General features: G+C 33.8%; 1 protein-coding gene and 1 long non-coding RNA gene across 2 annotated transcripts; both read right to left on the bottom strand.

Moving 5' to 3' along the window:
- Window positions 1-25,497: 25,497 nt before the first annotated feature.
- On the bottom strand, window positions 25,498-35,551 carry LOC112798648 (triacylglycerol lipase OBL1). Its single transcript, XM_025841632.3, has 5 exons — window positions 35,032-35,551; window positions 28,595-28,785; window positions 27,657-27,690; window positions 26,683-27,296; window positions 25,498-25,941 (listed from the first exon to the last, which is right to left on the bottom strand). Exons 1-5 carry the CDS (start codon window positions 35,345-35,347, stop codon window positions 25,687-25,689), a joined length of 1,410 nt encoding a protein of 469 aa, XP_025697417.1. The 5' UTR covers window positions 35,348-35,551; the 3' UTR covers window positions 25,498-25,686.
- LOC140184890 (uncharacterized) lies at window positions 29,818-32,455 on the bottom strand. Its single transcript, XR_011882471.1, has 2 exons — window positions 30,974-32,455; window positions 29,818-30,876 (listed from the first exon to the last, which is right to left on the bottom strand). It is a non-coding gene; the product is annotated as an uncharacterized lncRNA (long non-coding RNA).
- Window positions 35,552-72,089: the final 36,538 nt, after the last annotated feature.

Consider the following 72,089-nt stretch of genomic DNA (forward strand, 5'->3'; position numbering starts at 1 on the left):
GGCCGGTGGTGGTGAATAATTATTACTTGAATTCGATGATGGTGAACTGTTCTGGAATCGAATGTCAGGGTATCCTGTTGTTAACCGCTGGCGTTTCGGGTGATGATCAAAGGTTGGAGCAGATTCCAGTTGTGTGTGAGTTTCCGGAAGTGTTTCCCGATGATATTGATGAGTTTTCACCTAACCGAGACGTTGAGTTTGCTATTGAGTTGGTGCCCGGGGTGGAACCAATCTCAAGTGCTCCTTATAGGATGTCACCGTTAGAGATGAACGAGCTAAAGTCTCAGTTAGAGGATTTGTTGGATAAGAATTTTATCCGACCGAGTGTCTCTCTATGGGGTGCGCCAGTGCTACTGGTAAAGAAGAAAGATGGGAGTATGCGGCTCTGTGTGGATTACAGGCAGTTGAACAAGGTCACAATAAAGAATAAGTCCCCATTGCCGAGAATTGATGATCTCATGGATCAGTAGCAAGGAGCTGGAGTTTTCTCCAAGATCGATTTGCGATCCGGTTATCACCAGATAAGGGTGAGGGGTGAGGATATCCCTAAGACCGCTTTCAGGACTCGTTATGGTCATTACGAGTACACTGTAATGTCTTTTGGGTTGACGAACGCTCCTGCGGTATTCATGGATTACATGAATAGAGTTTTCCGTCCGTTTCTGGATAAATTTGTTGTTGTCTTTATTGACGACATACTAATTTATTCCAAAACTGAAGAAGAGCATGCGGAACACTTGAGGACCGTGTTGCAAATTCTAAAAGAGAAGAAACTCTATGCAAAAATGTCTAAGTGTGAGTTCTGGAAGAGGGAGGTGAAGTTTTTGGGGCATGTAGTGAGTAAACAGGGAATAGCAGTTGATCCATCTAAGGTGGAGGCAGTGATGGATTGGAAGCAACCAACCACCGTAACGGAGATAAGGAGTTTTCTGGGCTTAGCTGGCTATTACCGAAGGTTTATCAAGGGTTTTTCACAGATAGCCTTGCCATTGACAAAGTTAACCCGCAAAGACACTCCATTTGTTTGGACTCCTGAGTGCGAGGAGAGCTTTCAGACATTGAAGAAAAAGTTGACCACTACACCTGTGTTAGTGTTACCTGAGCCGAACGAGCCATTTGAGGTGTACTGTGATGCCTCATTAAAGGGTCTAGGGTGCGTGCTGATGCAGCATCATAATGTGGTGGCGTATGCCTCACGACAGTTGAGACCGCATGAAGTGAATTATCCTACGCACGATTTGGAACTTGCTACGGTCGTGTTTGCGCTAAAGGTGTGGAGGCATTACCTCTATGGGGTTAAGTTCCAAGTGTTCTCTGATCATAAGAGCTTGAAATACCTCTTTGATCAGAAAGAGCTTAATATGAGGCAGAGAAGGTGGATGAAATTATTGAAGGACTACGACTTTGAGTTGAATTTCCATCCGGGAAAGGCGAATGTAGTGGCGGATGCGTTAAGTCGGAAGTCATTATATGCGGCTTGGATGATGCTTCAAGAGGAGAAATTGCTCAAGGGATTCGAGAGTCTGAAAATTGGTGCTCGAGAAGTATCCGGAACTTTGTGTTTGAGCCGATTAGAAATCTCTAGTGATTTTAAGTCTGAACTCCTAAAGGCTCATCAAAATGATGAAGCGTTACGGAAGGTGTTACCGGCCATTGAACAAGGAAAACAGTGGAGAGTGTCAGAAGAGAAAGATGGGTTATGGAGATTCAAGGGTAGGATTATTGTGCCGGATGTTGGCACTTTGAGGCAAGATATTTTAAAGGAGGCACACAAAAGCGGATTCTACATTCACCCGGGAAGCACTAAGATGTACCATGATTTAAAGGCGATGTTTTGGTGGCCGGGTATGAAGAATGATGTGGCAGAATATGTTTCAAAGTGCTTAACTTGTCAAAAGGTAAAGATTGAACATCAAAGACGTTCCGAGATGTTGCAACCTTTAGAGATTTCACAATGGAAGTGGGAAAGTATTGCAATGGACTTTGTGTCGGGATTGCCAAGGACTAGAGCTGGTTTTGATGCTATTTGGGTGATTTTGGACCGACTGACGAAGTCAGCTCACTTTTTACCCATTCGTATGACTTACACCCTTGAGGAGCTAGCATGGTTATACATAAAGGAGATTGTGAGACTTCATGGTGTACCTGCTACTATAATCTCTGATAGAGATCCTTGTTTCACTTCAAGGTTTTGGGGTGCATTTCAGAAAGCTTTTGGAACCCGATTAATCTTGAGCATGGCTTACCATCCTCAAACAGATGGCCAATCGGAGAGGACGATCCAAACACTAGAGGATATGTTGAGAGCTTGTGTTTTGGACCAACCGGCGAGTTGGGATCGGTATATGCTATTAGTGGAGTTTGCATACAATAATAGTTATCATGCGAGCATCGGAATGGCTCCGTATGAGGCCTTGTATGGGAGAAAATGTCAATCTCCGCTATGTTGGTATGAAACTGGAGAGAAAAGGTTGTTGGGGCCGAAAATGATAGCTGAGACCATTGAACAAGTCAAGAAAATCCGCGATAGGATGCTTATAGCGCAGAGTCGTCAAAAGAGTTACGCTGATCAGAGGCGAAAGCCCTTGGAATTTGAGGAAGGAGACCATGTTTTCCTTAAGGTTACTCCGACCACGGAGTAGGTAGGGCGATTAAAGCAAAGAAGTTGAATCCTCAATACAATGGTCCATTTCAAATCCTGGAAAGGATTGGACCGGTGGCGTATCGGATGGCTCTACCACCTCATCTTTTGAACCTGCACGACGTGTTTCACGTGTCGCAGCTTCGGAAGTACACTCCTGATGCTAGCCATGTGTTAGAACCTGAATCGGTTTAGTTAAGAGAAGATTTGACGCTTCCAGTGGCTCCAGTCAGAATTGATGATACTAGTATCAAACGGTTGCGTGGAAAAGAGGTTTCATTAGTCAAAGTGGCATGGAGTCAAGGCGGTGTTGAGGAACACACTTGGGAACTTGAATCGGAGATGCGAACGGATTATCCGCACTTATTCTCAGGTAATTGCATTTGAATTTTGTGGGCAAAATTCCCAATTAGGTGGGTAGAATGTAAAACCCGGTTAATTAACGGCTAATTAACCCATAAATGAGAATTTATTCTAGAAAGTCCAAAATGTGATTTTTATGGCTTAATGTGATAGAGGAGATTGAGACGAGAATTTTGGTACCAATTTTATAGTATTCGGACCAATATTGGACCGAACGGGCCAAACCGGGCCAATCGGACCCAAAGTGGGCCCTTGGCCCAACATAACTAAACCAAAACCCTAGTTTTCAGCATTCTCTCTCCTCATTAAACATACTCACACATTGGAAATGGAGGCCATGGAGGGAAGAACACTCTCTCAAGTTCTTTCTCTCACTTGATCTTCAAACCACCATAACTTTTGATCTAGAGCTCCGATTGCCGCTCCATTTATGGCCACGCGTTCACCGCGGAGAGCTCTACAAAATTCATACAATCAATCTTGAGGTAAGCCATGTTTTGCTCTTCGAATTTCTAGCCTTGATTTCAAGTTTCATGAGCAAAAATATTGAGATTTTGGGCTCTTTGATGTTATAGGACCCAACTCTCTTGAAGGAGAAGGTTAAACTTGTCTCCTTGGACCTTGGGTGTGGTAAGATTCTCAACCCTAGTATAATTTGTGGTTCTATGATGTTTGAATTTTGAGATGTTGTGTATGGGTATGATGATTGTGGCTTAGGTTGTGTATGTGTGAATGTTGAAGCTTGATTGGTGACATTGAAAAGCTTGAAAAGGGTTTGGTGGTGAAAAATCTGTTCTTGGAGGTGTTGAGGTCTTGAGAGCTTGTGGATAAGTGATTTGGAAGTGCTCCGGTTGAGCTTGGAAAATCGGCTAAGGTATGGTTTCGGTTTCCCGTATCTAATATGTAATGTGGTAGGAAATACTTAGGCTAGAGGCCCTAAGATAGGCATTGAATGGTTGATGTTGTTGAATGATTGAGATATATGATGTGGTCATATATGTGATGATGATTATTGATGCCTTGGTGGTATGATGTATGAGAAATATGCATGTTGTGATATATGTTTGATGATTGGTTATGGTTGGATTGTGGATTGAACTATGTTGATGGTGAGCATGATATTGATTGTGTACAATGATGATTTATTGGAATTGGTGTTGTTGAAAATTAGCATGAGGAAGAGTATATGATATGTCAATGTGTTTGGGTTTGAGCCACTTGAGTGAAGTGGGTTAAAATGATGGGATATTGATTTTTGTAAATTTTGGTAAAGTCTCAATGTGTGAGTTGAGGAGGCTTGATATTGAATTTGATATATTTTGATTGATTTCAAAGAAAATGGATGAAATTGGCATGTTTTGATTGATTTCGAAAAGAGTTGAAAATGGCTTGTTTTGAAAATGCAACTTTGTGGTTTTTATGAAAAACTTGGTTTTTGGGCATACTTTGACGGGACATAACTTGGACTACGGATCTCTGTTTTGTGCCAAATCTATTTAGAAATGAAATTGGATCCGGGATGTCCATGCTGTTCGAAGAACGGGTGAAAAACGATTTAAATAAGGAAGTTATTTCCGTCGGAAGATTAGGGGTTGAATCTATGAATTCTGCAGTTTTTAACTTAGAAAATTTTTAGCAGATTGACCCCTCGCGCGTAGGCGCACTTGGCACATACGCGCCGTTCTTCCAGGAAGCGCCATCCACGCGTGTGCGTGATGTGCCCGGGCGCGCCGATGGGCTGCACCCAATTCCCAGCTATTTTCCAGAGAGTTGTGCTAGAGTTGTGCCAGTTTTGTGCCTGGGGCACAAGAGTACCCACGCGTACGCGTGGTTGACGCGTGCGCGCCGTTGACTAATTTTTGAATGTGCGCGTCCGATGAGTTTTTGTGGCCATCCGCGCGTGCGCGTATGCGTGGCCCTGTTTTCATCCCAAAGTTAATTTTTGAGTTTTCAAAGCCAAATCTCATACTTCTAAGCCTCCGATCTCACCATTTATGTCTTAAATCATTATGATATGTCTAGCTATGAGAAGAAGGGCTAGTGAATGTGGTAACTTGCGAGTGAAGCAAGGGAAAAATGAATGATCAATGAGGATCAAAGATGATTACGTGAGGGGCGGAGGATGGTGGTGGAAGTGCTTGTTATGCCATGGGCCGAAAGGCCGTATTTGTTAATGAGATGGCTGGTTATGGATTTAACCGTGAGCCGGATGGCTAGATTATTGCCGTGTTACGGCGGTGCCATGATTATGGCCATGTATAAATGCATATATGCTATTGAATGAATTGTGAATGTTGTTCTTCCACTATTGGAGATGAGAGTTTCCCTGGGAGGAAGCAGTGGCTAGCCACCACGTGCTCTAGGTTGAGACTCGAAGCTCTTTTGACCCTATGTCATAAGTGTGACCGGGCACTGTAAAAGACCTGGATGAGCTTGCCCCCGTAAATATTCACCAGTGAAGGTGATGGATATAGATCATGATTATGATCAAGCTTATGATGAGTATAACTCGAGTTGGGGATGCGTGACAGAGGGACAGTCCAATGGTTAGCTACCAGGACTTGTCGGGTTGGCTCTATAACCGACAGATGATATCATCAGCCACTAGGGACAGGCATTCATCATATGCATACTATATGAATTGCTTGAGATTGTCTATTTGACTGCATATTACTTGCTAATTGTCTAAATGCCTTAATTGTTCCTACTTGTATATTTCTTGTTTGATATAGTTGTGTTTTGCTACATTATACTCCTGCTGGTGGTTGGGAGGTCTGAAGGAATTGGAAAGGAAAGTACTAGTTAGACTGAAGAATCTTTAGTCAAATGCACTTTTATGGTTTAGCTTGTTTATAAGCTTTGATATTATCTGGAGGAAGTTCTAGGATTACCTTTGGCTTTCCTCTATTATTATGTATTATATATGTGGAAGTTGTTACCATGCTGGGGACCTCTGATTCTCACCCATGCAGATTTTGTGGTTTTCAGATGCAGGACGTGAGGTTTCCCGCTGAGGCATGCTGGAGACTTCTAGATTTGCGAAGATCCTTTGTTCTCGGGACTATGTTTTGGGTTATATGTTTTGCTTAGATACTTTTATCTCCATTAAATAATACAAACTGAGATGACTCCTCTTATGGGGGATTTTGGAGAATAGGTTTTATGTATTTGTGTCCCTTTGGGTTTCCTTTGGGGTTTCCTTATTTTATCATATGTATATATTGCTTTGCTCGGACCGGTTATCTTCGCAGCCAGATTTTGAGTCTTGATATTTCTGTTTTTGACAGTCCTCTGTAAATATATCATCTCGTGTTGGTTATCCTTGTTCGTTACGTTATCGATCGGAGTGTTGCGCTTTCGAGTTGCGATTTTTGTTTACCCCTTCTTCTATAAAGGCTCCTAGTTATAATCAATCATTCATACTACTATACGTACTAAATTTTTATTTTAGAGGTCGTAATACCTTGCCATCTCTGAATTATAACTTAAGCATAAAACTCTATATGGTAGGGTGTTACATGACAAAGACGTGTTTTTGTCTTTAAATGTTGTATGCAGGACTGAAAAATTCAATTACCCAAATATTAAGTTATTAAGGATGAAAATCATTACTAAAGTACTAATTGTAAGTACATATGGAAATTATAAATTTCTTGATGGAGAAAATTTTAACGTGTAGAAATTTATGAATGAGGTCAAAAATTCAGTTAAAAACTTTTACTTATATACTAAATAAAAATAAAATGGCTTATAAAAAAATAGACATAAACGTATATGTCACACGCAGTTTGTTTCTAGTAAATAGTTAGAATAAAAAAATTTGTGATTTCAATTAGTAGAGAAATCCTGAACAAAATATGCAAAGCGAATTCAAACGTGCTAATGAAAACTCTTGTACATAAATGGCAAATTACTAATTTTTTATATAAAGGTAATTTGCATAAGGTTGGAGTAAAGATCAATGGGTGCAAATGAATGAATGAATAAAGTTGAGACCTAAAACAGAGATCTGAGTGAATATGACAATAAATTAATACATAAAAACATAGGAAATTGAGTAGATAATAGTTCTAGAGAATGATATTTGAGAAAAAGAATTCAAAAACAGATACCGTATGCGTTCGTTGGAGAGAATAGAAATATTTATATTTCCTCTGATTAATGGAAGATTATAACTGTTTAAATTAAATTTAAAATTTGAGTGAAATTAAATATCTATTTATACCTAATTATCATATCCTAATCCCGTCTAAAAAGGAGGTGCAAATTTATTAGGTAAGTAGAAAAAAATTTTACATTTTAAATTAATTTATTCGGAAGAGGAAAAAATTTAAATAATATAGATAACAAAATTATAACTCAATTCCTATGAATACAAATTTAATTGTATTTGCAAAACAGTTCAGTATTTAAAATGCATTTACATAATGATGCTTATGGATCAACTTAAATTTTAAACTGATATAATGATAAAAAACTTAGCCTATTTTACTGAAACAAATAAGTTCCGTTACTAAGGTATGATCTTGAACTAATCCCAAATTGTGTGGGTTGAGTTTCACCTCAATAAATTACCCCTAGCTCCGACTAGTTTAGCCAAAATCGTAGCCTAAGTCAATCCCCATTCACTGCACATTCACACGGCGTCTGTTGGGGTTGCAACCCTACAACCCTCGCCGTGCCCTTGCGCCACAATCCCCGCTCGGTGTTTCCTCCTTTTCCTGATTGTTCATCATCGGCTTCAAGTTGGTTTCGCATGTCAAAGGTGAGTTTTTGTGTATTTTTAATTGAATTTTATTTATGGTTTTGCTCTATTGCTATGTTTCTGAATAATTTACCGGTGAACGTAAATTTTTTCTCTACTCGTAAGTATAAACTTTGAGTTGGGGTGGATTGGTACAAGTTTTGCTGCTGCTCTCTGGTGGCACTGTTCTTCTCGAGGGTGTCACATTGTTTCCCGTTTCAGTTATTTTGGGCGGCTCTGTTTCTTCTTGACATCGGTGTTCGGCTGCATTTGTGGTGAGAATTACATGCTCTTTTTACATTCAATTTTGTTAATTGTTGCACTATATGTTGATGTATTTCTAACCGTGCATATCCTGTTGACATCTTCATCTGCTCTGCTACTCGGATGCTATATTGGACTCTTGTGCATTCGTGCCACATTGGGCTGATCTGGGTGTGGCTTCAGCTTGTTATAGGAAAAGCTGCTAGTGGATTCTGGATAGCTATTAGGCAAGTTTAAATTTTTGTCTCAGCTTTACTTTTTTTCCTTTGTTATCTAATTTGTTTTTGTGCTTGTTGGAGTATGTTGCATTGAAGAACACAAAAATGAAAAAATACAGTAGTAGAAAACAAATAATTTTGTTGAATAAGAGAACATATTGTTGTTTGAGTTAAGGATTTAACTGTGCAAGATAACGTGAACGAATTTCTCTTTACATCAATAATTGAAACTAATTGTCTCCCTTGATTTTATTGATTTAATGGTAAAACGCACTTATTTTTTTATCTTTTAAACATGATATCTTTCTTTGAAATAAAAAATAAAACTCGTTTAAAATTCAATGTAACATGATAGAGAAAACTCTTTTAAAAAAACTAATTTAAAAACTCATTCTTGTTAAGTTCCTAGTGATTATGGTATTTGTTAGCAAATTTTGAGAAGTGGATACGAGCCAAATTTGGTAAAGATCTAGATTAGTAAGCCATTTAAAAAGTAACATTATAAAATAATAAAACTCAATAACAAGAGTGGAGTTCAAAAGATAATTAAAAAAAGGTATTCCCTGTATAAATTTACTTTTTAATAGATTGATTAATTCTCTTGTTCAAAAAATATTGGACCCTATGAAATTATCTAATTTGGCATTTTATAATATATCTGATAAGAGAAAATGTTCAAAAACTAGATATAATGAAAGCTTCCGGTTACAGTGTTGACACTATCAAAACTTATATCTAAAGCTTGTAGCAAGTATCATGGTTGTAGAACCACTCTAAATATGGTATTGAACATGTTGAAAACTTACGAAACCCCTCCTTTTTTATTCTTAAATATTTTTGCATTTCTTGAATTAAAATTATATCTAATAGGAATAAAATTCTGAAGAAAAATGTCTATTTAGATTTACAAGCATACTATAGTGGTGGTTGAATTCTCCATTCAAGTATTTTATCTTGTAATGTGAAACTCACTATTCTTTATGCTGCTATTTATTGTAACTTATTAGTACACAATTGATGTAGTTAACTGTTACTTATTGTAGTTAAATTATTGTTAGTAGAGTTACTAGGAACAATGAATGTGAAATCAATTAATCAGATTTAGGTACATGAATTTGTGCACTATTCATCAACTAATCGGATTGGAATAATTACAACTTGGAATATAATTATTTTGTATCAATGGATTATTTAGGATTTCATTTCATCTTAAAAGAAACAAAATCAGCATTGAAAAAATTAAGAGTCTACTTAACAGGCCTGCAAAAAGGTTAATTAGGGAGGAAAGACTTAAAATTGTTAAATTAATTCCATGTACCATGAATGTATCCAGAATGTATCAAAACCCAATTCAAATTCAAATAGTCTTATTATTATTGAATTTAGTGATATAAAGTTCTAACTAGGTTGTATTCATTGAAATGATCTCTTGCACAACTCAAATGCTATACTAATAAAGTACATGTTGGTCTATTTAATCACTTTCAACTTTCAAGTGACAACTATTGACTAATAATTGATGCTAATAAACCAAGGATCATGGAGTGCGAACATCTGAAAATTTTATATATACAACTTAAGTGGCTTGATGTTGTAATTTTGTATGCCTGTTATCATTTCTAATGTTTAAAAATAGGTGCAATGTACGTGTATCAACGTGTGTCTGAATTATTTCGTTGTTGGGCTAACTTGACCGATTACAAATTTCACTTGTCCTAGGTTTCCTTTCTTAGTTTTAATATACAACTTTCATGTGATTTTCTTTTTTATTTGTTGAATACAAACCTTTTCTTTAAGCATATACTTGAGCGGAGATGTTCTTGGATTTAAAATTCATTATTCTTTAAAGAAGCATGTGTTTGTGACTTGAATTTTTAATAAATGTAAGAAGTTAGAAATTGTGGTCAACATTATCTTAGAAGATTTACATTCCTCTGCTGAAAGGAAAAATGTTAGCTTTTTTAATAATATTATTTAAGCTTTTGTAAAATTTATAACTAACTAATAAATTTTGAAATATGAATTGGTGATGCTTGCCAATTCTTCACGATTCATGTGATTTCTAGTTTAACCATGTAAATTTTTTTTTACCTTGATGTTTGAACTTTAATCCCAGTTTATTATTGGTTTTTTGGTAGATTCGACTCTCTAATAAGTGTCATTAGTTTATGTGAAGGTTTGAAAAAATGCCTAAAAAACTGCGGTACAACTCTATCCCTGATGTCGGCACTGCTGACAAAACTCAGAATATTGTTGCTCAGACGTCCAAAAAAAATACTTCATTCCATCCACTGCGTATTGAAACACGGGTAGCTCCAGTAACTCAGAAAGCTGCCGGTGATGCTACCACACAACTCACAGAGACTGAAAATGGTGTTGAGCATGCCCAAATATTTTCGGAGGATGAAGATTATGATCCTGAGGCAGATGAGGTTGAGTCATGGGATGACTTTGTTGATAACTTATGTGCCAAAGAAGAAGCTGTAAGCCGTAACAAGCCCTATAAAATCAAGGATACGGATTATTGGAGTGTTGTAGTAAGCGGTAAAAATTTTTTCCTGCATCCTAGATTATTTAACTATAATTGGACGACAAAATTTTTAATCAATGACCACTCAACTAAACCTTGTAATTTGTTTCATAGATGGTGGCGTCACAAGAATGATGAATTTGAGCATCAGGGAGGCTATAGTACTTCCTCCTGGTAGACAAATCATTCTGGAGTTTAATACAGAGATGCAAGCAATCAGTCAGGCAGCAGGATTGTTAAGTGGGTTTCTAGGAAGTTTGGGAGCTGACTTTCAGCATTTTTCCATTAACGAAGACAGTTGGAAGACAATGGACAAAGCTCTGAAGGAACATGCATACGACACAATTAAGGTATCATATTAAATTTCGTAACTTTTTATGCTATGTAAAATTGAATCAAATTCCATAACTTTCCCTTTGTTAACGTTAATCACATTATTTATCAAATTTTTAGCGGACCTTTCTGTATGAGGAGGATGACCGCAGGAAAAGAAAAAAGGTAATGATTCAAAGGCTAGAAAAAATCTGGAAAGAAGCAAGAAATCACTTATATCATAAGTGTTATGACGAGCAAATGAGTTGGGAAGAAAATTTAAAGAAGAAACCCTCAAGAATAAATATACAGCAATGGAGATGGTTCGTTAACTATCGTTTGAAGGAATCTACTAAGGTAATTAACATTGGATTCATACTCCATTTAGTGTTGTAATTTTAAACATTTTGCATAATTGAATAAAACAATTGATTGAAAGTGATAGTTGTTAAAGGCCAAAAAACCAGTCAAATAAGTTTCTAACCGTAAAAAAAAAGGGATAATATTAAGGGGGAGCATTACTTTCTTGTTAGCCTTCTGCATGATTAACTGTATTTTTGTCTTTATTTATAAAAAAAGTGTAGACAAAATGCTCTAAATCGGTCGAAAGCAACTTTATACACATACTGGGGGCTCTAAGATAGCTGCCAGGCTAAGGGATGAAGAGGTAAATTTGTGTGTATTATCTTTCATACAAGTTTTTTTGGTTTGTGATATAATTTTGTAACATGTATGATTGTGTAAATATTTAATGTGGTTACAGGAGAAAAAATAGCAAAGGCGTATTGGTAGAGGAGAGATATTTATTATGACTCATAAAAAAAGGGATGGCTCGTATATGAATGATGATGCACGTGTTGTTGGGGTAAGTGTTGGCTAAGAATTATTTTTGCTCTATTCATGTTGCAAACTTCGACATGACAACAACCAAACTCTTGTATGTCTGTAGGAAGTGATTGCGAATATCGAGAGTCAAGATGGTTCTTCGAAGGAGATTTCACTTACTGATTCGCTTGCACAAGTTCTTGGAAAGGAGCATTCAGGACGAGTTTGGGGTTAGGTTTTGGACTATGTCCGACCGAAATTATTCATAACACGACCCAACAATCGAACTCTAGAGTGCAAATAGAGGAGTGTCAGAGGGGGATTACAATATTGAAGGCAGCCACAACAGAATAAAAGACAGAAATTACAGAATTAAAGGCAGTAGCAGCAAAACATAAGGTAGAGGCAGCAGAAGAAATGGAAAAGAGACAGACCATGGTGAATCTGGAGCAATGAGACACTTTGCCACCTAAAAGTGATGCACAGCTGAAGTATTTGGGGAATGGAGCACAATAGAGATCTTTTAACAATTAAATTTTTTCTTCTTTCCTTTATGAATAGTATACTTTGAGATCGAATTATTATCAACTATTTTATTTTGTCATATATTTGGATCATTTGGGATATTTTAGTACTGTGTTTTATGTCAAGTATGTTTTTTTTAATTATAATTGCAAATATAATCAGTTAAATTAGTACGGGACATTTTTAAATTAAAATATTTCATGAATGTTGATTGTCATATGAACACAAAATTCAAATAAAGTATTTGTTTTCTTAAAAAAAGTTATTGTTAGCTGTGGTTATTGTTGAATGTTGCAAAATTTAATTTTTTAAACAAAATTAAATAGCGGTGGTTATCTAACCGTCGAAAAACGTTTCTCAACCCAGCCCTGGAAAGTAGCAGCGGTTCCCAACTGCCGCAAAACGTATCCACCGGTAAAACGAGGTTCGGGTGCGGTTATTCCGATGGTAAAAAAAATCGCCGCTAAAGGTTTGCCGGTGCCTTTAGTTTCAGCGGTCACTTAACTATTGCTGTATGTTTAGTGGCGGTCAAAAAACCGCCGCTATCTGCCGGTCCTGTTGTAGTGATCTCTAATTCAACCAATTATTAGCACAATGCTGATTTAGAATATTATAGTATCAGTCTGACACATTCTCAATAGTAAAATAATGTGACAAAAACTTTATAAATGATATCTCTAATAAATTCTCCTTTAAACAGGAATTTTTTTTTAGTTTATTTGGGTTTTGTTTAGATTTTTTTATTTATCTTATATTATTTTTTTCTTTTAGAATTTATCAAAAATCAAACTCTAAACTTTTTGACATAAAATTTTGATACCATGTCATGATATTATTTTTTCCAAAAACTTAAGTTAATAAATCCGACGGTAAAATTGTGGCTAAATTTAAATGCAAAGTCCTTCTCTCTCTCTCTCTCTCTCTCTCTCTCTCTCTCTCTCTCTCTCTCTCCCTCTCCTCGTTTGGTCATTCCTCCGATGGCAACAGTCATTATAGCCATCACCGGAGCTTCTTGTCGATGCCGCCACCGCGCCTGGAGCACCTGCTGTCACCGCCGCTACACGTGCTTGTTAAATCTGCTGTTGTTACTGTCGTCCCCATCACATCTTCTGCCACGGTTGTTGTTCACGTCACTGTTACCGTCGCCTCTATCACCATGAGTCTCCACTACTACTATCATTAGATTAGTTTGTTGGTATTATTATTATATTTTTTCATATTATTTTGTGAGTTTAACATTTTGTTAGAGTTGTTGTTAAATCTTGTTAGTCTAGTTAAATTAAGAATTCAGTTTTAATTAATTGGAATAATGAGTTTTACCTATTCTTTTAAATTAGTTTTTCTTGTGAGTTTAACATTTTGTTAGAATATTGTTGCTAAAACGGTGGTTAAATTTGCTTAATGAAGTATGTTATTAGGAGTTGTTGTGTTACTTTAATGTAAGTAAAAATTAAATTGATGTCTCTTGTTAGTTTGGTTGAAATAAGAATTAGGTTTTAATTAGTTAGAGTAATGAGTTTTACCTATTATTTTAGGTTAGTTTTCGAATTAGTTTCAGCTTGTGATTTAATAAGTAATCCCTTTTATTAGGATGGTGCTATTTTTCTGAGCTCAATTGGAGTTTCTTTCTTTTGTTGTCTGTGCAGTAATATTTTAGGTTGGTTTTCTATCTCTGAATATAATAAATTATTTAAATTTTATGTTGGACTTACTTTTCCTAGGACAGAATTTTAGAACAGAAATGGGAGAAGGTCGCGTAGTGGCGCCTTCTCGAAACCCTTGTTTGCTGAAAAATTATATTGTTATAAAGGGTTGCGCTTTAGAACGGTTAGGTATTGAATGCCTGTGTGCTAATGATTTATGCCTATAGCTATTTCCTATGTATTTATTTCATTGATGTCACTGAATGAAGTAGAAGTTCTGCCGAATTATCATTTAAATTGTTTAAAACGTGTTTGATTTGTCAGAAAACGATAATTATATGTGGCGGGAGCTTCTAATTACAGGGGACACACTGCCAATTTTTCTAAAAACTTAAATAATTGCTGTTGTTCGTGGTGTTTTAGGGTGTGTGCTTTGATATGATTCCAAGTCATCGTCTATGGATGTATAAGAGGGATAACGATGGTCGGGACGCGTTTGTCGCTCATGTTTTCAGCATGGAACTATTTATGTTTGAAAGGGTTTTTAGATGCCCATGTCAAAAGTGTCGGCTGACTAAGTGGTCACGACTTACGGACATAACGCTTCACCTCTACCGTAACGGGTTTAAAGATGGGTATTGAATGTGGACAGAATACGAAAAAGTAGACGAGCAGCAGGTTAACCAGTTTGCCTTTAATTTGAATAGGTCCGGTGTTCAATCAACGAGGATACGGGAGGTGAGACACCTAAACATGGATGAAATGAGTTGGGAGATTAAGTAAGAGAGATACAACGAGATGGTATGTGAGGCAACATGTGTTAATGAATTGGAAGAGCTTGAAGAAGAGCCTAACCCGGAAGCAAAGAGGTTTTATCATCTATTAAAAGCTGTTGCAAAGCCTTTGTACGATGGGTCCATTCATTCGGAGTTGTCTGCGTGTGTTAGAATGATAAGTATTAAGTTAAAGTCAAATCATACCCACGAGTCTTTTGATAAGTGGGCGACCCTTTTACAGTGAACTGGTACCTATAAGGTCATTTGGCATTCTTCGAAACTACTACGAAGCATAGAAGCTAGTTTTAAAATTGGGTATAAATGCAGTGAAAATTGATTATTGTTTAAATGGTTATATACTGTACTACAATACAGATGCTAACCTTAATGAATGCAGATTCTGTAGATCACCGAGGTTCCAAATCGAGAGAGAACAGATTGGTAAATGTCGGTTAAAGATAATTCCTGTGAAACAGATGCATTACTTGTCCTTAATTCCGAGGTTGAAACGATTGTATGCATCGATGAGTTTGGCCCCGCACATGACCTGACATAGTAGCAACAAAAGAGATGATGAGATCATAACGCATCCGTCACACGAAGAAGTTTGGAAGCACTCTGACCGGATCTATTCTACATTTGCGAGCAAGTCTAGGAACGTTAGACTAGCTTTATGCTCTAAGGGATTCACACCCAATTTCAATTTTAGTAACGCGTACTCTTGTTGGCCTGTAGTCATGACACCTTATAACCTGAGTCTCGAAATGTGCATGAAGTCTTCCAGTCGCGTTCAGAAAATTTTCAACCAACATTTGGAAACTCCTAATGGAAATAAGTGAGTTCTTTAGGGAGTTATGTACTACAAAACTGAGGAAGAATGACCTCACAATGATGGACAAAAATATTTCCATCATACTTTGTATGTTAGAGAGGATATTCCCTTTTTTTTTTTTGACATCACAGAACATTTAACAGAAAACCTACTATACGAAGCAATACTATGTGGATCGGTCCAATTTTGATGGATGTATCCATGTGAGAGGATGGTTTATTCAAGCACATCGTGAAGAATAGAGCTCAGATTGACGACAGCATCTGCGAAGTATTTCTGGCCAAGAAAACTTTTGCATTTGGCTCTTTCTATTTTTAGTCTCATGTAGAACAAGAATTGCAAGGAACGATGAGAGGGAAGAATCCTCGTCAAGTGGAACAACATATCCAAATCTTTTGTCAGAAGGAGCTGCAATGGGTGCAGACAGTGACTACTAGTTAGAGTAGAAGGAGATCAACACCACACATCTGCATGTGAAGCTTAACTGTGAACAAGTTTCACCCTACCTCATGTGAGTTTTATAAATCTTCGTAAATATTGTAATCAGTAACATACTAGCTTCCTAATCTAATTAAAACTTTGTTGTCCTATTCTATCATACAGGTTATTTCGAGAGGCAAATCCGGAGACATCATTGACCAATTTTCTATGTTAGTTCCGAAAATACGTCGGTGTACAACTAACTACAAAACCGATTCGGAACTAGTTGCACTTAGTTGGGGGCCCATTGAATAAGGTAACTAGCTATCCGATCTATAATGTTAATGAATATCGGTTCCATACCTTACAAAGATCGATTAGAAAGAAAATAGATAACACCGGAGTTTGGGTTCGTGGAGATTCAGGCAGGATTCATTTTGATTGATTTAGTGTGTTGCACAACATAATTAAATTACAGTATTTCTATCGCACTACATACAAAGTGTGTGTGTTTAAATGGGAATTCTATGATCCAAATTTGTGACTGTTGAATTTAAAAACAAATATTAAAAATGATTATCAAACTTTATTAAAATTTTAATTAAATAGTTATTAAAATATTACCAATTGGTTGGTTAATGCATTTGATCAAGTGTGCAGGAAATAAGGTGAAACAAGTTGGCCCAAGGAACAAATATTTAAAGCCCATAAACAAATTCAGCCTTGTACAAAATTGATTCAAATTAGTGGTTGGACCTTGGTATTAAGAAAGAAAAGACAAGCCCAATCATAAGTCTAAGAATCAAGCTTGATGAATTAAAGTAAGAAACCCAAGAGACCAAGCTTCATACGGTCAACTCATCGTTGATAACTGAAACTCTAAATTCAATTCAATTTAATTTCCTTATGGCTTCCCCCAAAAGCTTCTCTATTCTCTCTCATTTCTCTCTTGCTTCGGTCATGCCACTTCATCTTCCAAGAAAAAATGAAAGAAAAGAGAAAGTACAGAGGGTATGTTGCTTTGAAAGGCAAAAAGATTGTTACCAAATCAAATCAAAGAAAAAAGGCTTCGAGCTAGTAGCTAGGCTCTCTTAGTCAAAGCACATCAAAAGTTTGTTTCCTCATTTATGCTTCACCGAGGAACTAAGAAGAAAGATTTAAGGTCTCATACATGGAAGAAGCAACAATGGAGAACGTGAAGCTGTCTTGGGTCAGAAGCTCATTAACGTTCAGAATTAAAATTTGGAGCCAAAGTCAAGCTCAATGGTCAAGATCGAAGAAGGTTGAAGAAAAAGGATGAGAGAGAAAAGGTGAGTATGCATACAATAGACTCGGTTCTCTATCTTCTCTCTGATGAAGCCACTGCTACTCTGATGTTGAAGAAGAAGAACTTTCAACCTTGGAAGCTTCACCCTTCTATATTAAGGATGAATGACCAAGGGTTAAAGTCAAGGAGAGTAAGTAAAAAGCACAGAGTTCACTCTCATAGCTACCCAAGCTGTTAGAGTTATTCTCCTTCATGTGGTTCAATTAGTATTTTCTTTTTCTCTATTTTGATCTATCTGAGTCTCATTGTAAAAGACAAAAGGTAGTGAGTTAAACAGTGAGAAAAAGCCATAAGATGTCTTAGAGGTTCTTTGTACAACTTTATGTTTTGTGTCATGATCTTGTGGAGATTTCCTTGCAATAAGTTGGGTTAGAACTTTGCTTTTGAAAGCTAGATTGAGGTCTAGTCAAGTTCAGATTGGGTTTAGAATCTGGATTTGTCCCAAATAGGATTGGGTAGATTGACTATCAGATTTCTATCGGTAAAAAAATTCACAAATATAATCGCGTTGTAAGTATAGTTTCTAAACCAACAGAGAATCCTTTCGTATAAAAGTTTTGGTTGTCACAAGTAACAAAACCCAATAAAATTTATAACTGAAGTATTGAAACCTCGGGTTGTCTTCTCAAGGAATTGCAGGGAGGCGTGTTTTATTATTGGTTATGGAAAACAATATTTTTGGGTTTTTGAAAGGTTTGAACAAGAGAAATAAATTGTAGGAATTAATAAATCAATATCTAAGAAAGCTTTTGGTAAGGTATGAAAATTAGAAGTCCTATCCTAGTTATCCTTATCAATTATGATGAGAATTGCTCGTTGCTCCTACTTAGTCAACCTCTAACTATGAAGGTAAGTCAAGTGGATAAATCAATATGAATCCTCAAGTCCTAGTCAATTCCCAAAGAAAGACTAGAGTTAGTGGAATTCAAGTCAATTAGCAACTTCTAATTATCAATCAACAAAAGAGTTTGATAACTCAAGAGTCTCTAATTACTCAACCAAAGCCAAGAATATAAAAAGCTAAATAAAAATCATATATCTGAAATACCTCAAATTACATTAATAAAAGAAATCAAATCTAACATGGAAAAGTTCATAAATTAAATTGGAAAAATAAATAAAAGGAACATTAAACCTGGAAATTGAGAAGTAGAAATCCTAATCCTAAAAGAAATCCTAAATTCTAAAAGAAATCCTAAATCCTAAAACCTAAAAGAGAGAAGAGAACCTCTCTCTCTAAAAACTACATTTAAAACCTAAAATTGTGAATATGAAAGTTGTGTCTGTATTGTATGAATGCATTCCCCCACTTTATAGCCTCTAATCTATATTTTTTGGGCCAAAAAATGGGTCAAAAACAGCCCAGAAATTTCCCCCAGCGATTTCTGGTACGTACAGGTCGCTGCAAAGTCACGCAGAAGCGTTGTCCATGCGTTCGCGCGGATTGAGTTTTTGCCAAGTCACGCGCCCACGTAATCCACGCATGCGCGTCGCCTGGCTTCGAAGCAGCTATGGCAAATTATATATCGTTGCGAAGCCCCGGATGTTAGCTTTCCAACGCAACTGAAACTGCCTTATTTGGACCTCTGTAGCTCAAGTTATGACTGTTTGAGTGTGAAGAGGTCAGGCTGACAACTTTGGCAATTCCTTCAGTTTCTTGTATTCCTTCCACTTTTGCATGCTTCCTTTCTATCCTTTGAGTCATTCCTGCCCTGTAATCTCTAAAATACTTAACACACATATCACAGCATCGAATGGTAATAAGAGGGGATTAATATTAGCAAATTTAAAGCCCAAAGAAGCATATTTTCAATCATAGCACAAAATCAGGAAGGAGAATGTAAAGCCATGCATTTTGTATGAATAAGTGTATGAAAGATTGATAAAATCCACTCAATTGAGCACAAGATAAACCGTAAAATAGCGGTTTATCATAGATCCTAGGGAAGAATTAGTGTTTGTAATCTTGAAAAAGAGATAGTGAAATTCTATCATAGTTATGATGGAGACTGAATGTAGGCTACATTGCACCAAGTAGCTGAACCATAATATACCTGATGTTACTTCTTCTCTACTTCAATTCTATTTTTGTTACTTAGGAGACAAAATGAAAATGTCTCTCAACTCCGTACAAGACAAAAGTAAAAATATCTCCTAAGTTCCAGTAAAAGTACTATATAGCAGAAAAAAAACTAAGATTCAACCCCCCCTTCTCTTAGTCACTAATAACCATCAGCGCCAAGGAACATGAAAACAGAAGGACTACGATATCACTGAACTAAATGTAACCAGAAAATATAGGCACTATGATCCTTTTATTCTACCTAAAAATGCACGTCAGGTATACTATTTATCTTATTCAGGTTCATACAAGTCTAGTTGGGTAGTTGTGGTTAAGACTAAGCTAAGAGGCCGCATTGAGTCTGATGATACATAGAGGATCAGGAACCTTATCAGATTGACGACCCAACTCCTTCAAAAATAGTGATTGATACCAGTGAACCGATCTCCGTTCGATCTGCTGTTATGAATGATGACATCATTGACCTTGGACTAGATGCCGATGCACTTCCAGTAGAGGACGACGATCTTCAAGAAGAAGAAGGGGTCAATGGCGATGAAGAAGAAGAAGAGTTCGATGATAATTAGGAAATGATATCGGAAGACGAGGATGGTGAACCAGAGGAAGAAGATGATAAATCTGATTCGGGTTAATATAGACATAATTTTGTAATATGTATTTTTTAAGAAATTTTGCGTATTTGTAATATATGTTTCAGTGAATATAAACATAATTCTATAAATGTAATATAGTTAGCATTATTTTAAATATTTCAGTTACTAGCATTCAATATTTGTAATTTAAATTTTTCGTATTTCATATTAAATTTAAAGCACTATTTCAATTGTTAATTATCAGGTAATATATATATATATATATATATATATATATATATATATATATATATATATATATATATATCATGAAACAAATAAGCACAAAAGTCAAAAAATTAAATAACTACATACAATGGTCATACAAATTAAAAGGTTTAATTATTCTATTAGTCTCTATATTTTTATCAAATATGTAATTAAGTCTCTATATTTTTTATTTTTAATTGGATCCCTACATTATTTTTAACTTTGTAATTTGGTCCTTTTCATATCAAGAATATTAAAATTAATAAAATATTTCTCCCAAAAACATGTGATCAAAGATCAAATTAAGTTCTTAGTTATAGATATTTTTAATTTGTAAAGAAATATTCAGTTAATTTTAACATTTTTTTACAATAAAAAAGATCTAATTATAAAATTAAAAATAGTGTAAGGATACAAATATAAAAAATATAAAAACTTAATTAAAAATTTAATAAAATTATAAGGATCAATAAATAGACAAAATATTAAAAATTTATTTTAAATTTAACCATTGATAAAAATGAATTTTTTTATTTTGTCTTTAAAAATTAAACCTGTTATATTAAGAAAACAATAAAATAGTATCCTGATTTTGGATACAGTATCCAAAATCTTTTACACTGTACTTGCATAATTGTTGAATAATATTTAGATGTTCATGTAAAATTATTCAAATAATAAATAAATGGAAGAAGGGAAATAAAGAAAAAAAATAGAGAGAAAAACGAAAACATTACATCATGCCTAAATGGACCACAGTCATCAACCTAAACCTATATGTGGTCCTAAAGAATTCTTAATTTGGGATAAAAATAAAAAAAAAATATTTTTTGCGTATCAAAAAATTTTGCAAGTAGGATTAGTTTGTAAGTTTTTGTCATAAAACCATTCATTCGTTCATTTTAAAAATGTAGGTGGATAAGAAAAGATAATATTAATTATTATATTTTTAATATTTTTTAAATAAAAATATTTTTTGAATTTGTTTAATTTTTATATAAATATTTTTTTATTTTTTTATCTTATATTATTTTTTATTTTTAAAATTTACTAAAAATTAAAATTTAAAATTTTTAAACATAAAATTTTAAAATTATGTCATAAAATTACTCATTTTAAAAATTTTAACTGATAAAAAAATATATTAATAATTATATTTCTAATAATTATGGCCACAAAATTAAGAGAATAAAAATTTAAAACAGACAAAAAAGAAAACATTACATCAAGCCTAAATATGGACCACACGTCATCAATCTAAACGACATTTTTTATGACAAGTCAGTAAACTTATTACTATATATGATCCTGTTTAATTAACACCTTAATTTTTAATCTGGTTTTAAAAATAAAAGTTTTAAGGTTTCACGTTTAATCAAAAAATTTTGCAAGTAGGATTATTTTGCAAGTTTCAGTTGCAAAATTCAAAGATAAATGCATCTTTTACAAGCACAAAGCAGTTTTACAAATCATGATCACACGGATGAAATAACAACACAAGACACCCTCCTGAACATACCATATTAACAACATATCAATACTCTCTATTTTTCCATTTGGCGTTTGCCATCAAGATAATAAACAAAGAGATTAATCCTTTTGGTGAATCAAATGTTGTATCTTATATTTGTTTTCTTCCTCAGGTTCTCAAAGGCTTATTATTCACTAAGGTCTCCGATAATTCATGAATATGAGCATAAATGAAAAAAAGATAATTATTAAAACATACAGTCTCATACTATTTTAATTGACTGAATTATACGTTGTTGAAAATACTTTTAGATGGAAAAAATTATCTATACTACTGTTAGACGAAGAGATTAGTATTTTACATGAACTAAGAAAATGATGATTTCATTTTTAAAAACAAAAATACACATCTTAAAAATAATAATAAATAAATTTCAGTAATTATATATGAATAAGAAAAGCTAAAGAACCAGTAAAACTTATTATTTTTTCTCATCACTTTTAATTATTAATTTAATTTTTTTAGTCTAATAATCTAATAATATATTTTTAACCTATATTTTTAAATATTGTTAACTAAAATAATAAATTCTACTAATCTTCTAATATTCTTTAATTCTATAAATAAACAAAGCTATTCTTAAATACATAAAAATGTATTCAACAATTACTGATTAAAAGTATCATTAAAATAAATATCTTATTATAAAGTATTATATTAAAATAATAATTAATATGATCATGGCATTATAAATAAATAAATTCTTTTAAAGTGTTAAGGTTTTTTTTTCTTTTTTTTTTAACTAATATACCGAGGGTGTATAAATCTAAGCTAACTGACAGAGAAAATTGAGTCAGGTCAACAGGTAGCGTGAAACTCGTGTTTCGATTTAATTGCATTGTTTATGTGTGTATATTATAGCTGGAGAAATTACTTGTCACATATATTGACGTAACGTGAAGAAACGACATAATTTATGCATGCTAGTTTGATATAATGGCATGAATTAATTGAACGCACGTTACACTTGTTACCATTCATATGTAAGAATAATAATCTAAATTGATTTACGAAAAATTTAGATAATACTCTTTTGTGTTTAACAAACTTTCGTGAATAAATTCTTAAGCTGGTCGTTAAAAAAATTTAGGTTAATGATTTTGTTTTTAATAAATTTTTATTTTTTTAAAATTTTAAAAATTATTCTCGTATAAAAATTGGTCTCTACGTTATTTTAAAAGGAGATTAATTTATTTTATAGTGATTTTTTTATTTAATTATTTTATAATAAAATTTATTAAAAATTTATTTATCTAACACACTTTGAAAATTTAATTGAAAATAACGAAAATCAATTTGTCTGGCAAGAGTAGTTCTCAAACATTTTTAAACAAAAAAAAATGTTGAAACCAAAATCTTAATCTAAAATAAATTAATTTATCTAATACACATTTAAAAAATTATTTAAAACTACAAAAATACCAATTTATCTTATAAAAATAACTTTTGAGACTTCTAAAATAATAAAAATTCTAAACTATCGAAGCTGAAGTTCGTTGAAAAGTAATTTGAGTTCTTACTCTTATATTTTTTATTCAATACTTTCGTATACATTCGGAAGATTATTTGACAGTCTAAAGTAGTACATCCTCCTTTAATATAGTGGTGATAGAATATTCAAAGATCCAATGTCGTTATTGAAGTTGTTTATGTGCTTCAAAAGATTCAGATACTACAAGAAATATTCTATTTATCGTTAAATTTATCGTTGAATTTTATATATAAATTCGATGGTTAATAATTTTATCGTCAGAAACAGAAATTTGATAATAAATTTTTACGGTAATTATTTATTATTTTAACCATCAATAAAATTGTCGCTAATAAACAATATTAAATTCGACGAAGCATAAATTCAGGCTTAATATCAAGTTTAGATCGATTAAAAAGCGTTTATTCCAACACTCTTTGATTTAAAGATTGAGTGGCTGAATTATAAGAAACAAAGGAAGAAAATAGATTGGCCCATATCCAAATACAAACCCAAATAGTAGTCCATATCCAAAATTCACTTTCTTGAACTTGAATTTCATTTTATTTGAATCTATTCTCTTTATATCTATGAATCTAAAACTTTCTCTTCTCTCTCTTCTTTTTTTTTTTTAAGAAAAAATCATTGATTGAAAAAAGATAAAAAATTAGACTTGAAAAAAAAATCATAATTATCTCAAAAAATTTTTGTAAGTATTTCTGTTTTATTGTCATAATTCTGAGAGGATTCTCCTTTAAGTTAGGTTAGTATTTTGCTGTTGAAAAGTTAGCGTAAGTTCCTAGTCAAGTCTAATTTGAGTTAGAAACTGAATTTGTCCCAAATAGAATTGGTTAAAATTTTATGGAAAATTGGTGAATGCAATTCTGTTGAAAAATAGTGAAATTCTGCCACTATTGTAATAGAGACTGAATGTAAACTACGTTGCACTGAGTAACTGAATCAAGATATATATGTGTATTATTATCCTTTCTCTTCTCTGTTTCTATCTGCTTTAAAGGGGACGAAACAGAAGTATCTCCTGATTTTACTATCTAGCGAAACTTCTTTATAACACTCCTTACACGTTACTTAATTTTGGCTCCTACCACTTCAAGAGACAAAACTAGAGTCTCTCCTGTTTTCTACTTAAAGTATATCAACTAAACTCAAGGTTGAAAGCAAAACAAAAAGGAGGCTAATATTCAACTCCCATTCTCCTTGTCACGGATAACCATCATAGTTGATTTGGCTTCAAAATTTACTTCAAGTGTTGCGAGTTCAAGCATCAATTACTCCAATAATCTTCTGTGATAACACAAGTGTTGTTTTGTTGATAGCAAACTCATTTTTTATAGTTGAACAAAATACTGAGTTAGATTTTCACTTTGTAAGAGAAAGAGTAAACTGAAATAAGTTTGAAGTTATTCATATTCCAGTAGCAAATTAAATTGCTTACATATTTAAAAAACTAGTGTTCCTTGATTTTTTTTGAAAAATATCGACACAAACTTCTCACTACACTGATCACAGCACGTATTTGGTAGTGCTAATTAATTGATAATATGATATATATAAAAATTGTTAAAACAACCCCAAATTGAAAAGGACTTTGAGTCATTAAAATTTTTTACTTTTGGGATTGATTTGATTTAATTATATAAATTTATCATGTTAACAGCCAATTAGAAATGTTAGGTATGTTGTACAGTGTTACTTAATGTGTCATATTAGCAAATTCTAATGCTATTAATAATCGAAGCGATAGAAGGACTAATGTGATCAATTTAAAATATTTTAAAGATGAATTTGATTAAAAAAAATCTTTCATAGATCAATATAAAAAATAAGTGACCTTTTATAGACGAATTGAATCATTTATTCGAGTTTATGTGCATAAGGGTCCAATAATTCAAGAAACAAAAGATCAAGAATGTGAAAAGAAAGCATATAATGCAGTTACTTAGGCAGCAAGCAAATTAGTTATTAGTAGGTTAAGTTTCTGTTTTCTGGTTTTATGTTAATTAGTGTGCTTGGCTCTAATAAAGGAGTGATGTGTGGCGTATATATATACACCACAGCCTTGTGTAATTGTGATTCATTGATAATACAGAATCATATTGATCATTCACAACACTCTTCTCCCATCTCAATTCCATAATTCACAACCCTTGTGTAATTTAATTTATATTATATCTTACATCATAAGTAGAATCTTACAAATACTCAGCATTTATTGACATACATAATTGATAACGAATGTCCATTACCATGGAACCAACACTAAACTATACATATATAGTACACAACCAGATCTAACGCAGACAAACACATACATATCATTACTCGAATTTCAAATGCTTTTCAATTGATCCCAAAAGCGTGGAATTAAGGTAATCTTGGGGACCATGATTAGGTAAGCCTGGAATTAATAAGCCTACGGTCCTAAAAGCAAATAGAAACCATCCTTCTCTATAGTTAGGTCCATTGATGTACGCAATTATAAAGCTCCTTATTAGTTCCAAAAATGCCTGCACTGCCATGGGTATAATGCACCATGGCGAAAAGTAGTTCTTGTTCGGTTCATCCTCAAGAACCTTCAAGATAAAAACAGAGATTAAGAATCATGCTAAATTGGTAATCTTAGAATAATTTTTTTAACTTTACTTTTTTACAATTTTTTAATTAAGATAAAGTAAATTTTTTATCTCGAAACATGAAATTGTTTAAAATTTTGTCCCTCAAACTTTTATCTTTCGAATTTTGTCCCTAAAATTTGCTTAGCTTCGCCGAAGGACCTAATTGAAAATTTTAACAAACAAAAAAAAAAAGAATTCAGAAACAAAACTAAAAAAGTCCCAAACTTTAGCTACATAGAATTTAAGATTGAAAATTTATGATTTAAGATCTAGAAATTGAAATAAATAAAATAATTTTTAAAAAGTTAACTGATGTACATATTGGTTGCAAAAAAGTTGGTTCCTCTATCATTACTTAAAAGGTTAATTAGTAATAAATTAAGATAATAAAACTTATATACAGTGAGAGTTTAAAATTTTATTGGCGTAAATAAGTATGGAAAGATTATGTTATTTGAACTATAACTCATTGGCTATTTTACACGAACAAAAATGATATTAAGCGAAGATGTAGATTTATATGCAGTTGTCTTCATATAAAGTTAATACTTAAGAATCGTTAGATAATAATTTAATTAAATTTATCAAATTATCTAATGATTTTCAATTATCAACTTCACATTAACACAAATATAAGTAAGTTTTCACCTTAAGAGAATCATATAATTATGAATTTATGATGGTCACTATTTGTCTTACCTTGAGTTTGTAGCGCCAATTAAAGAACAGACAGGTACCAAAGTGCTTGAACATCATTTCCTTGTCATCGTACGGCAACCTTGGAACTATATCATTGTTGTAAACAAACCTACAATACATAACAGAATGTTCCTTCAATTTCTTCTTCATATACCTCGTATACGCCTCATCTCCAACTCTTGGCTGTCCAAACGTGTAGATCCCTTCAAGCCTCTCCAACAACAATGTCTCATCTTGCAAAAACAAAATTGTCCCAAACAAAATTGCAAGTGCACCTCCCAAACTATGACCCGTTACTATGAACTTTGCTTTCTCATTTTCACTTAGCCCTTTTCTTAGGATGTCCCGCACAAGATAATATGCCAATGGTGGAAGATTTTGGTCTCGTTGGATTTCCTTTGGCCACCCCACATTCTGTTGTAGCCCCAACGCTTTCATGAAGCCGCCGTGCATTCTTCCGACCCCGGGGATTCCGTACCATGAGATGTCGATGTCCGTGCACCAGTCGTCGGCGTTGAAGGGTTCCGTTCCTCTGAAGGCTACAACATAAGTGTCACGCTCCTCATATTTATCCAAGAAAATTAACACTTGTGTTGTTGCCTTTCCTTGATATTCTGCAAAATGAATGTCATACATTAATATTTAAAAGACCGTGAAAACTCAAAACTCAGTTACAGTCAATTTTCAATTTTACGTGAAGTTGATAATCAAGAGTTATTAAATAAAAATTTAGTCAAATTAATTAAATTATTTAACTGCTTTCAACTATCAACTTCACATAAAATTGACTGCAATTGAATTTACTACGCTCTCTTTTATACTTTGGTAATTAAAAAAGTTTAAATACACAATTAATTATTAATTAATCGTATTTTTATTCCGGCGTCAAAATTATCTAAGTGTATCAATAGTGTTTTATAGTGTTATTTGTTAGGCTATAATGTATTAGTAGGTACAAGTTTCTTAGTTCTTACCATTCCAGCAGTTGTAACACCCCACAAATTCCATCTGCACGAAAACACACAAAGACGAATCATATATATCATAGAATTAACCTAATAATAATAATAATAATAATAATAATAATAATAATAATAATAATAATAATAATAGGCTTTTTAGACTTTTAGTTAACTCTAAGAGACAAAAAATATTACTTTTAAAAATATTATTTTATTCTAAAATATTCATTTATTTCATTTTAAGAAACTAAAATATTATTTTAATATTACATTAAAAAAACTAAAATAAATAAAATTAATTAATATTGTTTGATTGTATTACGAATTAAAAATTAAAAAATTTAGTTTCACTTTAAAAAATTGAAATACCCATTGAATTGATTTGTATAGACAAAAAATACCTTTTTTTACAATTAATATTGAAAATGCTAAAATATCCTTCTAGGTTTAGTTTAGATTTTCAATTGTATCAGAAAATGAAACTTTATTTTGAAAAGATTAAAATATTTTTTCAGTTCATTTTAAAAGACCAAAATATCTTTTTAGCATTATGTTTGAAAAGATAAAATACTTTTATAGGATTAATTAAGATGATTTGATTGTATTAGAAATGAAAAATGTTAATTTGATTTAAAGAAAACTAACATGTCCTTTTGATTAGTTTTGAAATATTTAAAAATTTAAATTAAATTTAAAAATACTAAAAAACATTTTCAGTAATAAATATGTTTAATTGTATTAGAATTTATAAATTTGAATTTAATTTCAAAAGACTGAAATACCATTTCATTTATTAAGATACTAAATTATACTTTTAGCATTGATGTAAAAAAAGCTAAAATACCCTTATAATAATTTGAATTAGTTCTCAAAAATTATTTTATTCTAGTTAAAGATTTATTAAACAAGAAGGATATACAAAAATTTTTGCATACATGCATAATATATACCTTCCAAACATCTTGAATGGTAGCTTGGACAAACGCTGCATTCTCATAAGCAGCTTTGGCAGCCATCATTGAAAGTGCAACATAATATGTGCAATCGTCACGTTTTACTGCATCCAACTGAACTCGTGCGTCTAAGCTTCCAATTAAAGACAAATACTTCGCTGATTTACGATCAGGCAAAATCACCTTCCCTGTTTATAATTTAATTTGACATTAATTGATTAATTAAAAATGTTAAACATAATATACAAGAAATTAATTTATAATTACAGCTAGAGATATAACTATTTTGTTATCAGCCTAACCTTCTCCAACATACTAATTTTTACCAAATAACATCTTATTTAAGAATTTTATTTTGATGTACTGTCAGTATAAAAAGTAATTTTATACGTGTATTTAATTACTTAACGTTACATCAATAAAAATAAATATTTTTTATATTGACTGTGTAAATGGTCATTCAAAAAAAATAATGTGATTGTACGACTGTATCAAACATTTTACACTATTAGTGCATCAAAATTAAACTCTAATAATTTTAATCCCAACTCATGTTATTTACAAATAACTTTTTTACCTAAACAATTAAATCATCTACTTTATGTCTCTAGTTAATTATTTTTTATTTTAATAAATAAAATAAATGTAATATTTACCAAAATAAATAATTTTACGAGTATTTACCGATTTTAATTCCCTTGTCATATCTCGTGTACACTGTGAACGAGATGATTTTTTACGTATCTCGTTTACAATGTAAACGAGATATGGCCTGTCTGCGCCTATATATAGAAGTCGTTTACAATTTAGTTCCGGACCCCAGTTTGACTTTGTAAACCTCTTTCTCCCCGCTTTTAACCATTTCTTACTATACCTTTGACCGAATCGATGATGGCGCGCTAAGCGGAAAATGATGGAGATATCAACAGGCTAAACGAGATGACACATTACGCTGAGGCGGCCGACTTAGTTTTGTTATGTTTGTTTAATTTAAGGATGTGGTCGTTGTTAGGGTAGTCATGAAGAACTGGAATGTAGTTATATGAATTAGGAGTTAGGTCTGCAGGAGAAATTTAGAATTCTATTCGCTTGTGTTAGGTTGGTATGACATAATTATTAGTTTGGAACTCGGTTATTCTTGTGCTATGTTGTTAGTATTTATAACGCTGTAGTTAGGATTTGCCTATTATCGAATATGTAATGTAGAGACGTGTAGGCTAGAAATTTAAAATATTGTATTTTTAAGGCTAATTTTTTTTTTCATTCTTCAGAGGCCTCGCCTCCTACTGCTCCGGCGAGTGAGCCATACTTTACCTCAACCGGACGCCATCGTCCCGTATCTGGCTAAGGCAAGATTTGGCAACATGGTGCCCCTCAGGGATTTTACTTTTGACAATTCCCTGATTTCGGCACTGGTGGAGCGATGACGTCCAGAGACGCACATGTTTCATCTCCCGTGGGGTGAGGTCACTATCACCCGACAGGACGTGGCGTACCACTTAGGCCCACACGCACACGGTAACCTCGTCGGGGGTGCCTCCGTGACTTTGGTAGGTGGTACCATACGGAGACGTGGGCATTGGTTGAGCAGCTGCTCGACGCCAGACCTCCCGTGGTAGCACAACAGGCGAAGTAGAGGAAGGAGTCCTTCATGCTGAAGCTTATGTTGCTACGGGATCATGTGGGATGACGTGGCACCTTAAATTTGTAAGGAAGAACGACCATGACTCGGTGCTCTCAGACTCAACAATGGCAAAAGCAATTGGCAGTATGTTGCTGTTCCCGTCTTGCGCTACCGCAATAAGCAACACTCCACCGTACTTGCCATACAGATGCGTGCCGTCTACGGATACAAACGGCTTGCAATGCTTGAAGGCCTCGACATATGACAGGAAAGCCCAAAATACTTTGTCGAACATGCAGCAGTCGCGCATCATGAGGTGTCCATCGTAGTACGGTTTGACGCGCAGGTCACATATGGTGCCAGGGAAACAGCTCTGCAGTGCCTAAAGCAGTTTCGGCACCTTGTTGTACGAATCTTTCCAATCACCGTAGATCCATACAATTGCCTTCTACTTTGCCATCCACACCTTTCTGTATGAGGGTTTGAAGTGATAGCTTGCCCAAACCACACCTTGCAAGACCAGGATACTGACAGAGGGATTGGACTGAATCAAGGGCAATATAACCTTGCAGATGAGACTGCTATTTAACTGATGATGATCTTGAGACATGGTGGGTGCTAGAAAGCTGTGTGGTCCACCAAACCTCCGAACCTCCTTAATCACAACAAAAAATTTATGCTTACACTATATTTCTAACCTACATAACATATCATACAAAAGTACTCAAATTCACAATTAAATTTGAACTTACCAGTAACCGAGATTCTGACGAAAGGTCACACGGAAGCTCCATTGGCATCCACTGTCAGCTTGACGGCACTGCACATGGTACTTTAACCGGCCGGACTCGATCACCCGGTACTCAGCACTCCTGCGAATACTGTAATTCTTCACACTTTGAAGCACTGCCTCTCAGCTTATGAACCTGTGTCCGACCCGAAACTCTACACTGCCGTCTAGGTTGTAATCCACTTCACAGGTGTCAGAAACCGGGGTCTTCTCATACATGGCGTCCAGATCTAGACTGTGATAGTGACTTGGCACAGCCGATAGCGCCAGAATTGGGTGAAGTGGAGGCAGCACATGGCGCGCCACAGCCCCGGCAGGTGTCTCCAGCACAAATTCATCCTCATCGCCACCATCGAAAGACTCATTGTCCGCATTGTTCGCCACGTAATCCTCGTCCGACTCCTCCTCACCCTCCTCTGCCTCATGCTCCGAAATCGCGACTTGAATGGGCGGTGGTGCGAGAGGTCGGTCGTCCTGCACATAGGTTTCGTGTACGAAACTCTCACTACCACTGTGACCCACCTCGGCGGACAGCTCCATTACCTGTTCACACATGATCCTCTCATGAATGTCGAACATCAATAGCACATGCTCGTCCCCGTAAAGTCGGAATAGTCAAAACTGGAAGACTCCAGTTCTCATGGGTGCCAGCAACCTATAACCCACCCTACCCATCTCCATCGCTTGTATACCACCGAGCTTGCTCAATATTAAACTCTTCAAATCCGACAACGTCTCCACACGCTGAGTGCGAAACAGTATCGGATCCTGACACTCAAATGTCACCCCATTGTCGCCATTTCTCATACAACAATTGGGATAAACAAGCATAACTATGAATGGATTGTTACTGGCCATTCAGGTTTGTTTTTGTGAAAAAACGAGACAGAGAAAAGATATGAAATGTGTGTGGAGAATACCAAAGGTTACACATTCTTTTATAGATACTTAATATTTGTCCTTTATTATCTCGTTTACAGTGTAAACGAAATGTGTAAACTACTGTAAACGAGATATATACGTGTCACTCTGATGTGTTATATCTCGTTTATACTATAAACGAGATACGTTCTGTAATAGCCCAAACCACCCGTTAGCACAATATTGTCCGCTTTGGCATACAAGGCCTCACGGTTTTGTCTTTAACGATAGAGATGATAGCCGAAACCCCCCACACTCCTTACAATCCACCCTCCTAAGGGAGCCCAGCGCCCTCGCTAGCACATCGATCCGGGTTCTGGCTCTGATACCATCTGTAACAGCCCAGACCACCCACTAGCACGATATTGTCTGCTTTGGCACACAAGGCCTTACGATTTTGTCTTTGACGATAGGGATGATAGCCGAAACCCCCCACACTTACTCGTCAAAATGCGTCATGCTAGGGAAAGATATCCACATCCTTATAAGGCATGCTTCGTTCTCCTCCCCAACCGATGTGGACCTTACATGAAAAATCATCTTGAACAATATAAATAAGATATAACAAAAAAAATTTAAATCGATAAATATTCGTAAAATTATTTATTTTAATAAATATTATATTTATTTATTTATTAAAATAAAAAATCCAGTTAATGAACGGTACGACTAGTTTTGGAATACCAATTTCTATTTTCAAGAGACAATTGTTTGCAGTAAAAAGTTTTATAGAACATCAACTACCAAAAACTATTCTGTTTTCCCCAAAGTATTTATTTATATGAATAAAGTGTAAGTAGTACCGTTAAAAGTTACTACTTAAACCATATATTTTAATTAATTTTTGTCCGCACAGAGTATATAATTTCACATAGCTTAGATATATATTAAACTTTAATAAATAAGAAAAAAAATTGTATTAAGTGCTGGCTGAAAGATACTGAAAGCTACTTCCAGCGTCAGCCCTGTATCTCTATGAATAAATTAATGACTAGATGACAATAATTAGTACTATTAGGATCAAGATTAGGATTACCGAATATGATTAATAAATTTTTTTTGTGTGGCGCCAGGGACGGACTTACTAGGGTGAGTGGAGGCTTCGCCCCAACTCTTTTAAAAAAGCATTAATAGTAATAAATTATTAGGTGCGATTTAATTTTTTAAAAATTTATTTAATATTATAAATAAAAATTTAATATAATTTAAATATTAATAATTTTTAATATTTAAAAAATAAATAATAATATTTAAAAAATATGAAAAGATATTATTATTAATATTTTTTAATTAAATAAAATATTTCAAATTTTATAAATTAAATTTTTTTGTGAACGTCCTTTTTTATTTATTTGGTATTAATTTTTTTTATTTCAACTATTACAACTGAGAGTTCTTTTTCAGTTATGAATATTGTGAAGAATAATTCAGAAACAAAATAAAAAATAAATTTCTTACTAATTATCTTTTAATTATATTAAAAAAATTGTTAAAAAATTTGACACAAATTATATTATCAATGAATTTTATAAAACGAAAAATTAATCATTTCATTAATAAAAAGTACATATATACATATTTTTTTATACTTTTAAATATATTTTCTATCAATATATTTTTGTAATATATTTTACATTATATAATTTTTTGTATAATTTTTTAATATTATATATGTTATTAGCCCTATAATAATATTTCTAAATCCCTGTGTGTGGCGTTATTGAGTTCACACCATTCCTTACACCTTTTCTTTGTGAAAAATGTTCTTCAAATTATTACGAGAATTATTTTGATTTTTCAAATATCTTTCACACTTATTTAAGTGAATTAGTAAATTAATTATTAGATTAATTTAATTTAATATACGAAAATTATTTTAATTCATCTAATTTAAAGAAAAACTTTTAATAATTAATTTTGTATAATATCGTGTGAAACATATTTTGTGTCAGTTTTTCTTCCAATTAAACCGTGTTTCTGCACGTATGAACTATAAATTTATTAAGTTAAGCTCACTCCGATCTAGTACTCCAAATTAACATTGATTTGCACCAGGACTATCAACAATTAGATATCTGAAGCTTTGACTGTGGCTTTATAAAACAAAATGACTGATGCGTTAATGCGAAATCCTCAAAGTGATATCTGAATAGAAGAAGCAAAACTTTCTTAAAACAAATTTTTTTATTTTAGAATAAAATATTATTTTAGTCTTTAATGTTTGGATATTTCAAACGTTTTATTTTAATTTTAAATAAATTTAATATTATTCTACCATTAAATTTGACTTGAACAATTAATAAAATTTTTTATATTAATAATTATTGGTCGATTAATTTTATTTATATACTAAGATTAAATGTTACATTAGCTTTTAAATATACTAATTATTTATGTTAAATTTAAATATGAAACAACGTTCAGTCTAATTAAAATTTTTAAGACTGAAATAAGACAATTAAAATATTAAAAATCACATTTATATTTAATCCAAAATTAAGATCATCAAAATAATACTTTACTCTTTATTTTAATATTTATTTACTTTTAAGATTTCAAATATTTGTAAAGTTATATTCTTTCTATTTTAAAATAATTTTCTTTAAGAGACAGATATTAAAAAATTATAAGTCCTTATAAAGTAATGTATGTGTAACTAATGATTATCCAACTACCACATTTAATTAGTAAAAAAAATTATTAATAGTTTCTTAAGCACAAATTAGTCTAGTTAGTAGTTATATTGTGCTTAATAGTTTCTAGTTTGCACCTGAACTCTTCTTCCATTTTTCCATTTTCAAAATAAATTATAATTTTGACCGTGAAAATATTAAGGAGACACAAATAATCCTGAAAACTATAAACTAATTTGATGCACATTAAAATTCTGTTAGTTTGACCAAATTACCCAAAAAAACTTTCGATAAAATTATACAAAATTATTAATTCAATCTTCAATTAGAAAAAATCAAATTAGTTTATATCTTTTCATAATTAAAACGTCAAAATTCAATTTATTCAGAGAGTTTAAAAATAAGAGAATAAAGCAGGAAAAGATATATGAGTATGAAGATGAGTTGAAAGAAGTAATTAACTAACCCCTGAGAAAGTTAAGTATGAGGAAGAAGAAACCACCGTTGAGAAGAAGCAAGTTGACGAAGCGCTCAATACAGTTTCCAAGGAAGGCTAACGGTTTTGCAACAAACTGTAACAGTTTCTGGAGAACGATAGAGACAAAGATAAGCCAACGGTGCGCGAAGCTGTCTTCATAATCTCCACCTGCATGGCTATCAACAAACTTTCTCTTCCCCACGTTCTTCGAAAACAAGAGTTTAACGAGGTCAACCAAGTGTGCGTCTTCGTGGTTCAGTAACATGTAACTGTCTGCGAACCCTTTGTTGCAATCTGAGGCCATGGCCGCTTAAGGACCAAAGATTAATTAATAATTATTGTAATAAGGAACAAGATTGGGGATCGGATGCAAAGCGGGGTTGTTAGTATTTAAAGGGGAAAAGCAAACAGCACGTGATTAGTGGGGCTAAGAAGAAAGAAGGTAGAAACTACTAGAGACGGTAAAATTAAATTAGGAAAAGCTAAGGTTGTCTTCCAAGTTTTTGTCAGCCTGCAGATTATTATTATTTCTTTTTAAAGAAAAAGATGTGGTTCTAATGAATCGAGTAAATTACATGGGACATGAGAGTAAATATGAGATCATCATGGGATTTTTTATTTTAATAAATAAAATAAATATAATATTAACCAAAATAAATAATTTTACGATATATACGTTATCTCGTTAACATTATAAACGAGATATGACACGTCAGCGTGGCATGTGTATATCTCGTTTACACTGTAAACGAGATATGACCCGTACGTATCTATATATGAAAATCGTTTACAGCTTTCTAAACTCCAGTTTGACTTTCTCAACATATTTCTCTCCTCTTTTAACTATTTCTGATTATACCTGTGACTGAAGCGGTAATGGCACACTAAGTGGAGAATGGCGAGGATATAAACAGGCTAAACGAGACGACACATTACGTCGGAGTGGCCGATTTCGATGTTAGTTTTATTACGGTTGTTAAATTTAATGTTGTTGCTATTGTTAGGGTAGTTATGAAGATATGGAACGTTGGTATATAAGTTAGGAGTTAGGTCTGTAAGCTTAATTTAGAACTCTATCCGCTTGTGCTAGGTTGCTATGACATAATTATTATTAGTTTGAAAATCTGTTATTTCTGTGCTATGTTGTTAGTATTTATAATGTTGTAGTTAGGATTTGCCTATTATCGAATATGTAATGTAAAGACATGTGTAGGTTAGAAAGTTAAAATATTGTATTCTTAAGTCTAAAATATTTTTGTTTATCATTCTTCAGAAGCCTCGCCTCCTACTGCCCCGGCGAGTGAACCATACTTTACCTCCACCGGACGCCATCGTCCCGTATTTGGTCGGGGCCAGATTCGGCGACACCGTGCCCCTTAGGATTTTACTTTTGACAATTTCCTAATTTCGACATTGGTGGAGCCAGGGACAGACCTAGTAAGAGACATAAGGGAGCACTTGCCCCCACTGGGTTTTCATTTTTTTTTAAAAAAAAGATAGTTATATATAATAATGTATCTCTACTTTAAATTTTAAATGATCACGCTACAAATAAATTATACTCAATTGGCTAAAATTTCAAATTAACTTTTATATTTTTTTATTATTTTGACTATTATTTAACTTAATTAAATTTAATTTTTGTACCATCACTCTTTTATTCTTTTAGACTCTTTTTTTATTTTTATATTTTTAATTTTTTTATTTCTTGTCTAGTAGTCATCTTCTGTTCATCAAAAAGTAAATTTCAAATTCTCCATGTTTTTTTATATAACTTTCTAAGTTTTTATATATCATCCAATTTTTTTTATATTTTCAATTGTAAATTTTAATTCAAACAATTATAGTTTAGATATTAATCTAATATTCTCTTAATGACTTTATATATTTTATTTTATTCTCAATTTATTCATCTTTATTACTTATTTTTTATTTTTTGTTCTATTATATATACCTGTGTTGCATATAAAATCTTAAAATAAATTAATTAATTTACTAATTTAGAATATATTTTTTATTTTTGAAAATAGTAAAGACAAAGTATTTTAATTACAATACATAATTAAACAGATGAATAAAATCTTTCATCTAACATTATATTAAAATTAAATTAAAAATATATAACAAATTTAATTATTTTAAGAAAAAAAAGAAAAAAATATAAATTAAGGTTATATTATTTTATATAAACATACTTTTATATATATAGATTTAATTTTTCTAGTATTTATATAAAATTTTAGTTTTAAATTATAAATATTAGTGTGTCATTAGTTGCTAATGTGTCAATTGAGTCAGTCTTTTATTATTACATGTGCATAAAAAAATTATTTAAGATAACAAGTTATCTATAATTTAATTAAAATATTTTAAGTTCAAATTTTAGAAATAAAATTTTTTTTTATAAATTATATATAATGAATAGTATTTTAAGAATAAAAGTGTTCATTAACTTTTTTTAATTTTTATATCTTTATATAATTAATAATATTCAACAAAATTTATTTTAGTGTATATTTTTGCCTCCACTCCTAAAATTTTCTGGGTCCGTTACTGGGTGGAGCGATGGCGTCCAGAGACGCACACGTTTCAGCAACCATGGTGCCGGAGAAACAGCTCTGTAGTGCCTGAAGCAGTTTCGGCACCTTGTTGTACGACTCTTCCCAATCACCGTAGATCCGTGAAATTGCCTTCTGCTTTGCCATCCATACCTTTCTGTATGAGGGGTTTGAAGTGATAGCTTGCCTGGACTGCACCTTGCAAGACCGGGATACTGATAGACGGGTTGGACTGAATCAAGGGCAATATGACTCTGCAGATGAGACTGCTATCTTACTGACGATGGTCATGAGACATAGTGGGTGCAAGACAACTGTGTGGTCCACCAAACCTCAAAACCTCCCTAATCACAACAAAAAATTTATTCTTACACAACATCTATAACCAAAATAAAATATCATACAAAACTACTCAAATTCACAATTAAACTTGAACTTGCCAGTATCCGAGATTCTGATGAAGGGCCACACGGAGGCTTTATTGACACCCACTGTCGGCTTGACGGCACTGCACATGGTAATTTAACCGGTCGGACTCGATCAACCGGTACTTAGCCGTTAGCACTCCTACAAATAATGTACTTCTTCACACCTTGAAAAACCGCCTCTCAGCTTCTAAACCTATGTCCGACCCGAAACTCCACACCGTCGTCTAGGGTTTAATCCACTCCACAGGTGTTAGAAACTAGGATCCTCTCATGCATGGCGTCCAGATCTAGACTGTGATAGTGACTTGGCGCAGCTGATAGCCGAAATCGGGTGAGGTGGAGGTAGCACATGGTGCTGCACAGCCCCTGCAGGTGTCTCCGGCATAAGCTCATTCTCATCGCTACCATCAGAATACTTACTGTCCGCACTGTCCACCACGTAATCCTCGTCTGACTCCTTCTCACCCTCCTCTGCCTCATGCTTCGGAATCGCGACATGAATGGGTGGTGGTGCGAGAGATCAGTCGTCCTGCACATAGGTTTCATGTACGGAACCCCCACTACCACCGTGACCCACCTCGGCGGACAGCTCCATTACCTGTTCACACATGATCCTCCCATGAATGTCGAACATCAGTCATACATGCTCGTCCCCATGAAGTCGGAATAGTCAAAACCAGAAGACTCCATTTTCTTTGGGTGACAGCAACCTATACGCCACCCTTCCGATTTCCCTCGCTTGTGTCCCACCGAGCTTGCTCAATATCAAACTCTTCAAATCCACAACGTCTTCACATGAAAAGTGCGAAATAATATCGGATCCTGACACTCAAATGTCACCTCGTTGTTGCTATTTCTCATACGACAATTGGGATAAAGAATCACAACTATGAATGGATTATTAGTGGCCATTCAGCTTTGTTTTTTAGACAAAAAGAAGACAGAAAAAGAATATGAAATGTGTGTGAAGAATACCAAGAATTTACACATCCTTTTATATTTGCTGAATATTTGTCTTATATATATATATATATATATATATATATATATATATATATATATATATATATATATATATATATATATATATATATATATATATATATATATATATCGTTTACAGTGTAAACGAGATATACACGTGTCAGCCTGACTTGTCATATCTCGTTTACATACGTAAAAAATCATCTCGTTTACAGTGCAAACGAGATGTGACAAGAAAATTTAAATCGGTAAATACTCGTAAAAATATTTATCTTGGTAAATATTACATTTATTTTATTTAATAAAATAAAAAATCCGATCATCATGTGCTTGTTTTTATTAATTTAAATTTTGAAAAAAATAATTTTATAATATAATATTAAAATTTATATAATATAAAAATTTAAAATTTAATCTTTATTTTAAAAAAAAAATTTCTAGCGTAGAACAAAAAGAAAACGTGTTAGGAATATTTATATAAATATTCGCATCGCTTTTCTAACTTGAATTTTATGACGGAAAAGTCTAGGGGACCATCAGTTTTGTTGAATTTTAGCCAGCATGTAACCAGCAAAGGAAGGTGAGCCATTAGATGAAATCTCACACCAATCTCACACCATCAAATCATTATTGATGGCTAGTTGATGGCTAACAATCACAAAAATTGCTGGCCCCTAGCATTGCTCTTTTATGACAACCTATTATGTTAATGTAATTTTCACACTATTTTCATAAAATATTATACTAAATTTGTTGTAATTCATCAATTTAGATGATTGGCTATTAAACATTATGGATTGTCAAGTCAAAGATAATTTTAATAGAAAAACTAAAGAAGAGAGAAGAAGTATTGAAATATAGATAAATATATTAACTTCACAAAATTTCCAAATTAAATGTTACAATAAAAGTGAAAGAAAGAATAAAAAGCAAATGAAAATGAAATGAAGATGGAAAGAAATGTAAAAGGAATATTTAGTTTTTTCCTTTGTATGTGTTTGCATCAACATACTATTAATTAAGATGTTTACAGTATTTTGCCAAATGAATCCAATATCTTTTTCTAATCCTAACCCTCTTATTTATAGAAAACTAAACCAATTAAAAAATTATAATTTAACAGGCTTGATATGTTGTAACTTCTACATAAAGGTACGTAAGTTATAATGTCTATGAGAGTACAAAAGTGGCACTTTTGTCAAGTATACACTACAGTAAATTTATTGATTATGGTCGGATTTGTCGTGGGATATTACTGACACATTTATCATTGGATTTTGCGTGAGATTACCATCATGTTTTATTTAGACAAAAAATTACCATCAAATTAGATATTCTATCCCAAAATTTAACCGTAAGTTTTGACACGAATAAACAATCTAATGGCATTAAATTTATCGTCAACTTTATCGGTAAAATAATTCAAAGGTAACGCTCAACAAAAAAATGCACTATTTGATAACTGTAAAATTTTTACTGTTGAATTTTTTGGTGACACAGATATTAATCCAAAAAAAAATACAAAATCATTAGTTTTAAAAGTGTAAAGGAGTAGCTAGTAAAAAGAATGAGGAAGTTGAAGCACCCTTAGAAGTAGAGGAAGAGCAAAAGATGGAGAAGAACAATGTACAATCTTATGCTCCAAAAGAGAAGGAGACAATGGAGCAATATAAGCCAAGAATTCTATTTCTCCAAAGGTTCAAGGAGGAGAATAAAGAAAAGCAATACTCTAAATTTTTGGAGGTGTTTAGAAAACTTTAAATCCATATTTCTTTCATAGAAGTTTTGGAGCAAATTTTTCTCTACACTAAATTTATGAAAGAGTTGCTTTTCAAGAAGAAGACTTTAAAGGAAGATAAGACAATGGTTATGACCAAAAAGTATAGTGCAATTATTCTAAGAGACTTGCCAAGAAAGATGAAATATCCGAGGAGCTTTCGAATCATGCACCATTAAGAGCACCACCTTTAAAAAAGCACTGTGTGACTTAAGGGAAAGCATCAATCTAATGCCTTTATCCGTAATAAAGAAACTATAAATAAAGGAGGTTAAACCAACATGGATAGCTCTACAAATGCCAGATAGACCACTGAAGTATGCACATGGAGTAGTTGAGAACATCTTGATCAAGGTGGAAAAGTTTCTTCTCCCAGCCGACTTTACAATCCTTGACATGAAAGAGGATGAGAATGTTTCCATTATTCTAGGAAGACCATTTCTAACCACTGGAAGAGCCCTTATTGATGTAGAAAAGGGAGAACTCATGTTGAAGGTACATGATGAGCAATTAGTCTTTAATGTCTTTAAGATTGGTGCACGAATTTGCAATCCGTACAACTAACCAGCAAGTGCACTGGGTCGTCCAAGTAATACCTTACGTGAGTAAGGGTCGATCCCACGGAGATTATTGGTTTGAAGCAAGCTATGTTTATTTTATTAATCTTAGTCAGGATGCCAATAAGGTTATTTGGATTTAATTGTAAGAAGTAAAAGTATTTGGAGTAAGGAATCGTTACTTTATTAATGGAGAATATGTTGGAGTTTTGGAGATGCTTTGTCCTCTGAATTTCTGCAATGTAATATTCAACTCAATTGTTTGTAAAGTTCCATCCATGGCAAGCTGTATGTAGGGTGTCACCATTGTCAGTGGCTACTTCCCATCCTCTCAGTGAAAATGGTCCAGATGCTCTGTCACAGCACGACTAATCAGCTGTTAGTTCTCGATCATGTTGGAATAGGATCCATTGATCCTTTTGCGTTTGTCATCACGCCCAACAATCGCGAGTTTGAAGCTCGTCACAGCCATTCAATCCTTGAATCCTACTCGGAATACCACAGACAAGGTTTAGACTTTCCGGATTCTCAATAGTGGCCGCCATCAGTTCTAGCTTATACCATGAAGATTCTGATTAAGGAAGCTAAGAGATACTCATTCAATCTGATGTAGAACGGAGGTGTTTGTCAGGCACACGTTCATGGATTGAGGAAGGTGATGAGTGTCACGGATCATCACCTCCTTCACAATTAAGCACGAATGAACATCTTAGATAGGAACACACACACGTTTGAATGAAATAGAAACAATTGCATTAATTCATTGAAACACTGCAGAGCTCCTCATCCCCAACAATGGAGTTTAGAGACTCATGCCGTCAAAGTGTATAAAATTCATATATGAAAATGTCATGAGGTCTCAATTAAATCTCTAAAAGTTGTTTAAATAGTAAACTAGTAACCTAGGTTTACAGAAAATGAATAAACTAAGATAATTGGTGCAGAAATCCACTTCTGGGACCCATTTGGTGTGTGCTGGGGCTGAGACTAAAGCTTCTCACGTGCTTGGGCTATTTCTGGAGTTGAACGCCAGGTTGTAACGTGTTTTGGGCGCTGAACTCCAACTTGTAACCTGTTTCTGGCGCTGGACGCCAGACAGCAGCATGAAACTGGCGTTGAACGCTAGTTTACGTCGTCTATATTCGCGCCAAGTATGGACTATTATATATTGCTGGAAAGCCCTGGATGTCTACTTTTCAACCCAATTGAGAGCGTGTCAATTGGACTCCTGTAACTCAAAAAAATCCATTCCGAGTGCAGGGAGGTCAGGATCCAACAGCATGAGCAGTCCTTTTTCAGCCTAACTCAGATTTTTGCTCAGCTCCCTCAATTTCAGCCAGAAAATACCAGAAATCACAGAAAAACACACAAACTCATAGTAAAGTCCAGAAATATGATTTTTTCCTAAAAACTAATAATATTATACTAAAAACTAATTAAAACATGCTAAAATCTACATGAAATTACCCCCAAAAAGCGTATAAAATATCCGCTCATCACAACACCAAACTTAAACTGTTGCTTGTCCCCAAGAAACTAGATGAATAAAAGAGAATAAAAAGAAATCAAGAAGCAATACTATCTCAGAGTTTTAAGTGAAGCTTAGATTCTAATTAGATGAGCGGGGCTAGTAGCTTTTTGCTTTCAAACAGTTTTGGCATCTCACTTTATCCTTTGAAATTCAGAATGATTGGCATCCATAGGAACTCAAAATTCAGATAGTATTATTGATTTTCCTAGTTAAGTATGTTGATTCTTGAACACAGCTACTTTTATGAGTCTTGGTCGTGGCCCTAAGCACTTTGTTTTCCAGTATTACCACCAGATACACAAATGCCACAGACACATGACTGGGTGAACCCTTTTCAGATTGTGACTCAGCTTTGCTAGAGTCCCCAGTTAGAGGTGTCCAGAGCTCTTAAGCACACTCTTTTTGCTTTGTATCACGACTTTAACCACTCAGTCTCAAGCTTTTCACTTGGACCTTCATGACACAAGCACATGGTTAGGGACAGCTTGATTTAGCTGCTTAGGCCTAGATTTTATTTCCTTGGGTCCTCCTATCCATTAATGCTCAAAGCCTTGGATCCTTTTTACCTTTGCCTTTTGGTTTTAAGGGCTATTGGCTTTTTCTGCTTGCTTTTTCTTTCTCTTTTTTTTTTTTTTCTTTTTTTTTTCACTGCTTTTTCTTGCTTCAAGAATCAATTTCATGATTTTTCAGATCATCAATAACATTTCTCTTGTTCATCATTCTTTCAGGAGCCAACAATTTTAACATTCATAAAATTCAATATCCAAAATATACACTGTTCAAGCATTCATTCAGAAGACAAAAAGTATTGCCACCACATATAAATAATTAGAATTTTCCTTATTAAGAACTCGAAAAAAAATTCAATTGCCTCTTTATTCTAAAAATCTACTATTTTATTCATGTTTGATGATGATGAGAAAAATAAATTATAACTTAATTGGAAATAAAACCAAAATAGACATGCTAATTACTACTACTCCTATATAACTTCTAAGGTAAATTTCTATAATAATACTATCACAGAGTTAAAACTTAAAATTAGAACTTAACAACCTGTATTTTGAGAAGTGGATGTTCCTCTAGTCTGTGGGGTGCTTGGTCCTTCAAGAGATAAGTTTTGATGCTTCAGTTCCTTTAAGTTACACCCTTGCTCTTCCTGTTCCCTTAGGTGCCATGATCTTGATGAGTTTTAGCTCAGTGATCATGGCAAATCACACCAAACTTAGAGGTTTGCTTGTCCTCAAGCAAAAGAAAGGATAGGAGAGGAATAGAGGGAGAGGCAATTTCAAAATCCAAAAGATATGATGAGTTGAAAAAGATTTGAAAAAGATTTGGATTGGAAAAAGATTTGTGTTTATGAATTAAGATACATTTGATATTTTTGAAAAAGGGATTTTAGAAATTAGGGTTTTTAGAAATTAGGATTAAAATTTTTGGAATTGAAGGATGATATTTTGAAACATGTTTATGCAAGAAATCATGAATTGAAACATAAAAATTAGAAAATTTGTGAAGAAAAATGAATTTTACCTCCTCTCCACCATCCTGGCGTTAAATGCCCAACTGCTGCATGTTTTGGGCGTTTAACGCCCAGTTGATGCTTCTCCTGGGCGTTAAACGCCCATCTGTTGCTTCTTTCTGGCGTTGAATGCCAGGAAGTCCTTTGTCACTGGGCGTTTTTCTAAACGCCCAGGATGCTGTCAATCTGGCGTTAAACGCCCAGAAGGTGCTTCTTTGTGGCGTTCAACGCCCAGAAGACTACCCTTACTGGCGTTGAACGCCCAGTGGGTGCTTCTTTTGGGCGTTCAACGCCCAAAACATTTCTTACTGGCTTTTTCACGCCAGTGAGCTTCCAAATTTCCCTGTAACTCTGTGAATTCAATCAATTGCTTTTTTTTACCTTGAAGATACTTTGACATATACCTGTAAAAATCAACAAAAACAAATAAAATTAAATTTTGTGATTGGCTGGGTTGCCTCCCAGCAAGCGCTTCTTTAATGTCGTTAGCTGGACTATTACTGAGCTTTAATTAAGTCTCAGTTTTGAGCATTCTTGCTCAAAATTGCTTTCAAGATAATGTTTAACTCTCTGTCCATTAACAATGAACTTTTTGTTAGAGTCATTATCCTGAAGCTCTACGTATCCATATGGTGATATACTTGTAATTACATATGGACCTCTCCACCGGGATTTTAATTTCCCGGGGAATAATTTGAGCCTAGAATTAAATAGCAGAACTTTCTGCCCCGGTTCAAAGGCTCTGGATGACAATTTCTTATCATGCCATCTTTTTGCCTTCTCTTTGTAAATTTTTGCATTCTCGAAAGCATTGAGTCTAAATTCCTCTAGCTCATTTAGCTGAAGCAATCGTTTTTCTCCAGCTAACTTGGCATCAAGGTTCAAGAATCTGGTTGCCCAGTAGGTCTTATGTTCCAGTTCCACTGGCAAGTGACATGCCTTTCCATACACAAGCTGGTATGGAGAGGTCCCTATAGGGGTCTTGAATGCTGTTCTGTATGCCCACAGAGCATCATCTAAGCTTCTTGCCCAATCCTTTCTACGGTTAATTACAGTTCGTTCCAGGATTCTTTTAAGTTCTCTGTTAGAGACTTTAGCTTAACCATTTGTCTGTGGATGATATAGAGTGGCTACCCTGTGGCTAACTCCATAACGAACCAGAGCAGAGTAAAGCTGTTTATTGCAGAAATGAGTGCCCCCATCACTGATTAATACTCTAGGGGTACCAAATCTGCTGAAGATGTGTTTCTGGAGGAATTTTAACACTGTTTTAGTGTCATTAGTGGGTGTTGCAATAGCTTCCACCCATTTGGAAACATAATCCACTGCCACCAGAATATAAGTGTTTGAGTATGATGGTGGGAAAGGTCCCATGAAGTCAATACCCCATACATCAAACAACTCAATCTCTAAGATCCCTTGTTGAGGCATGGCATAACTGTGAGGCAGATTGCCGGATCTTTGGCAACTATCACAACTAAGCACAAACGCTCGGGAATCTTTATAGAGAGTAGGCCAGTAGAAGCCACATTGGAGGACTCTTGTGGCTGTTCGCTCACTTCCAAAATGTCCTCCATACTGTGATCCATGGCAATGCCATAGGATTCTCTGTGCTTCTTCTTTAGGCACACATCTACGGATTACTCCATCTGCACATCTCTTGAAGAGATATGGTTCATCCCAAAGATAGTACTTTGCATCTGTGATCAACTTCTTTGATTGCTGCCTACTGTACTCTTCGGGTATGAATCTTACTGCCTTGTAGTTTGCAATGTCTGCAAACCATGGCACTTCCTGGATGGCAAAGAGTTGCTCATCCGGAAAGGTTTCAGAGATCTCAGTAAGAGGGAGGGACGCCCCTTCTACTGGTTCTATTCGGGACAGGTGATCTGCTACTTGGTTTTCTGTCCCTTTTCTGTCTCTTATTTCTATATCAAGCTCTTGCAGAAGCAACACCCATCTGATGAGTCTGGGTTTTGAATCCTGCTTTGTGAGTAGATATTTAAGAGCAGCATGATCAGTGTACACATTCACTTTTGATCCTACTAAATAGGATCTGAACTTGTCAATGGCGTAAACCACTGCAAGCAGCTCTTTTTCTGTGGTTGTGTAATTCTTCTGTGCATCATTTAAAACACGACTGGCATAGTAAATGACGTGCAGAAGCTTGTCATGCCTCTGTCCCAACACTGCACCAATGGCATGGTCACTGGCATCACAGATCAATTCAAATGGTAATGTCCAGTCTGGTGCAGAGATGACTGGTGCTGTGACCAGCTTAGCTTTCAGGGTCTCAAATGCCTGCAGACATTCCTTATCAAAGATAAATGGCGTGTCAGCAGCTAGCAGATTACTTAGAGGTTTGGCGATTTTTGAGAAATCCTTTATAAACCTCCTATAGAATCCTGCATGCCCCAGAAAACTTCTGATTGCCTTAACATTGGCAGGTGGTGGTAATTTTTCAATTACCTCTACCTTAGCTTGATCCACCTCTATTCCCCTGTTCGAGAGTTTGTGCCCAAGGACAATTCCTTCAGTCACCATAAAGTGACATTTCTCCCAGTTTAAAACTAGGTTGGTCTCTTGGCATCTCTTTAGAACAAGTGTTAGATGGTCAAGACAGGAGCTGAATGAGTCTCCAAATACTGAAAAGTCATCCATGAAGACTTCCAGAAATTTTTCCACCATATCAGAGAAAATTGAGAGCATGCACCTTTGAAAGGTTGCAGGTGCATTGCACAAGGCAAATGGCATCCTTCTGTATGCAAATACTCCAGATGGACATGTGAATGCCGTTTTCTCTTGATCTTTTGGATCTACTGCAATTTGATTATAACCTGAATATCCATCCAGGAAGCAGTAGTATTCATGACCTGCCAGTCGTTCTAGCATCTGGTCTATGAATGGTAAAGGAAAATGATCCTTTCTGGTAGCTGTATTGAGCCTTCTATAATCAATACACATACGCCACCCAGTAACTGTTCTTGTAGGAACCAGTTCATTTTTTTCATTATGAACCACTGTCATGCCACCTTTCTTAGGGACGACTTGGACAGGGCTTACCCAGGGGCTATCAAAAATAGGATAAATAATCCCAGCCTCTAGTAACTTAGTGACCTCTTTCTGCACCACCTCCTTCATGGCTGGATTCAGCCGCATTTGTGGTTGAACCACTGGCTTGGCGTCACCCTCCAGTAAGATCTTGTGCATGCATCTGGCTGGGCTAATGCCCTTGAGATCACTGATGGACCACCCAAGAGTTGTCTTGTGTGTCCTTAGCACTTGAATTAGTGCTTCCTCTTCCTGTGGCTCTAAGGTAGAGCTTATGATTACAGGAAAGGTATCACCTTCTCCCAGGAATGTATATTTTAGGGATGGTGGTAATGGTTTGAGCTCGGGTTTAGGAGGTTTCTCCTCTTCCTGAGGGATTTTCAGAGGTTCTACTATTCTCTCTGATTCCTCCAGATCAGGCTGAACATCTTTAAAGATGTCATCTAGCTCTGATTCGAGACTCTCAGCCATATTGACCTCTTTTACCAGAGAGTCAATAATATCAACACTCATGCAGTCATTTGGGGTGTCTGGATGTTGCATGGCTTTGACAACATTCAACTTGAACTCCTCCTCATTGACTCTCAAGGTTACTTCCCCTTTTTGGACGTCAATGAGGGTTCGGCCAGTTGCTAGGAAAGGTCTTCCTAGAATGAGAGTTGCACTCTTGTGCTCCTCCATTTCCAGCACCACAAAGTCAGTAGGAAAGGCAAATGGCCCAACCTTGACAATCATGTCTTCAATCACGCCTGATGGGTATTTAATGGAGCCATCAGCAAGTTGAAGACATATCCGGGTTGGTTTGACTTCTTCAGTCAAACCAAGCTTTGTGATAATAGATGCAGGTATTAGGTTGATACTTGCCCCAAGATCACATAGAGCTTGCTTGGGACAATTACCCTCTAATGTGCATGGTATCATAAAGCTCCCGGGGTCTTTAAGCTTCTCAGGTAAGTTTTTCAGAATGACTGCACTGCATTCTTCAGTGAGGTAAACTTTTTCAGTTTCCCTCCAATCCTTCTTATGACTTAAGATCTCTTTCATGAACTTAGCATAAGAGGGTATTGCTCAAGTGCTTCTGCAAACAGAATCTTTATTTCAAGAGTCCTGAGATAGTCTGCAAAGCGGGCAAATTGCTTATCCTCAACCTTAGTTGCTGCAGGTTTATTACCTACAGAAATGGGTTGGGAAGCCTTTTTAGAAGGGTTGTTATCAGCACTTGTATGTGACTGATCCCCCACTGGCATTTGAATGCCAGGGGTGGAAGTTGGAGTGGCGTTAAACGCCAACTCCTTATCTGTTACTGGCGTCTGAACGCCAGAACTGTGCTCCCTTTGGGCGTTCAACGCCGGATTCATGCTTGTTTCTGGCGTTGAACGCCAGGAATGAGCATGGTCTGGGCGTTCAACGCCAGCATTATTCCTCTATGGGCTCTGATTGTCCTCAGAGGGATTTTGCGTAGTCATTTGTTCATTTCTTGGCTTCCTGCTGCTTTGAAGTGAGGTATTTAATGTTTTCCCACTTCTTAATTGAACTGCTTGGCATTCTTCTGCTATTTGTTTTGACAGTTGCTTTTCTGTTTGCTTTAACTGTACTTCCATATTCCTGTTAGCCATTCTTGTTTCCTGTAGTATTTCCTTGAATTCAGCTAGCTGCTGGGTTAGAAAGTCTAATTGCTGATTGAATTCATTAGTCTGATCCACAGGACTGAGTTCAGCAGTTATTGTTTTAGCTTCTTCTTTCATGGAAGATTCACTGCTTAGGTACATATGCTGATTTCTGGCAACTGTATCAATAAGCTCTTGAGCTTCTTCAATTGTTTTTCTCATATGTATAGATCCACCAGCTGAGTGGTCTAGAGAAATCTGAGCTTTTTCTGTAAGCCCATAGTAGAAGATGTCTAATTGCACCCACTCTGAAAACATTTCAGAGGGGCATTTTCTTAGCATCTTTCTGTATCTCTCCCAGGCATCATAAAGGGATTCATTATCTCCTTGTTTGAAGCCTTGGATGCTTAGCCTTAGCTGTATCATCCGTTTTGGAGGGAAATAATGATTCAGGAATTTTTCTGACAGCTGTTTCCATGTTTTTATGCTGTTCTTAGGTTGGTTATTTAACCACATCTTAGCTTGATCTTTTACAGCAAATGGAAACAGTAGTAATCTGTAGACATCCTGATCTATTTCCTTATCATGTACTGTGTCAGCAATTTACAAAAATTGTGCCAGAAACTCTGTAGGTTCTTCCTGTGGAAGACCGAAATACTGGTAGCTTTGCTGCACCATGATAATGAGCTGAGGATTCAACTCAAAGCTACTAACTCCAATGGAGGGTATACAGATACTACTCCCATATGAAGCAGTAGTGGGGTTAGCATATGACCCCAGAGTCCTCCTGGACTATTCATTTCCACTTAGTTCCATGATGGAATAAAGGAGATGGTATGTATGTTGATATTATTTATTTTATAAAAATAAAATAAAAATGGAATAAATAAAAACGGAATAAAATAAAAAAATTGAAAATATTTTGTGAAGATTTTCGAAAAATTTTGAAATTGAAATCTGAAATTTTTATATAAAAATTTCGAAATTATTGTTTAAAATTAGTTAGAAAAGATTTTTTTTTTTGAATTTTGAATTTTATGATGAAAGAGAAAAACACATAAAAGACACAAGACTTAAAATTTTTAGATCTAATGCTCCTTATTTTCGAAAATTTTGGAGGAAAAACACCAAGGAACACCAAACTTAAAAATTTTAAGATCAAAACACAAGAAAGACTCAAGAACACCTTGAAGATTCACAAGAACACCAAGAACAAAAGAAAGAACACCAAACTTAAAATTTTTAGAAAACCAAGGTAAATTTTTGAAAATTAAAGAAAGATCAACAAGAAAACACCAAACTTAAAGTTTGGCACAAGATTAAATTAAGAAAAATTATTTAAAAAAAAAAGATTTTAAAAAGAAGATGCCCAATTGCCAAGAACATAAGCCAACACTATAACCAACTGAGCTAAAAATGTAATGTATTTTAAAGATGTATTATTTTTATGGATAAAAGTATAATTTTTGAAAGTTGATATTTTGAAAAAGCACAAGAAAAACAAGAAAAGACACAAAACAAGAAAAACTCAAGATCAAACAAGAAAAATAAACAAGAACAACTTGAAGATTAATGAAGAACAAAGAACACAAGTTCGAAAATTTAGAGAAAAATATAAAATATGCAATTAACACCAAACTTAGAACAAGACACTAAACTCACGAAAAAAAATTAAAAATTGATAAAGAAAAATAATATTTTTGAAAATTTTTTTTAAAAAGGGATAATAAAAAATGCAATTCTAGTGAAAAAAAGGATAAATTCTTCCTAATCTAAGCAACAAAATAAACCTTTAGTTGTTCAAACTCGAATAATCCCCGACAACGGCGCCAAAAACTTGGTGCACGAATTTGCAATCCGTACAACTAACCAGCAAGTGCACTGGGTCGTCCAAGTAATACCTTACGTGAGTAAGGGTCGATCCCACGGAGATTATTGGTTTGAAGCAAGCTATGTTTATTTTATTAATCTTAGTCGGGATGCTAATAAGGTTATTTGGATTTAATTGTAAGAAGTAAAAGTATTTGGAGTAAGGAATCGTTACTTTATTAATGGAGAATATGTTGGAATTTTGGAGATGCTTTGTCCTCTGAATTTCTGCAATGTAATATTCAACTCAATTGTTTGTAAAGTTCCATCCATGGCAAGCTGTATGTAGGGTGTCACTATTGTCAGTGGCTACTTCCCATCCTCTCAGTGAGAATGGTCCAGATGCTCTGTCACAGCACGACTAATCAGCTGTTGGTTCTCGATCATGTTGGAATAGGATCCATTGAACCTTTTGCGTTTGTCATCACGCCCAGCAATCGCGAGTTTGAAGCTCATCACAGCCATTCAATCCTTGAATCCTACTCGGAATACCACAGACAAGGTTTAGACTTTCCGGATTCTCAAGAGTGGCCGCCATCAGTTCTAGCTTATACCACGAAGATTCTGATTAAGGAAGCTAAGAGATACTCATTCAATCTGATGTAGAACGGAGGTGTTTGTCAGGCACACGTTCATGGATTGAGGAAGGTGATGAGTGTCACGGATCATCACCTCCTTCACAATTAAGCGCGAATGAACATCTTAGATAGGAACACACACACGTTTGAATGAAATAGAAACAATTGCATTAATTCATTGAAACACTGCAGAGCTCCTCACCCCCAACAATGGAGTTTAGAGACTCATGCCGTCAAAGTGTATAAAATTTAGATCTGAAAATGTCATGAGGTCTCAATTAAATCTCTAAAAGTTGTTTAAATAGTAAACTAGTAACCTAGGTTTACAGAAAATGAATAAACTAAGATAATTGGTGCAGAAATCCACTTCTGGGGCCCATTTGGTGTGTGCTGGGGCTGAGACTAAAGCTTCTCACGTGCTTGGGCTGTTTTTAGAGTTGAACACCAGGTTGTAACGTGTTTTGGGCGCTGAACTCCAACTTGTAACCTGTTTCTGGCGCTGGACGCCAAACAACAGCATGAAACTGGCGTTGAACGCCAGTTTACGTCGTCTATATTCACGCCAAGTATGGACTATTATATATTGTTGGAAAGCCCTGGATGTCTACTTTCCAACCCAATTGAGAGCGTGTCAATTGGACTCCTGTAGCTCAAAAAAATCCATTCCGAGTGCAGGGAGGTCAGGATCCAACAGCATCAGCAGTCCTTTTTCAGCCTAACTCAGATTTTTGCTCAGCTCCCTCAATTTCAGCCAGAAAATACCAGAAATCACAGAAAAATACACAAACTCATAGTAAAGTCCAGAAATATGATTTTTTCCTAAAAACTAATAATATTATACTAAAAACTAATTAAAACATGCTAAAATCTACATGAAATTACCCCCAAAAAGCGTATAAAATATCCGCTCATCAAAGATCATGCACCATTCGAATGACACAGAGAGATGTATGAAGATTAACTCAATTGATCCAAGTCTCCAAGAATCTCCTAATGAAAAGCCTTTGAAAGTTCCAATTTCATGCTTGAAGGGAAGAAGAGAAGTACCAATGATAGTACCTATGGGAAGACACAACCATCAAGGAAGAAAAAAGGGACAGGCCACCATCCCCAACTCCATCTGTCAAAACTACTTCTTTAGGTACCAACAAGACCCTTCGTGAGATTAAGTGTGCATCATCAAGTATGGAAGAAGAAAAGACTCTAAAGAAGACCAAAGGGTGAAAAAAAAGAGATTTTTCAGAAGGAATTTTGAACTAGTGCAAGAGTATTATAATTCCATCCACCATCATAGGTATTTCTAGAAAAATCCAACATATGGTCAGGTCCCTACACGGTAAACAAAATCTTTTCTCTTGAATACATTGAGCTCATAGATGAAGACAAAGGATGCAAGTTCATAGTGAGAGGCGAGGAGTTGAAGCACCATGTTCAATTTCTACCATAAACAAGAGCAAATGTCAAGCTAGTGACATTAAAAGAGCACTTATTAGGAGGCAATCCAATCATTAGTATCTTTTATCTTAGTATTTTTTTATTTAATTTAGTTTATTTATATATGCTCATGCATACATTACTTTTTTGAATAATCATGATTATTCAACATAATTTCACCACCCAAGTTTTTTCTTTGTTGCTTGAGAACAAGCAACCACTTTTAGTTTGGTGTTGGAGGTTACGTGGAATATTGAATAGAAGAACAAAAAAGATACAAGAAGGAGGCAACTCTGCTTTTGATCTTTAACTACTCAGATCTTGTATCTGTTTTTAGTTGATAATCATGATTCTATTCCTCCTCACATCACCTTACATTTTTAAATTACTTGTATCCAATATCCTTAAACATTTAACAAAGAGATTTTGAATGGAAAAGTTGAAGAAAATTTTTAAATTTTGGGGCAAGTAAGATTAAGAAAGTAGGAGTCTGATAGTGTGATTATATATTAGATTATATGTTTGTAAAAACCTGTATGAGGAGGTTAGAGATAGGGGAATGAGTTTTAGAGAAGTATTATGAAGGATCTCAAAAATCTATAGAGCCTTGAACTAGCAAGAAAAAGAAGAAAAAAAGAAAATGAAGAACAAGAGAAAGGCCCACGACTTTGGGCACTAATGACTGGGAAGGAAAAAAAAGAAACAAAACTCAAAGAATTTTTTAGTTAAGTGCTTGTGGTGTTGCTGTGTCAAGGAGAGAGGCTTGAGCAAGTAAATTCAAAGGGTGCTTCAACACTCGATAGCTTGAACCAACTGGTTCAAGAGTGTCGATTGAAAACTCATCTTAGAACATTTAGAGTCAAGTCAAGTGCAAATACCCCCTAAAACGATAAGAAAAAAATAACTATCACAGCAAGAAAGAAAGGGAGAAAGTTGTCTTCAAGGGAAAATTTTATAAAGTGACCTCTATAATATAATCAAGATGGAAGTCCTAAGTTCTAAGACTTTCAATTGAAGCCAAATGAGCACTGAAACCCTATAGATGGTCACATCAATCAGAATTAATCCCACTGCCACTTAATCACCTCACTGAGATATCACTCAGCAATTCTTCAGCTTTCTTCACTTAAAAGATCCTTGCATAATTCTTTTATTTCTTGGGGATAAGTAAGATCTTAAGTTTGGTATTGTGATACATGAGAATCTTTAGTTGTTTTTCTTTATCATTCCTTTGAATAAAGTTAGTGATTTCCTCATCATAATTGAGATTCTTGTCACTTAATTGATTTTATGTGGAGTTGTTTTGAGCTTTCATATATTTAGAAGATTGTTAAAAGATTTTAAGCAAGGCTAAAGAAAAAGAGGAACAAGTAGAGAAGTCCAGAGAAGTGCAACGCCTTCGAAGAAAATTTGTAAATGTTGTCAATTATGACCTCTTCATACTCAAGCGAGCATAACTTGAGTTATAGAGGTCCAAATGAGGCAGTTCTAGCGGCGTTAGAAAGCTAACATCCAAAGTTTCAAAAAGATATACATATGTCTATAGTGGAGATTTAGTTTGAGCCATGCACAATAAGCATCTTTCAGCTTGTAAAAACAGTGCCCCAAGAAAAAAATGGAATGGCGTGTCACGCCCAAAACAGGTGTGTAACGCCTTCAAAGAGGGCCAAAGCATGGCGTGGCACACCCAAACTCCAAGTGCCACACTGGGCCAACTCTCAGAAAACCACCCAAGTTTAAAACTACCTCTAGGGACTAATGGAAGATGGCGTGCCATGTCCCTCCATGGAGTGCCACGCCAAGCAAGAAGCTACCTCCCAGGCACAAAAGTGTGCCACAGCCTCCTAATGGGGTGCCACACCAGGATGAATATACCTCCAGGGAGTCCTCCAAAGCAAGGGCATTCTACGCCATGCCCAAGTGTCACGCCATGTTCAAACCTCAACCTCCACACGAAGGCGTGCCAAGCCAAGCATTCCAAGTGCAATGCCTTCGGCCTCTCCTCCATAAATGGGCGTGCCACACAAACTACTTCAGGTGCCACATCGAGCCAAACCTCAGGAAGTCTCGAGAGATGCCACCACGAGGGCGTGCCACGCTAAGTCTAATATTTCATCCAAGTGTCACGCCACTTCACCCAAGTTCAAGACCAATTGCAAGGCCCATGATTTCACCCCAAGCAATGGCCAAGCTTTGCATTTCAATTACAAAGAGAATATCACTTTTAGTTTAGATTGATTATGAAAAATTTTATTTGATTCTGTTTTGAATATAAAAGTTTGGTTTAGGTTATAATATAAATAATTCTAAGCAATTCCACTGAAGGACTATGAGTGTATCCCACCTTAGCTTATGTGAATTTTAATTTCTATTTTTGTTTTCTACACCATGAGCAACCAATCCTCCTTTGTTAAGATTAGGAGCTCTTTTTATCTTTTCATGAATTATTAATATAAATCTTTATTTTTATTTTGAGGTTTATGCTTTGATCTATTTCATTATTAGAATTGTTAGAAAATATTTTAACTCCGTTTTGGATTCTAGTATTACTTTGGGAAATTTAATATTGAAATTAGTTTGAAAACTCTTTCTCATGACTTTTTAAACTCAACACGGAATAGTATTTAAAAAAGTGTGTGACTTTATAATTCTCATAATCTTCAATTAGTTTAGAACTAGCTTGAATAAGCGATATATAATTTCGAACTAGGATCACTCTTGAATTTTATGTAAATATAAATCAGAATTGTACTTAACCTCTTTTCTTAAATAATTGACCAAGGAATTAGCAATTACTTGAGTTAAAGAGAAATTGAATGGACAAGAAATTGGAATTTGATTGTTTATAATTTATCGTAAATTGATCTCTGCATGCCTCGAAATAAATAAACCAATTTTTTTTCCTAGAGAGTGAACATCTCCAAAACCTTAACATTCATATCATTATTGTTTTTCATCTCATTACTTTGCTTATTTACTTTGCCTATGTTACATGTTTGAAATCTCTCTGATTTCTTTATTTTAATTATCTAATTAGTAGTAATTAATTAATTATTGTTTGCTCATTCTATTAATCCTTGTGGAAACAATATCCGATCCATTCTCCATAGTATTACTTGATATGATTTAATACACTTGCCAAATTAATTTTTACACTATCAATATCATTTGGTGAGTCTTCATGGTTTCATCGACCGTCATGCTACAACAAGAGCGGTAAATAGCGGCGGTTAAAAGTTCGGATTGCGGCGATTTGAACATTCTGCAACGGTTGAATAACCACTGATACTAATGGCGCCGGTAAACGTTTAGTGGCGGTTTTTATTGACCGCCAAAATAACCGCTGCTAAACTATTTTTGGCGGCCAAAACATTCTGCGGCGGTTAGAAACCGCTGTTGTTTTTCAGGATTTGATTGAGACACTATTCGCAGCGGTTAGATAACCGCCGCTATTTAATTTAGTTAAAAAGGTTTGATTTTGCAGCGTTCAATAGCAACCGCCACTAAAGGTAATTTTTTTCCATTTCAATAGTTTACTTGAATTTTGGGTTCAAATCACAATCAACATTTAAAAAATCTCTTAATTTTAAAAAATCTTTTAATTTTTAAAATTCTTTTAATTTTTAAAAATCTTTTAATTTTAAAATGTTACGTATTAATTTAATTGATTATGTTTGCAATACAGTAAAAAAAAATACTTGATGTAAAACACAATGCTAAGGTGTTCCAAATGATGCATATAGATCACAAAATAAAATAGTTAATATCAATTTGTCCTCAAAGTGTACTGTTCATAAAGGAAACAAAAAAGCATAATAAATTATTATAAGATCTCTATTTTGCTCCACTCTCCAAAGACTTCAACTGTGCATCAATTTCAGGTGGCAAAGTATCTCCTTACTGTTGGATTATGTATTTTACTAGATTCTCCATGGTCTGTCTCTTTGCCTTCTCTTCTGCTGTCTCTGCCTTATGTTCTGCTGCTGCTGTCTTCAATTCTGTAATCTGCCTTTTGTTCTACTGTCACCGCCTTCAATTTTGTAATCTCGCTCTGATACTCCTCAATTTGTACTCCAGAATTCGATTGTTGTGTAGTATTACGAATAATTTCGATTAGACATGGTCCAAAAACTAACCCTCGAACTCGTTCTGAATGCTCCTTTCCAAGAACTTGCGCAAGAGAATCAGTAAGTAAAATCTCCTTCGAAGAACCATCTTGGCTCTCGATATTCGCAATCGCTTCCTACAGACATACTAGAGTTTGGTTATTGTGATTTCGAAGTTAGCAACATGAAGAGAGCAAGAGATGTAAATCATTTTTAACCAATACTTACTCCAACAACATGCGCATCATCATTCATATACGAGTCATCCTTTTTTTTATGAGTCATAATAAACATCTATCATCTACCAATGCGCTTTTGCTGTTTTTCTCCTATAACCACAGTAAATATTTACACAATCATGCATGTTACAAAAGAATATCACAAACCACAAAAAAATGTATGAAAGATAATACACACATAATTACCTCTTCATCCTTTAGCCTTACTGTTGTCTTAGAGCTCCCAATATGTGTATAAAGTTGCTTCGACCGATTTAGAGCATTTTGTCTACACTTTTTCTATAAATAAAGACACAAATACAGTTGATCATGCAATGAATTTTAGAAAGTAATGACCCCTTAATAGTGCCCTTGTTTTTTTTTAGGGTTAAAAACTTATTGGACTAGTATTTTGGCTTTTTAATTTTATCACTTTCAATCAATCGTTTTATTCAGTTATTCAAAATATTTAAAATTACAACAATAATGGAGTATGAATTCAATGTTAATTACCTTCGTAGATTCCTTCAAATGATAGTTAAGGAACCATTTCCACTGCTATGCATTTATTCCTGATGGTTTTTGATTAGCATTTTCTTCTAAACTCTTTTTCTCATCATAACACTTGTGATATAAGTTGTTTCTTGCTTCCTTCCAGATTTTTCCTAGCATTTGAATCATTACCAGCTTTTTTTCTGTTGTCATCCTCCTCATACAGAAAAGTCCGCTAAAAATTTGAGACATAATGCGATGCATGTCAACAAAGGAAAAAATAAGGAATTTAATCTAATTTTACATAACATAATAAGCTACGAATTTTAATATTATACCTTAACTGTGTCGTATGCATGTTCCTTCAGAGCATTGTCCATTGTCTTCCAACTCTCTTCATTAATGGGAAAATGTTGAAAGTCAGCACCCAAACTCCCTAGAAATTCACTTAATAATCTTGCTGCCTAACCGATAGCTTGCATCTCTGTATTAAAACTCCAGAATGATTTGTCTACCAGGAGGAAGTACTATAGCCTCTTTGACGCTCAAATTCATCGTTCTTGTGACGCCATCGTCTAAGAAACAAATTACAAAGTTTAGTTGCATTATCGTTGCCTAAAAATTAAATAGAATACCAAAGTCAACCAATTATAATTAAATAATCAAGGCTATAGAAAAAAATTTTATCGCTTACAACAACACTCCAATAATTTGTATCCTTTGAAAGTCAGCACCCAAATTCCCTAGAAACCCACTTAATAATCCTGCTGCCTAACCGATAGCTTGCATCTCTGTATTAAAACTCCAGAATGATTTGTCTACTAGGAGGAAGTACTATAGCCTCTATGATGCTCAAATTCATCGTTCTTGTGACGCCATCGTCTAAAAAACAAATTACAAAGTTTAGTTGCATTATCGTTGCCTAAAAATTAAATAGAATACCAAAGTCAACCAATTATAATTAAATAATCAAGGCTATAGAAAAAATTTTTATCGCTTACAACAACACTCTAATAATTTGTATCCTTGCGACCGTTGGACTTGTTACGGCATACAGGTTCTTCTTTGGCATATAAGTTATCAACGTAATCATCCCATGAGTCAACCTCATTAGTCCCGGGATCATAATCTTCATCATCCGACGATATTTGGGCAGGCTCAACAACATGGTCAGTCTTTCTGCATCTTGCAGAAGCTTCATTGGGATCTTTTTGACTTGATGGAACTAGCCGTGTTTCAATACGCGGTGGACAAAATGATCTATTTTTTTCGAATGTCTGAGCATTGATATGCTGAGTTTTGTCAGCAGTGCCGGCATCGGGGATACAGCTATACTGTGGTTTTCTAGGCATATTTTCAAACATTCACACAAACTACTAATACTTACTAGAGAGTAAAATCTACCAAAAAACCAATAATAAAAGGGGAATAATTTTAAAATTTAAATGTAACTAAACAAATTACATGCCTTGACTAAAAATCACATCTATCATAAAAAATTTGCAATCAAATTATTAAGATTACATAGCAAAATACAATGAATACTTGGAAGTAAATACATAGCACCAATTCATACTTCAATGCGTCCTTTTCAAAACAGAGTAAACAATATCTAAAGTAGGTAGTAGTCATCGATATCATAGATTTGACAAAATGAAAACTACGCAAGGGAACACACAAGATGAGCTCCCTAACATACTTATTCGAACATGTAGACTAAATCAATGGGATTGTTCATCGAAAGCATCTATGGTCAAATAATAATGAAAATCAAGGTTCTTCTTGGGTTGGCTTTGACAGAAATTGGGTCAATAAGTAGGCTTGTGAGGGACTAGAATCATTGTTGTCATGTTCAACAACTTGAGGTTACAATCTTAATATTATTTTAATATATTGACTAAATAAAGCCTAATAAGTTGACTCAACAAACTGAACCAATTATTCTTAGAATTTTATTTCTTCTTTTTTCTAACAAGGGTTTAAATCGAATGAGAATTTTTTGAGAAAAAAGGGATTCAAAGAGTGCAATCCAAGTTAGTTAAGGAAGGGTTGTCAACTAGAGTAGCACTAGTGCAGTATTGCCACCATACTCTATTTATAGTAATATTACTTTAGGCCATTAAATTACTTACCATAATTGTTTTTTTCTTTTAACATACAATTTTTATCAAATTTAAAGATATTTGGTTAATATAACAAATATTAAAAAAATATTGAAAATAAAGTTAAGATATTTAATATTAGTCAATAATTTACCGAACTTAATTAACTAAAAATAGAAACTGAATTTAATCAAAAGGTACATAAGATAGCTAGAAACTTTTATCAATTTCAATGGGTTAACTAAATTCCTTGACTCTCCAATACCTCATAAATCTAACATTACGCGTAGTATCAATTTTCATAGGCTTTAATAAATATACAATTAATTTCTTAAGCACTTAAATTTTGTATAATAAAACAATAAAATAAAAAAGTAATGACTATTAAATTTTTAATTTTGATCATATATTCAACACTAATATTGCTTTACTAAATTGGAAAGTTAATAATGATAGAATAACTCACCACAAAGACAGCAAATGAGTGATCTCAACAAGGACCAAAGTAATCCGGAGACAATGAAAGACTTTATACAAGTTCCAGCCAAGAAGAATCATTAGCACAAGGAGCGTATTACTCTGGTCAACGAAACACGAACCCAATCTGCAGTAAGAGGAGGAACAAAATAGCAGAAGCGTGCATCGTAGACTATAGAAGAGAGTGTGGCGCAATGGTACGACAAGAGCGGGAGGCTTGCGGACCCAACAAACAGCGTTGGAATGTGAGGTGAAGGTTGTTTGGCTTAAGTTAGGATTTTAAGTAAAATAGTGTCTGCTGAAGGGTATAAACGTGGGTGAAAATTAAAAGCTAAAAATTTAGATTTGTGACAAAAATCCTCCGTGTAATCTTGGGCCTGTTTTGGACCGTTACACTAAATAAAACAATTATAAAATATATGTGTAAATTGATTATCCTTCATCATATTATATAATGCATATTTTTTTCTTAATTAAGTTGCATATATAACATGTAACTACTTCTAACAAATTGATTTGGATTCTTCGATGGTCATATTTATTATTTTATCTTCTTAGTAAATTTATTTTAATTGTCAAAATTTTGAATGCTTAAACAACAAATTTAAACTTTTTTAAATGTTATTTTTTTAATGTTTATTGTTATTATTTTATTTGAATCTGAATCTAAATTTGTACAGTTATATTTTTTATTATTCAAAGGCTATATAAATACATTTATACTCTTCTACAAACAGACGAAATCTTATTATGAAATATAGTCTTCTTCTCAAATTTTATTCCCTAAAATCAACATCTATTACTTTTCATTTATCTTTTTTGTTGTGTTATCACATTCACCCAGGTACATGTGTTAATTTTAAATGCTAAAATCATTCTGCATGTGCGACTATGTTTTTCACTATTAACTTATGCTAATATCCTTTTGAAAAATTAATTCTCTTATTAATATTTTTTATATTTTACTTATCTATTTGAAAATAATTTGATTATCTTCTTCGTAATTTTTTGTTAACATTGGTAATACATGTTTTTTTGCATTCTAACTAATTATTATGAAGTGTATGGCCTCCATTGATTATGTTCATCTCTATTAACTTTATGTGCCATGCTAACGCTTTTTAGTTTGTAACTAAATTTTTTCTAATTTTAAATTTAAAGTCAATTAATTTTTATAATTTAATTATTTTTCTATCAAGAGAAATATAATTGATCATATAATTATTTGGCTACAGATGGATTTAATCCTTTCGAAAATATGAGTACAAAGTATTCTATTTGGCCGGTGATTCTTATCTCGTACAACTTTTCTCTATGGTTTTGTATGAATCAGACCTCTTTCATTCTATCTATGATTATTTTTGGGCCTAAAATGCCAGGTAATGATATAGATATTTAACTGCAGCCCTTGATTGATGAGTTGAAGCAACTATGGGACGGCATTGAAACCTACGATGCTAATAAGCAATGCACTTTCAAGATGTTTGCGGCATTGATGTGGACTATTAGCGATATTCCAAGATTGAAAAACTTATCTGGGTAGAATACACATAGCGGATTGGCATGTCCTACCTATAATTTGGATGATAAGGCACAACGACTCACATTTAGTCAAAAATATTGTTTTATGGGTTATCGTCGATTTCTAAGTCAGGGACATAAATTTAGGCAGGACCATGTAAAATTTGACGGCCAGGTAGAGAACGGGGATCCCCCAAAGATGTTGTCTGGAACAGATATTTTGAGGCAACAATCAAATATTCACGTGTCATTCGGAAAGATTACAAATATGATAGGGCATAAAAGACGCAGTGGTGAAGATGTCAACCAGGGTGACTCAAACTGGAAGAAGAAGAGTGTTTTCTTTGACATCCCATATTGGAAAGATAACATATTGCGCCATAACCTTAATGTAATACACATAGAGAAAAATGTCTGCGATAACGTAGTTTGTATTAAATGACAGTGGCAAGTCAAAGGACAATTTGAAAGGTCGAAAGGATTTACAATGCATGGGAATAAGACCAGAGTTGTGGCCGTGCGATGGTGGAAAATATCCTTCTGTAATATTTACCATGTCAAATTCACAGAAAGATATATTTCTGAAGACTCTCCAAAAAGTTGTCTTTCCAGATGGTTATGCTAGCAAGATTACGCGTATTGTTAACCTGCGACAGCGAAGTTAATTGGGTTGAAAAGTCATGATTATCACATTCTGATGGAACACTTACTTCCAATTCTGGTTAAGAATGCAGTGCCTACCCCCGAGGACACCGTGATTGCTGATCTTTCACTATTTTTTCAAGCACTCTGTGGGAAAGCCATTAACTCTCTACAACTTGATGAACTCCAAAATCATGTTGCTCATACCCTGTGTTGTATGGAAATGATTTTTCCTCCTTCATTCTTCACAATTATGGTATACCTTATCATGTACATTATCGGTGGATGTACCCAATAGAGAGGTTAGTTTCTATATTACCCTATTTACAACATGCGGTTGAACCTTTTATGATACTAACCGTATAAATTGGTTTTATTTGAAAGGTATTTGGGTCGTTTGAAGCAGTATGTGCGCAATAGGGCTCAAGCAAAAGGCTCAATTGGACAGAGATACTTATTTGAGGAAATTCTAACTTTCTGCTCTAGATATCTAGATAACATTGAGACTATAATGAATTGACCGGTGTGAGTTGACGATGAACCTAGAGAAGTAGTCCCTAATGCATGTGAAACCATGTTCCCGAAAGTTGGAAAGACGTTAGGGGGTGTAACATATTTTAAGCTAAGTCAAATGGAATGACATCAAGCACATCATCACGTACTAGTCAACTGCGAGACTGTTTTTGACTTTATTGAGTATGTAATCTTATGTTATATTTCAAATGTCGAATATAAATCTTTCTACCCGTGCACTATTTGCGAATAATGTTGGACAATTTCATATAGTTCATTTAGAGAAAAAACAAAGAGAATGATACGAGATAAAATAAGGTCACAATAAAAAATTGACAGCATTGTCCACAAGAAGTTTATTCAGTGGTTCAAGCAAGAGGTTAGCAAAGAGTATGTTTTATGCCAATTACCTTGAATGCATAAAATATTTACTACAATAAAATAACCTTTGATAAAATTTATAATGGTTGTTATATGGTAACAGGTTCCAACGGAGAGCACTCAGTATCCAAACGAGATTAAATGGCTTGCTTGTGGACCGATGCTTCAAGAAACACGTTATGGGGCATATAATGTTAACGGGTATAAGTTTAGAACTATGGCAAAGGAGGAAGGGATGAAAACCCAAAATAGTGGAGTATATGTCTTGTCTAATACACGAAGTTATGCAAGCATGCGTGACAAAAAGTGGTTGTTGGTAACATTTCATCCTATGGCAAAATAGAAGACATAATTGGGTTGAATTACAGTTGTCGATTCTCAGTCATGTTGTTCAAGTGTGTTTGGGCAGATATGACTACTAGTAGAGGCATAAAACAAGATCATTTGGGTCTTACTAGTGTTAACTTCTCTCGTTCGATACACACCGGTGATCAAGAGGACCATGAGCCATACATATTGGCATCAGAGGCTCATCTTGTATACTATGTGGATGATAAAGTAGATAAAGAATAGATTGTAGTGGTTCATGTCAAGCCATGAGACTTGTATGACATGGGAGAAGAGAATGCAGAAGCTAAAGTTGGTTTTTCTCCATAACCAGGGTTGAATATCTCATCGGCAGGTGACATTAGAGAATTGCAGTTGATAAGGGATGATAATGTAGAAGACCCCACAGACAATGCATCTGAAAATATTGACGAGATTGAATAATAGAAATAGGGTTAATGTCAACGATTGTTAACATGAGTCTTTTTATACTTAATGTGTTTAATAATGTTCATGGAGTATGTAGATTGATAGTTATATCACGATTGGTGTTTTTAGAATTCTATTAAATCTTGACTAAATTATTGGTTTTAATAAATAAAATACTTCTTTTTATTAATTTTTTTAGAAATAGTTAGCTTACAATGAAGTATTAATTTCGTTACTATTGTTGTTATTCTTAATGTTGTTCTTATGATAATCATGCAATCTATTAGTTATAATCAATGCTAATGTTGTTATTAATACTAAATATTACTGCACATAAAACAATAGCATAACAGGGCTTTCGAAAATGGAGGAATTTTCATCATGCTGTGCAAGCACAACATTCGCTAAAGAGATGACTATGGCCTCTCCATTCTCTTCATTCGAACATGCGATTTCTGTTGTTAGAGATATATGGTTTCGCAAAGTGAATGTCAGGGGTTGGTTGGAGGCTATTTCAGGACACTCTTGTTTCAACCAATACTTGGAAATGGCTAATGAAACTGTCATGCATGTTTGTTCATCAACCATACCCTGTTAAAATTGTCTTAAACTATATTTGATCAAAGCATATGTTAAATTGACTTATGCTAACATTCCTGTTGCACTAATAATTGCAATGTCAACATTAATATTTGTAGGAACTTTATGAATGAGGATCAATGTACGAGAAAAATTTGGATATATTTTTGTGACATGTGCATCTGGAAAGAGCTCTGAAGACATACTTGCTGAATTGAAGGTAAAAAAATATATAATATAGAAAGTTATTCATAAAGACACAATGTTGACCGAAAAAGATAATGAACTATCAATTTTATTATATAGATGCGTTTTACAAACAAGCATGAGATTGAGTTGGATATTGCATCACATGAGGAAATGAAATTTATAGAATTGCACATTACAGAGCTTCTTTCCAAAAAATCTGCCCAAACTGTCAACAAGGAATATGGTAATCGTTGTTTAGTTTTGAAGCCTGTGTTAGCAAAATAATGTACCTTTTTTATTTTTCTAAATTACTATCTAATGACTTGGAAGTTGTTGGTTTTGCTGATTATACTATTTGTATACGAATTGATATTTTCACTATTAGCTGAATAATCAGACGAAATAGTTAATGACAGTCTAGATGGGGAAGAGATTGATTCAGCAGACAATTTAGATAACATCACCTCCACTGGAATTGACATGTCCATGTAGGGGTGTTCAAAACTGATCCAATTCGATCAAAACCGATCAGCCAAACCAAATAAACCGATAACCGAATAAAGTGATAACCGAAAAAATAAAAAAATGAAATTTTGCAGTTTTTTGTTCGGTTTGGTTCGATTTTTTATTTTAATTCCAAAAACTGAACCAAACCAAACCGAACCGATAAACTAAACTACACATAATTTACAAAACTATCCCCACTTCTACACCTTACCTACCGAAACCCTAATCCAATCACACTCACTCACTTACTCTAAAGAAGAAGCACCACACACTCCTCTCTAACTCTCTCACTTACGCACACAAGCTGCTCTCTCAGTCACAGACTCATAGCCCTTCACTCTTCTCTACCGTCGCCATCCAGCAAAGGGCAGAAACTGTCATTTTCATCCCGTCGTCCGTCGAAGCCTCATGACATCCAGCAGTGTCGTCTAGCAGTGGCATTGTTTTCAGCGTTTTTGTTCTCGGCAGCTGCGTGCGTTTTGCTCCGTCATCTTCACTCTCTCCACCGTCGTTCTTAGTCTCTGTGCATTCGTGGTTGCATCTTCTAATGGAGTTTCAGGTATCACTTGTTCATTCTTTGTTTTGATTTCTTTTTTATTATGAATTTAAAAATTTTCAAGCCTTAGGATTTTTATTTATTTAATTCTGTTTGTAAATTGTGTTCACTTACTGAAACTTGCAAATTCTTTGTTCTAATTCCTTAGGATTTTTTTAGGTTTGTTTGTGAATTCTATCTTATTTGCTAGAATTTGTTATGGTTTTGATTTTGAAAACAATGCAAAAATTGAGACACGGGCCCTATTATCCTACTTTAACGATTGAGATTAAAATAAGTTAATGAATGATATTTCAAAACAAGTTTCTGTACATGTTATAAGTTAGAAATTTCTTTGATTTCTATTTTGAAGGTTAGTTAGGCCAAGAGGGTAATGATTATCCAATATAACTTAGTTTCATTATCTAGTAATCACATATCTCTAGCCTATGTTGGATTTTAACTTAAATCAATATAACTCAGTTTCATTGTTTGGTATTAATTTTTTGTTATAACTCAGTTTCTGATTTCAGGTTCTTTGCTTGCTGAACAATGTTTTACTATCTTACTAGAGAACATCAAAATGGGGCTCAGTGGCTGCTTTGCTGGAATAATTAAAGGAAACAAATTTTTCTCTTGTTGTGTTGAACTTTTCATGCTTTTCAATTGTTGTATGACTTTATTTTTTGTCTCTATGAAATTAAACTTGTTATTTTGTTGGTTTTTTTTATGAAAATAGCATAGGACAGGGTTTTATACTTTTACTACATAGAAAAGAATTAGAACATAATTTTTTTGAATTGGAAAATCAAACTAGCTAAACCGAACCAAACCGAATTTAATTGGTTTGGCTTGGTTCGGATGTTTTCAGTAAAAAATTGAACCAAACCGAACCGAATAATTTATATGAAATTGGATCGGATGACTTTTCCTTTAAAAACCGAACCAAATCACACCGCGAACACCTCTATGTCCACGCGGTTTGATCTGAATCAGGTTTCAGAAGAAGACAATAAAACTTTAGATGACCAACAAGAAGAAGATGATGTACACGTTGCAAAAAGGGACTTCAATCTGAACAAAAAACTATGGTTTGAAGATGACATATCAGATCCTTTATCACGTGAAGCCAATAGATTCGTGACAGAATATTTTTAGCCAGGTCAATACGATGTTAAAGAGAAAAATTGACTTCTTATTTTAACACTTATATTGTTTCCCTGAATTTAATGGTTTGGATTGGGGTATTACATATTTCACTACTTTAACAATTAATTGATTTATGATTAATAAGGTATAACTTCGAAGAAGCCTACTATTAATATATGCTTAATTGAAATTGACATTAATTTATACATATTTTACATATTACTAATAGATTTATGCTTGAATACACACATAGAAGTTCTTATACTAAATGAGAAAATTTAATTTTCAAAATTGTTCACCTAATTACTTAAATATATTCTTAAATTAATTAATATTTTTAATGTAAAACAAATCCAAAAATAGTGATACGGTTTAGGTAACAATAACTCAAACGTATTTGTCAAAATAAACTTATTAGAATATATCGAAAATTTAAATACAGCAAACTCTGTTGGTCTTTAAAAAGAGAATATATCCGAATATCGAAGTTGAAGAATTTAATAAAATTTGCAGCGGTTGGAATGAAACCATTGCTAAAAAGTAAAGGTTGAATCATGGCTTCTTAGAATTATGTTAATTAGTGGCGGTTAGACTCCAACCGCCGCTAAAAGCCAAATGACTACCAATGCCTCCCATAGCCGTCGCATCAACCGCCGCTATTTTTAATATTGCGGCGGTTTTCTACAACCACTGCAAAACCTCCGCCGCTATCTGCCGAAATTATTGTAGTGATGTTTTGATTATTATAGTTGTATCCAAATCTAACCAAATGAATCCAAACTCAATATAAATCACTCACACAACGTTCGTGTAAATAATACACTACTTCTTCTTTACGTTCCATTTTCTTCTTCACGTGTTTTCTCCTCCTAGCTTCCTCCTTCTTTTTCTATTGCTAAGTACTCTTGATGTGCCTTTTTTCCCTTTTCCTCTTCTTTCTAGTGTTATTGCAGTATTTTATATTTTATATTTTTTATTTTTATTCTTCTTAAGAAAGTGAAATAAGAAGAATCAAGAGAAGGAAGAAGAAGAAGAAAAACGGAGAAGGAAGAGTTTTAAATTGTACAAAGTTTATCGAGAAATAACACTGTGATCTAAAAAAATTTCTTAATTTTGACACTGAAAAGTTTTTAATTAATTAAAAATTATCAAAAATAAAAATAGCACCAAAATTCCTTAATTATGACAGAAAAACTTCTTAACCATGGCACATAAAATTTCTTAACCAATCTCTTGTGTTATTCATCAAAATTTTTTGCGTCATTTCTAACTAAATGACATGTTGAAATGGTTAAGTGGTATTGAACTCATATATAAGAGTTCAAGCTATATATTCATGTATCATTTGCAACAAATTGATATATTTTTTAGATACAAAAGTTACTATGCTATTTTCAACTAAATAATGTGTTTTATTATTACTAAACTAATTGTATGGTATTGAACTAATATATAAAAAGTTTATTTATTTCTGAAACATTTGAAATAAATTGATGTGTTTTCTGAACTTATGGTTCTTTGAAAATTTCTTTCGTTTCTCATAAAAACTTCTTGTATCATTTACAACTAAATAATACGCTAGTTCCAACTAAATGTTGTGCTAGAAATAAGAACCGGTTTTGAATTGTCGATTTAAAAATTTTGTTCGAATAGAATATAAGTGAAAAAATTTGCAGAAAATATAGCAAAATTAATTAAACAGAACCAGCACAAAAATTCAAAAGAAAATAAAATAATTAGTGTTTATATTTAAAAAGAAAACGACGACTATAATAACAATAATGGTAAAAATGGAAGAAGAGGAAAAAAAATTAAATAAAAAATAAAAAGAAAAAAAAATAAAGAAAACAAAAAAAAAACATGGGTATCATAATTTAATTGAATTTGATTGCATAAAAAACTTACTGCCTAGAGGCATTTCAGCTTTTTTTTTTTTTTCTTTCATATTGATTATATGTTGACTACAAAATTATTGATTATGTGGTAACGTAACTCAAAATAAATTATATTTAATCGCTAATATATAACTATTTATTAGGAATCACTTTAATTTCTATATTTTTTGCTTTTCCGTAAAATACATGCAGGTAGCTATGAAAAAGACAATAATATTCCTGCTTATATTAAGTTAGGTAATAGCACTCATCCTTTTAAGTTTTGTACAGAATTTAAATTAAGATCTCTATAGTTTAAGTTAATATAACCTCTCAAGCAAACTACGTGACGGTTGATATTTTAATGCCTATAATAATTTGGGAAAAGCTTTATATTTATGTAAAAAATACATGAATATTATTCAAGTAATTTCCTCCACACACACGTTCTCTCATTCCACAATCGTTTGTTATACATGCGCCTCATATAACGTATCGCGTTTTCGTTCTTCTTCTTTTTCTCTGTTCGCATTCTTCTTCTTCTTCTTCTTCTTCTTCTTCTTCTTCTTCTTCTTCAACCTAATAAAATTCGTCGTTCTCCTCTGTTCGCATTTTTCTTCTCTGCTCACATTCTTCATTATTGATCTGCATTGAATTCAACGTGATAAGCTCCGTCGTTCTTCTTCTTCTTCGTTTTCTTCTTCGATCTACACTTCTGAATGGAAACAATAAATGATTCAACTTCAAATCAGTTGAATGAGGTTATTACGTTGAGACAGCTAGGGAATAATTGCTGCATGCTATCACAATAATCTTAAACGTTGAATAAAGTAAAAGGAGGCCACCGAACCGAACAACATTCCTTTGGTGAACCGAAATCAGAAAGGCCACCGAACCGAACAATGTACATGTGGTGAATAAATGATGATCAACTTTCAATCAACAAGAATAGTATTTCTCCTCCTCTTCCTCCTCCTCCTCCTTCTTCTTCTACCTAATAAAATTCGCCGTTTTTCTCTGGTCGTGGTTTTCTTCTCTGCTCGCATTCTTCATTATTGATCTGCATTGAATTTAACGTAATAACCTCCGTCATTCTTCTTCTTCGTTTTCTTCTTCAATCTACACTTCTGAATGAAAACAATGAATGATTCAACTTCAAATCAGTTGAATGAGGTTATTACGTTGAGACAGCTAGGAAATGATTGCTGCATGCTATCACAATAATCTTAAACATTGAATAAAGTAAAAGGAGGCCACCGAACCGAACAACATTCATTTGGTGAACCGAAATCACAAAGGCCACCGAACCGAACAATGTACATGTGGTGAATAAATGGTGATCAACTTTCAATCAACAAGACTAGTATTTCTCCTCCTCCTCCTTCTTCTTTCAAATTTGCGCTCATAGGTTCTTCTTCTTCTTCTTCTTCAGTTCAGTGGATAGTGTAACTGTGTAACTAGAGCTTTAAAATTGGTTGTTACTCTGTTCAGTACTTCTTTTGCATGGAGAAATACTATTCTTGTTGATTGAAAGTTGATCACCATTTATTCACCACATGTACATTGTTCGGTTTGGTGGCCTTTGTGATTTCGGTTCACCAAATGAATATTGTTCGGTTCGGTAGTCTCTTTTTACTTTGTTCAATATTTAAGATTATTGTGATGCGTTTCGGAAGAATAATCCAAATCGCACTCATTCAACTGATTTTAAAGTTGATTCATTTATTCTTTCAATTCAAAAGTCCATATCGAAGAAGAAAATGAAGAAGAAGAAGAAAAAGAAGAAGAAGAACCACAAAGTTAATTACATTGAACTCAATCCAGATCCATAACGAAGAACGCGGGTAGAGAAGAAGAAGAAGAACAAGAAAGAAAACGCGAGCAGAGGAGAACGGTGAAGCCTATAACACAAGCAGAGAAGAAGAAGAAGAAGAAGAACTGATGAAGAAGTAACGTTTTTTCATAATGACCGAGTGCATATTTTCACTCTCATTAATGCGTATGACTTTATTTGAGATTGGATCAACTTGGTTATATGATTACATAGATGTATAGTGCCCCCTAATATTTTTTGTTACTCTTGACTCAAAAACAACAGTATCTAACACTTTAGTTTGAATTTATTTTGGGTGTTTTACTCTCACATCTAATCTGATCTCTATAAACAATGTGCTGCATAGCAGCTTTTAGTTATGTCGTTCACATAATTTCATATTTAACAATAATGAGAAGTTGAGAACAAAGAAACTTATATTTCATGATATTTTTTCACGTATTTCTTAATTCGGTAGATCATGTATTAATATAACGCCAAATTAATATAGTAATATTATTATATGTGATGCTGTCATTAGGTTTGTCAAAAATTGTATTCCGTTGTGATGATGTGCCCCGTTATTGTAAAGAAGTGGGATTGGGGAAGGCCCAGTACAAAATTAAATAAATAAATAAATAGAAATAAGAAGATGAAATTGGGGAAGCCAAGGCGGGGCGTGAAGCATGAGGAGTGAAAAAAATTGAAGTTACTAAGATAAGATGAAAGGCGCTTAAAATATTTTTTTTTAATATTTTTAATTATTAAAATTTAATATATATAATAAATTAAATTATATTATTTTTATTAAAATTAAATTAAATAAATTAATTTGGTTAAAAAATTAGTAAATTATTTTTTAAATTAATTTAAATTAATATTTTTTATAAAAATGACTATAATATCTTTATTATTAAAAATGACTAAAATTTTCTTATCATTATTATTATTATTATTATTACTATGAATATTCTAAATTCTAACTCTTTTCTTTTTTTTGTGTCGTCATAAAATTAGGATTTAGGGTTCTCAAAATTTTAATAGGTTTATTATAGTCATTTTTTATAAAAAAATATTAATTTAGATTAGTTTAATATTTGATTAACCAATTTTTGGCAAAATTAGTTTATTTGATCTAATTTTGACAAAAATAACATAATTTAATTGATTATATGTATTAAATTTTAATTACTAAAAAACAACTTTTAAAAAAAGATGTCTTAAGCGTGTTTATCTGAGTGTCTCCAAAAAAAAGCATGGATAACTGGGGCCATGAACGTGTAAATTATCAGAGAG

The sequence above is a fragment of the Arachis hypogaea genome, chromosome 1, assembly GCF_003086295.3.
Source record: "Arachis hypogaea cultivar Tifrunner chromosome 1, arahy.Tifrunner.gnm2.J5K5, whole genome shotgun sequence".
NCBI classification, from domain to species: Eukaryota; Viridiplantae; Streptophyta; class Magnoliopsida; order Fabales; family Fabaceae; genus Arachis; species Arachis hypogaea.

What these genes read in the sequence shown, in the direction of transcription:
- LOC112798648 (XM_025841632.3), bottom strand. Translation starts at nt 35,347, where the DNA reads ATGGCCTCAGATTGCAACAAAGGGTTCGCAGACAGTTACATGTTACTG. An exon ending in CATACTTAACTTTCTCAGGG is followed by an intron (nt 28,786 to 35,031) that starts GTTAGTTAATTA and finishes AATTATAAACAG; the next exon opens with GGAAGGTGATTTTGCCTGAT. An exon ending in CCATTCAAGATGTTTGGAAG is followed by an intron (nt 27,691 to 28,594) that starts GTATATATTATG and finishes GTTTTCGTGCAG; the next exon opens with ATGGAATTTGTGGGGTGTTA.